General features: G+C 40.7%; 1 protein-coding gene across 4 annotated transcripts; it reads right to left on the minus strand.

The window, feature by feature from the left end:
- Positions 1 to 3,886: 3,886 nt before the first annotated feature.
- On the minus strand, positions 3,887 to 35,953 carry ZNF235 (zinc finger protein 235). 4 transcript variants are annotated; one of them, XM_061173708.1, is made up of 5 exons: positions 35,932 to 35,953; positions 33,746 to 33,808; positions 30,081 to 30,207; positions 29,197 to 29,280; positions 3,887 to 6,684 (listed from the first exon to the last, which is right to left on the minus strand). In XM_061173708.1, the coding sequence occupies exons 2-5, from the start codon at positions 33,758 to 33,760 to the stop codon at positions 4,715 to 4,717; spliced, it is 2,196 nt and encodes a 731-aa protein (XP_061029691.1). In that variant the 5' UTR covers positions 33,761 to 33,808; positions 35,932 to 35,953; the 3' UTR covers positions 3,887 to 4,714. The 4 variants fall into 4 exon arrangements, with proteins under 4 accessions (XP_061029691.1, XP_061029689.1, XP_061029690.1 ...); XM_061173706.1 differs by having other exon boundaries at positions 29,185 to 29,280; XM_061173707.1 differs by lacking the exon at positions 35,932 to 35,953 and adding an exon at positions 34,488 to 34,798.
- Positions 35,954 to 57,458: the final 21,505 nt, after the last annotated feature.

Raw genomic sequence — 57,458 nt, forward strand, 5'->3', positions numbered from 1 at the left:
TACTAACATAAGTAAATATATTTATAAATATGTATATTAGTAAATTGTCCAAGTCTCAAAGCAAGCACATCAACTACAGAGCTCTGCTGTAAATTTTCTGACCCTAAATGTCTACACTCACTAGCTCTTTCTCTTTTTATTTTATATATTTAAAATTCCTGGTATATTTCAACTATAAAGAAATATATAAGAATAAAACAAAAATCCTTTTATAAGCCATCCAGCTTTTGTAAATCCACCCAGTTTCCACCATGCATTATAATCTCTCCATTCCTGTGGTCTATCTACTCAAAGGAATATAATGCAGTCATTAAAGATTAATTTCATGAAGGATGTGGAACAGTGAAAGAAGGCACTTACTGTGTATTTCCAAGGAGGTAAGTAGAATACTTTAAATATCTAAGGAATCAATGCAAATGAAATATATTAGGGAATTCTAGTTTCACCTTAATTTAATCCACTTCCCAATTTTTGTAAATCAAAAGATGGGAGGGATGGGAACCTGAAAGAGACTATAAACATAAAAAAAGAATCTCACTTTATTTCAAATGAATCATATAATTGGGTTGAATGGGGATAAAAAGAACTAGGTGATGTAACTTTTAAACAGAGTACTTCATCTCTACATATGATCTAAAAAGACCTGTAAAAAAAAAAAAAATTCCTGAACACAACCAGGTGTGTGTTTTGCAGTGACATTATTTAGCAACTCTAAAGCTACTTGCTGCGTATTGGAGGACTGAACAAATGAGTAAGCAGATTGATGACTGGGAGCCTACTTCCAACTACTGAAGACCTAAATATGGAATAGGGAAAGACCAGAAAGCAATAGGTACTTGAAATGGAAGCTATCAGTATTTTACACACCCACATATACATGAAGGATTGCTATCCCAGTAACAAGGAGAACATACAGCCCCTAGATCTTGGTTTCCCCAAAGGATTCAGGGCTCTATAGAATCTGTGGTTGCAGCAGACAATATACAAGATAAACCCAATATCTTATTGTACCAGAAAACAAGAGTTCATACTGATGATAGAGAAAGAGACGTGGGGGAGAAGGCAAAGCTCTTCTAACAGTAGAAAGCCAATTGCTAAATATAGAAGGGATGATGGAGCAAGAAAGTCATCCTTTTGCAATCATGACAGTAATAATTGATTCACAGAAGAATATTCACGAATGCTAAGACTAGTAGGTGAAGGTTATAATGAGGCAGTTATTACATAGTCTCCAAGATTTCCCCACAAATTAGTTATTAATTTCAAAGGCAAACAGCAATTTTACTGTGGAGAAATCTAGTAATTATCAGTGTATCCAAGTGATCAAAGCCACCATCACCAATGAAACAAATACATCTTTCCTGTTCTAATGCACTGAGAAGTATCCATCATTCATGGAACACTCATGCCACAAACAGTTAACTTGAATCTAATCATGATGAGTCAAACCCCCCATTTAGGGACACCCTACACAATAATTAGCTTGTGTTCTTCAGAATTACCAGTTTCACGGAAGACAAAGAAAGGCTGTGGAACTGATCCAGAATTAAAGACTAAAGAAACATGACAATCAAATGCAGGTTATGACACACCTTAAGAGTAGATCCTGATATAGGAAAAAAAAAAATGCTACAAATATATATATTGGGACAACTGTAGAATTTGAATAAACTGTAGGTTAGAAAATATCATAGCAATATATGACAGTCTTAAAATATGTTTGCAAATTCTTTCACACTCCTCTCATGAAGTAGGGTCCACGTCCCCTCCCCTTGCTCCTGGATAGGCTTTTGTGACTGTCTCAATAGACTGACTGGCAGATTGACTGTTACTTCCAAGGTTAGATTAGCAAAGGCCACAGTACTTCCGTTGGTTTTTCTTGGCAGACTTTTGAGCCACCAGGTAGTGTCCAGTTAGTATGAAGTTGTCATGCTGGCGGCCACACAGATTTGTAAAGACAGGCCAAGGCTGTCTGGGTTCTCAGTTCAGGTACTAGATAAACAGGTCTGCTTGTAATCACATTAGATACCCAAAGGATATAAAGGAATTCTATTATTCTTACATCTTTTCTGAGTGTTTAGAATGAACTAAAACACTCTAATAAAAGCATTTCAAAAAATTTAAAATTTACTGTAATGGGGAATTCCCTGGTGGTCCAGTGGTTAGGACTCCACACTTTTACTGCCACTGGCCCAGGTTCCATCCCTGGTCAGTGAACTAAGATCCTGCAAGCCACGAGGTGCAGCCAAAAAAAAAAAAATTACTATAATGCCCTTAGGTATCTGATACCTATATATCTGATATATATACCTATATATATATATATATATATATATATATATGATGACATACATGTATGATATTATATGTATGGCTATGATCTGGTTACTTTTAAAGGGAGGGCATCACAGTAAATTTATATACCATTTCATAAAAAATTCTATGTCTCTGCCCACTTTCCTCAGCATATTCTGGATATCTACTAATGTCGGTAACTATGAACTTATCTTTTCTCATTTGATTCTGCATAGTATTCCATGAATGGCTAAGCCACAAATTATTTTTGTCAGATCCAACTGATGAATGCAAGGTGTGCTATCACCAATAATGCAATGGTGAACATGCTTTATGTACATCCGTAACACAAGTTTACAGGCCATGAGATAAGGCAGTTAAGATTTAGCTGTAAGGGATTTTCATTCAGTAATTTTATTGTCCCAGTTTTACTGCTTTGGTAAAATGGATAATGGCCACTGTAAATAATTTTTCAAAAAGGTAAAGAAAAATCATCCCAATCCTCTCTGCCAGAGTAAACCAGGTAGCATATTAATCAATATCTTTCCACCTGGGACTTCCCATCTGGCACAGTGATTGAGAATCTGCCTGCCAATGCATGGGACATGGTTCGATCCCTGGTCCGGGAAGATCCCACATGCCGCAGAGCAACTAAGCCCGTGTGCCACAGCGACTGAGCCTGTGCTCTAGAGCCTGAGAGCCACAACTACTGAACCCGTGTGCCGCAACTACTGAGCCCGCATGCCTAGAGCCCATGCTTTGCAACAGAAGCCACCGCGATGAGAAGCCCATGCACCGCAACGAAGAGTAGCCTCCGCTCACCACAACTAGAGAAAGCCCACACACAGCAACAAAGACCCAACACAGACAAAAAAATAAATACATATATCTTTCCACCTATTAGTGCTATGCACATAATCGCATCTTCAGGTACACATCCCCTTATTACTTGAATTATACCAGGAAGGCTCTAGTTTTCTCGTGGATGACAATTTTTTTCCTGTCATTATACATCTATATCATATTTTTTCATGGCTATATATTAGAATACATTTATGTAAATATTTTGCTGATACTTATTTCCTTTTTTAAAAATTCAGTATAAACATCTTTGTGTACAGTCTTCCTTACTGTTGCTATAATCTCCTAAGCAAAACCTCTAATGCTAGGATTTGCCAGGGCAGACTATCTTGATACATATTGACCAGCAAATGTTCACTCCTACTAATAGGTGTTGGACACAGAATGCTGTGTATATGACAATTAATCTAAACTGATAACTTTAATGAAATCTCAATCAAAATCCAACAGGTTTTTTGTCTACCCCAACCCATTTTTAGAGGGGGAACAATGGGGGTGGAATGTGACAAAATTAATATCCTTGGTTTCTGCCAAAGCTCCTGCCTAAAGAGGTCTGGATGAAGGACCATGCATAGAAAAGGCAATGTGACCTGAGCCTGAATGGAAATAATGCAAAGAAACCGATTATTAACAATTCAAGTTTACTAAGAAACTTTCTGTTACTAGTAACTACTTTTAACACTTTCAGAGTTGCAGTAAAACCCTACCTTAAGGAATTAATTAGGGTTCAAAATTTCCAATCATATAAGTTGCAGTATGTTATTAGATTAATAAAAAAGTCTTTCAGTCTATAAAATACAAACTAATGATGCTAAATATTACACTGCACACAATGGGTGATTCTGTACATATAACTGGAGCTGGATAGAGGGTGGCAGCCATTCATAAGCCTTGTCCAAATCTGTACTATTGTGGATGGCGATATTACATGATTCTGATTTTAGGAAATATTAATTGAAGTACAATCTCATTAAGGCGACTTGCAGGATTCCTCTTGAATATGTTAAGAATTTAGGATAGGAAGCCTACCAGAATTTTCAAATATTTGTCCTAATTAGAGGGATTTTTCTCCCCTTGGTTCAGTAATTGCCAGGCACCTATTAGGAGCCAAGCACAGTTCTACATGGTAGAGATAGAATGGTGAAAAACGGCTCTCCCTACGTGGAGGGTACACTGCAGTTGACATCAATTGTTTGTCCATCACTACACTTTTGTTCAAGCCCTGCCCATAACCTTCATGTATAAGCCTTCTCTCCTGGGTAGATGCCAATGATTCTTCTCTTGTGTCACATCTTGAGAATCGGGGCATTCAGAGCTCTGGTATAACCACTGACCATATTTATAGAATACATTTTCTCTCCTCTGTGAAACCTGCTGTTAGTAAAGAGTTCACCTCCCAACTGGATCTTTAAAAACACAGCATTTTATAGAACTTCTTTCCCATGAAGATTCCCTGACGTTTCCAAGTTCTGCAGGAACTTCCCACAACTACCAGCACAGACTTTCCAATAGAGATGAAGACGTGGATTATCTGGAGGCCATTCCTCACTTTCCAGTTCTACAGGTTCCCTCCAGTGTGGACCCTCTGATGGTAAACAAGATGTGACCTCTGGCTGAAGCCCTTGCAACATATATCACATATGTAAGGCCTCTCTCCAGTGTGGACCCTCTGATGGGTGTGGAAATGTGAGGCCTGGCTGAAGCCCTTGCCGCACTGCTGACACGTATAGGGTTTCTCTCCTGTGTGGACCCTCTGATGAGCACTGAGCCCGGCACTCCAGCTGAATTCTTTCCCACACTCCTCGCATTTGAATGGTTTCTCTCCAGTGTGAATTATCTGATGGACTTGGAGATTCGACCTCTGGCTGAAGGCCTTACCACACGTATCACATTTATATGGTTTCTCTCCCGTGTGGACTCTCTGATGAGCTTGAAGATGGGAGGCCTGACTGAATCGCTTTTGACACGCATCACATTTGAAGGGCTTTTCCCCCGTGTGGACGCTCTGATGAGCTTGAAGATTCGAGGCCTGACTGAAGCCCTTCCCGCACTCCTCACATTTATAGGGTTTCTCTCCCGTGTGGACCCTCTGATGGTTGTGAAGATTCAGGCTCCAATTGAAGCGCTTCCCACACACCTCACACTTGTAGGGTTTTTCTCCAGTGTGGACTCTCTGATGGGCTTGGAAATAGGAACTCTGGCTGAAGCCCTTCCCACACACACTGCATCGAAACGGCTTCTCTCCTGTGTGAACCCTCTGGTGGCTCTGGAAGCTTGAGGCCGAACTAAAACCCTTCCCACACTCTTCACATTTGTAGGGTTTCTCTCCCGTGTGGACGCGCTGGTGACTGTGAAGGTTGAAGCTCAGGCTGAAGCACTTGCCGCACTCCTCACATCTGTAGGGTTTCTCCTCAGTGTGGACGCGCTGGTGCGTGTGAAGATTTGAGCTACAGCTGAAGCGTTTCCCACAATCTGCACACTTGTATGGTTTCTCTCCAGTGTGGATTCTTTCGTGGGCCTGAAGGTGGGACCTCTGGGTGAAGCCCTTCCCGCACACCTCACACTTATACGGTTTCTCTCCCGTGTGGACTCTGCAGTGGATGTTGAGGTCTGTGCTACGACTGAAGCCCTTCCCGCAGCTCTCGCATCTGTAGGGCTTCTCTCCTGTGTGAATGGGCAGGTGGGCGTACAGGTGTGAGGTCTGATTAAAGCTCTTCCCGCACTCGTGGCATGAATAGGGCTTCTCCCCTGTGTGGACTCTCTGGTGAGTTTGCAGGTTTGAGCTCTGACTGAAGCCCTTCCCGCACTCGTGACACCAATAGCGTTTCTTCCCTGGGAGGACACTCTGTTGAATGGGACTAGCGGAGCTATAACTGCTGTCCTTCTCATGTGTCCTGTATGTAGGGGACTTCCTGCCCAAGTGTACCTGCTGATGAAGTTCAAGGCTGGTGTGGTCACTGAATCCTTTCTCACGTTCGTTACACTGGTAGGTTTTCGGTCCAGTTTGAATGATACTGCACAGGGCCAGAGGTGATGCCTTTAAGAGATCTTTACCACACTCTCTGTTGCCGTGAGCTTTCTCTCTTTTGTGCACTGTGTCATCATCGAGGTGGGGGGAGATACAACTGAAAATATCAGCACATGGAACAAACATACAGAACTTGTTTTTCACTGGAGTCAGCTTACAACTTCTCTGATAATTCTGAGTCCCGTTCAGACAGAGTTTATTCCAGGAATTCTGAGCTCTCCCAGTTGGAAATTCTTGATTTTCAATAACATTAGAATGATCCTCTAGAAAAGTCGTTAAACAGCTGTCTTCCACAGAAGCCTGAATGGACACTCCTGCAGGGGAATTATGTTGTTTGGAGGACTGAGAATTCTTTCCGTGAATATTTATCACGGAGTCCTGTCTTTTGGTTAATTTGCTCACAATGTGTCTCTTGATGTGCCAGCACGAAAGCTCTCCCAATGAAAGGAATCTTACTCCTGTTTCATGAAGAGTCTCCATCTCATTGTGATTCCTGGCTCCTGAAAGGAAAACAGTAAGGAATTAAGGACAGAGAGAGTGACAGCACCAAGATGTTGGACTAGGAAGCTCCAAGCCTTTGTTTCTGCCACGAAAACATTAAATAAACAACTAGAGAGTAGTGAAAATGACTTCATAGGAATTCTGAAAAACAAAGGTCTACAGCAACCAAGAGAATGTCCAATCAAGAAAAAGCCAAATTTGGAAAGGTAGGATATTTGGGATCAGTCCAGAGTGAGGTTGCCCATATCCCTGGCAGATCTCTTAAGGATACAGACACGGGAAAGACCAAGGGCCTGGACTGAAAAGCAGCAGCTAAAAGCCAGCAGAGGCATGGAAGTGTAATACCAAAACATATTTGATCTACCCTAAAGAACGCGGAAAAGGACAAAGAGATGAACAAAATAGATGAGACCTCCCCCAACAAAAGTAATTGCAAATATACCCGTTTCAATAAATATATTATGTGGAAGTGGACTCCCCTAAAATCAGAAGGCAGAGATTGGCAGAGAATATAAAAAGCAAGATTCAACTACATGCTGTCAACAAGGGATATATTTTAAATACAAGTAAAAGAACAAGGGTAGGAAAAGACGTATCATACAAATATATCATGCAAAGCCTAAGAAAGCTGGAATGGCTAAACGAATATCAGACAAAAAGACTTTACAAAATAGAGCACTATTAGATACAAAGACATTTTATGACAAAAGGATTAGCAGATGTAACAATTACAAATGTGTATGTATCTAATAAAGGCTCCAAAATACATGAAACAAAAAGAGGGAACTAAAATGAGAAATGGACAAATCTACAGACTTGAAGATTTTTTACACACTTATTAGACCATTAAAAAAAATCAGCAAAGCCATACAAGATCTGAACCACTATAACCAAAATGAAACTTATAGGTCACTGCACCTAACTGCAGTACATACATTTTTTTTTCAAGTACATATGCAACATCCATCAAGATAAACCATACCCAGGGCTATAAAACAAATTTTGAAAGATTGCAAAAGATTGGAAAATTAAAGACCACAGTAGAATTAAATTCAAAACCCCAGAATTAAATTCAACACCCAGAAAACTCCTATAAGAAATCACAAGGGAAATTAGAAAATATTTTGAAATAATAATGAAAGAAAATACTATCACAATTTCTGGCATGCAGTTAAACAACTATCAATTTCTGGCATGCAGTTAAACAGCACTCAGATTATTTATAACTTTCAATATTTATATTAGAAAGCAAGAAAGGCCTAAAGTCAATAACCTAAGGTTCCATTTTAAGAAGCCATAAAAAGAAGAGGAAATTAAGAAGGAAGGAAATAGTGAAAAGCAATTAAACAAGGGGGGAAAAATCAAGGAAAACAAAAACTGAATCAAGGAAAAAAATAGAAAAGACAAAACACACCATTGTAAAGCAATTATACTCCAATAAAGATGTTAAAAAAAAAAGACAAAAACTACCAACATCAGGCATAGAAGATGGGATATTACTAAAGATTTTAAGAGGCATTAGAATAAGGGGATATGTTCAACAACTTAGATAAAATATACCAATTCCCTGAAACATACAAATCTGTTACAAGAAAAGCAAAAAATGTAAGTAGTTCATGAACTGAAATCATAAATAAAAACATTCTCACAAAAGGACCAGACAACTTCACTGGTGAATTCCATTTAGCACATAGGAAAGGAATAATACCAGTCCTACACAAACCCTTGCAGAAGGCCGAAGAGGAGGGTATACTTTCTGAGGTATTGTGTATAATAAGGCCAGTATTACCTTGATATCAAAATAGACAAAGACATTAAGTACAAAGAAAATTACAGATCAAAATCCCTACTTAATGTAGGTGCAAAAATCCTAAACAAAGAGAAAATCTTGTTTTTTATAGTACACAATAAAAGGGTACTACGTAATAAATAAGTGGGGTTAATCCCAGGAATGCGAGGTGGTTTTAAACATGTGAAATCATCAGTGCTTCATGCTCCTTTAATAGCATAAAGGAGAAGGAGGACAAGATGGCAGAGTAGAAGGACTTGAGCTCACCTCCTCTCATGAAAACACCAAAAATCAATTACTTCTCAACAACCATTAACAAAAAAGACTGGGACCTATCAAAAAAGATATTCTACATCCAGAGACAAAGAAGAAGCCACAACGAGATGGTAGGAGGGGCAATTTTGTGATATAACCAAATCCATACCTGCCGGTTGGGTGATCCACAAACTGGAAACTAATTATATCACAGAGGTTCTCTCACAGGAGTGAGTTCTGATCCCCATGGCAGGCTCCTCAGCCTGGGGGTCTGGCATCAAGAGGAAGAGCCCCCAGAGCATTTGGCTTTGAAGACCAGTGGGGCTTGATTTCAGGAGCTCCACAGGACTGGGGGAAACAGAGACTCCACTCTTGGAGTGCGCACACAAGGCCGCATGTGCACTGGGACCCAGGGCAAAGCAGTGACTCCACAGGAGCCTGGGCAAGACCCACCTGTGGGTCTTGGAGGGTCTCCTGGGGAGGCAGGGGTCAGCTGTGATCCATTGCAGGGGCAAGGACACTGGTGGGGGAGCCCCCAGGGACTATTCCTCAGCGTGAGCTCTCCTGGAGGTCATCATTTTGGCACCAAGACCTGGCCCCACCCAACAGCCTTCAGGCTCCAGTGCTGGGATGCCTCAGGCTAAACAACCAACAGGGTGGGAACACAGCCCCACCCATCAACAGACAGGCTGCCTAAAGTCATCCTGAGCCCACAGTCACCTTTTGACATGTCCCTGCCCACCAGAAAGCCTGCACAAGCCCCTGTACCAACCCCACCCACCAGGGGGCAGAAACCAGATGCAAGAAGAACTACAATCTGCAGCCTGTGGAATGGAGACCACAAACACAGAAAGTTAGACAAAATGAGATGGAAGAGAAATATGTTGCAGGTGAAGGAACAAGATAAAACTCCAGAAGAACAACTAAGTGAAGTGGAGATAGGCAATCTGCCTGAAAAAGAATTCAGAATAATGATAGTAAAGATGATCCAAGATCTTGGAAAAAGAATGGAGGCACAGACCAAGAAGATACAAGAAATTTTAAAGAACAAACAGATGAACAATAACTGAAATGAAAAATATACTATCAGGAATCAACAGCAGAATAATAGAGGCAGAAGAACCAACAAGTGAGCTGGAAGACAGAATGGTGGAAATCACTGCTGTGGAACAGAATAAAGAAAAAAGAATGAAAAGAAATGAGGACAGTCTGAGACCTCTGGGACAACATTAAATGCACCAACATTCGCATTATAGGAGTCCCAGAAGTAGAAGAAAGAGAGAAAGGGCCTGAGAAAATATTTGAAGAGATAAGAGACTTCCCTGGTGGTGCAGTGGTTAAGAATCCACCTGCCAATGCAGGGGACACAGGTTTGAGCCCTGGTCCGGGAAGATCCCACATGCTGTGGAGCAACTAAGCCCATGCGCCACAACTACTGAGCCCACATGCCACAACTACTGAAGCCCACGTGCCTAGAGCCCATGCTCTGCAACAAGAGAAGCCACCGCGATGAGAAGCCCGCGCACTGCGACGAAGAGTAGCCCCCACTTGCCACAACTAGAGAAAGCCCAGGCTCAGCAATGAAGACCCAATGCAGCCAAAAATAAATTAATTAAATAAATTTTAAAAAAGAGAGAATAGCCAAAAACTTCCCTAAAATGGGAAAGGAAACACTCAAGTCCAGGAAGTGCAGAGAGTCCCATACTGGATAAACACAAGGAGGAACAAGCTGAGACACATATTAATCAAACTGACAAAAATTAAAGACAAAGACAAAATATTAAAAGCAACAAGGGAAAAGCAACAAATAACATACAAGGGAATTCCCATAAGGTTATCAGTTGATTTTTCAGCAGAAACTCTGCAGGCCAGAAGGGAGTGCCAGGATATATTTAAAGTGATGAAAGGAAAAAACTTACAACCAAGAATACTCTACCCAGCAAGGCTCTTGTTCAGATTCGATGGAGAAATCAAAAGCTTTACAGACAAGCAAAAGCTAAGAGAATTCAGCACCACCAAACCAGCTTTACAACAAATGTTAAAGGAACTTGTCTAGGTGAAAAAGAAAAGCCCACAACTAGAAACAAGAAAACTACAAATGGAAAAGCTCACTGGTAAAGGCAAACAGACAGTAAAGGTAGGATATCATCCACACACAAATATGATATCAAAACCAGCAATTGTGAAAAGTGGAGAGTACAAATGGAGAATATTGGAAAAGCATTTGAAATTAATAGACCAGCGACTTATAGCAGTCTGTGTATATATACAAGATTGTTTTATCAAAGTCTCATGGTAACCGCAAACCAAAAATCTACAATAGATACACAAAAAAAGAAAAAGAAATCCAAAAACAACACTAAAGATAGTCATCAAATCACAAGAAAAGAGAACAAAAGAGGAAGGGAAGCAAAAAGACCTACGAAAACAGTCCCAAAAGAATTAACAAAATGGCAGTAAGAACATACATATCAGTAATTACCTTAAACCTAAATGGATTGAATACTCCAACCAAAAGACACAGACTGGCTGAATGAATACAAAAACAAGACCTGGATATCAATATATGTTGTCTCCAAGAGACCCAATTCACATCTAGGGACACATAAAGACTGAAAGTGAGGGGATGGAAAAAGATACTCCATGCAAATGGAGATCAAAAGAAAGCTGGAGCAGCAATACTCACATCAGACAAAATAGACTTTAAAATAAAGACTGTTACAAGAGGTAAGGAAGGACACTACATAATGATTCAAGGGATCAATCCAAGAAGAAGATATAACGATTGTAAATATATATATGCACCCAACACAGAAGCACCTCAATATATAAGGCAAATGCTAATGGCCATAAAAGGAGAAATTGACAGTAACACAATAATAGTGAGGGACTTTAACACCCCACTTACATCAATGGACAGATCATTCAGCCAGAAAATCAATAAGGAAACACAGGCCTTAAATGACATATTAGACCAGATGGACTTAACTGATATTTATAGGGCATTCCATCCCAAAGCAACAGAATACATATTCTTCTCAAGTGCACATGAAACATTCTCTGGGATAGATCACATGCTGGGCCACAAAGCAAGTCTCAGTAAATTTAAGAAAATTGAAATCGTATCAAGTATCTTTTCTGACAACAATGCTATGAGATTAGAAATCAACTACAAGAAAAAAAACTATAAAAAACACAAACACATAGAGGCTAAACAGTACGTTACTAAACAACCAATGGATCACTGAACAAATCAAAGAAGAAATTTTAAAAAAAACCCTAGAGACAAATGAAAGTGAAAGCACAATGATCCAAAACCTATGGGACACAGCAAAAGCAGTTCTACGAGGAAGCTTATAGCAATACAATCTTACCTCAGGAAACAAGAAAAAATCGCAAACAACCCAACTTTGCACCTAAAGCAACTAGAGAAAGAACAAACAAAACCCAAAGTTTGTAAAAGGAAAGAAATCATGAAGATCAGAGCAGAAATAAATGAAATAGAGACGAAGAAAACAAAAGATCAATGAAACTAAAATCTGGTTCTTTGAAAAGATAAACAAAATTGATAAGCCTTTAGCCCGACTCATCAAGAAAAAAAGGAAGAGGGCTCAAATCAATAAAAATATTTACACAGAAAAAAAACAGCATAAAGGAGAAACTCTTACGGTTGTCTGAAAAAATGAGAATAAGCATTTGACAAATTACCATACCCATTCATGATAAAAATGTGCATTAAATTAGGAAGAGAAAGGAACTCAGTCCATTAAGGACATTAAAAAATCACCTCCAGTTAACACCATGCTCAGTGAGGAAAGACTGAATGCTGTCTACCTGCATTCAGGCAGAAGGAAACAAGAGGCATACAGATTGGGAAGGAAAGTAAAATAATCTACTTGCAGAAGTTATGAATCTATATATAGAAAAATCTTTAGGAATGTACAAAAACGCTTCTAGAACAAGTGAATATACGAAGATTGCATGCTACAAGATTGATGTACAAAAATCAACTGTATTCCAACATAGAAGCAAATAACTGAAAAACAGAATTAATTCCATTTATATAGCATCAAAAAAGTAAAACACTTCTGAAAAATTAGAGATACAATTCCTATAGGCTACATGCTATAAAAGGTGACATTGTGATTTATAATAAATGTTTCGTCTTCTTCCATGGTTCCTGGCTCACAGCTCCCAAAACCCTTGGAATTTCCTGAGATAAGAGCAATCAGAGCATCTTTTGTTCTAATATTTAGTCTTTTATCCTCTGTTCCTGAAATGGCTTCAGAGCCCTAAGGGTGAAATGGGTGTCTTCTTATTCATGATGAGCCCCGGGATGCTGAACCTATGAATAAGGCCAACCAGATCTTCAAACTTACTCAGTTGAATTTTGTTTTTTTTATCAGATTGGTGGCAGTGACAAGATCCCAAGTGGAACTTCTGAGCGCATTCAGAAGAAATACAGGCACGGCGCCCTGGAGAACCATTCTGAGTTCAGTCTTTCTGAGGGCTGCTGGTACGTGTTATAAGTGTTTCAGAAATTGTGTGATATCTCCTGGCATAAAATGTTGTCTGTCACCAAAATTGAGGCTCACACCAAAAGGACTGAACCCTAGCATCAGGGAACTGCCCTCGCTCTCAGGCAAAGGCAGTGGCACTAGAATCTACAGATTGTGGGGCATGTGGATGAAGTCCATTCTGCTTCTGCAAAGAAAGACCCCTCAATGCCAAACTTTTGCCACACCGATGTCCTTGTCACCTGTCAACAGTCTGCTCCTGTATCAGATAAACTGAGACGGGTAAACAATGGCTGTAAATGCAACGAACAGTCGGGGCTCTGGGAAAACCAAGATATATGGCCACTTGGTTTTTCCCAGCTCCCTGGCAAACCCCATTTTTTGGTGTTTGCATTCCTTCACCCACCACAGTGCATTTAAGAAAAACTTTTTTTTTTTAAAGTCAAAACTCTCTGTACAGCATGGGAACTATAGTTAATAATACTGTATTGCATATTTGAAAACTGCTAAAAGTAGATTTTAAAAGTTCTCATTACGAGAAAAGAAATTATAACTGTGGCAATGGATGTTAACTAGACTCATCGTGGTGATCGTTTTGTGACATACACAAATGTTGATTCATTATGTTGGACATCTGAAATTAATGTTATATGTTAATTATATCTCAATTTTAAAAATTAAAAGTTTTTCTTTTTCTTTTTTTTTTTCTATCTTTGTCCCTGGAGGTGTCCTCTTTCTGGACCCTTTGAACACTTTGCAGCTGGACTTCATTCAAGTGCCACTCACTATGGGTCATCAGTCTGGATGTTTTCCAGATGGTAAAGCCTTTCCCTGCTGCAAGACCAATGCCCTCATGGTGGCAAAGAAACTATTAAAGAAGGTGTTTCCTGCTTGGGGTACACCTTCCACAATCTCCAGTGATCGAGGTACCCGCTTCACCGGGTATATCACACGGAAACCTTATAAACTTCTTGGAATGATCACTGCCCTATTGGCTTCAATCATCAGGCAAGGTCGAGAGAACTAATGGAAAAAAACAGATTCAAGCAAAATGAGTGTTATGTGGGACAACATGAACTGGGGAGGATGCTCTGATATTTTTGTTTTCCAGTTTTAAGGAGATCTTTTCTCTTAAGTTATATATGACTTACAGAAATCTGGTAAAATATACCTTTGCGAGCAAAGATGAAACATCTACTTTTTCTCCCTACCTGATCCTTTCAGAATTCAGAAAGTCTCAGTGAGTACCCTTATTTTCCTGACAGTATATTTGTTCACATAAGTTCAGTAAGAATCTGCTCTCCTTGTGACAGGACACAATTAGAAACACTGGCTGTATTACCAAGGCTTTGACTGAAATGTCATATTTGAGATATGCATAGACTCATATATGACCACACAGCTTCAAGGAACTGCTTGGAAAAATCGAACTGGTACCTTGCTTACGCGGTTCCAGGAAACCAATCTTAAAAAAGAGTTTAAATAATCAGGCCAAATTTAATACAAACCTTTGTTTAAAAAAAAAAAGGGAGGTGGAGTAATTGTAGAGAAAAAAAATTATGTTTCCACCTTTGTAGATATTAGATTCTAGTCCTGCTAATTGTCTTGGAGGTTCTGTTATCTGTAAACTGGACTGGATCCTGAATTTTTTCTAGTTTCCTTAAATATCTGGCTCTGACTCACCAAACTAACACTTCCAATTTTCTCCTACCCTTCTGATTTGGAATCAGGAAGAAGGCAGGCAGCCCTCGAGCTCCATCAGAAGGGACCTCACCAAGTGCTCCTGCCCAGACACTGCAGGGAAACTAGAAGGTACTGAACCCTGGATGTACATCCCACAGCTAAAAAGACACCCCACCTGACACCTGGTCCTATACAGACACTGGGGACCTCCAAATCAAGGTGACAGGGGCGAGAAGTAGCTGACACCAAGGTAGACTGCTTCTGCCCAAGAAGCCAGATCCAGACTTTAACTAAACGTGAAACCCTTTCTTTCCTTTACTCTGGCATTGGCCTGGAGAGATTATGCCCTCATCTGCATCCCCCAGGCCACTGCTAAGGGGGTTAACCTCTGGAATTTAGAATAGATTTTCTCCCAGCCTGAAATATAAGTTAACTGACCCCTGGCTTGAATAGGCACAGGCAACAATTCTTACAAATGAATCCATTAACAGTGCCACCTTCATGGAAGTAGTTTGTGCCCTGACAAGACTTATCTTTGTCTGTGGTGGTTATGTTTCTCCTTGGGCCTATGGATGCCTAGATGGCTGGTGCACAGCTGGGCAATGCCTCTTGGTTATCTAACCGTGCCCCTACCTGTTCTAGAAAGGACCTACCAGGAGGCTTTTCCTGATTCACTGTTCGCTTCCTTTGGTAGGGCCCTACTTCCCCGATTAGGAGTAGATATAAATGAGACTGTCATCAGAAACCGCTCCTTAACTCTTGAAGAGATTGCAGATTCCATTGCTAAGACATTAGCTGCCCAGCAGAAATATGTGGACCCTCTGGCCAAGGCCATTCCTGATAACAGGACAGCCCCTGATTATCTTTTAGCTGAAGGAGGAGGTGCCTGTGCTGTGGCCAACACAACCTGTTGTACCTGGGTTAACACTTCTGGGGAAGCTGAAACTCAGGTACAGAAGTTCATTGAGGAGGCCACTTGGCTTAAGAAGATGACTCTTTTGATACTATACATAGAAAACCCTAAAGATGCTATCAGAGAACTACTAGAGCGCATCAATGAATTCGATAAAGTTGCAGGATACAAAATTAATACACAGAAATCTCTTGCATTCCTATACACTAACAATGAAAGATCAGAAAGAGAAATTAAGGAAATAATCCAATTTACCATCACATCAAAAAGAATAAAACACCAAAGAATAAACCTACCTAAGGAGGCAAAAGACCTGTACTCTGAAAACTATATTTAAGGCACTAATGAAAGAAGTCAAAGATGACACAAACAGGTGGAAAGATATACCATGTTCTTGGACTGGAAGAATCAATATTGTCAAAATGACTGTACTACCCAAGGCAATCCACAGATTCAATGCAATCCCTATCAAATTACCAATGGCATTTTTCACAGAACTAGAACAAAAAATTTTTTAATTTGTATGGAAACACAAAAGACCCTGAATAGCCAAAGCAATCCTGACAAAGAAAAATGGAGGACTTCCCTGGTGTACAGTGGTTAAGAATCTGCCTGCCAATGCAGGGGACACGGGTTCGAGCCCTGGTCCAGGAAGATCCCACATGCCGCAGAGCAGCTAAGCCTGTGCACCACAACTACTGAGCCTGCGCTCTAGAGCCCGTGAGCCACAACTACTGAGCCCGTGTGCCACAACTACTGAAGCCCGTGCGCCTAGAGCCCGTGCTCCACAACAAGAGAAGCCACTGCAATGAGAAGCCCGCGCACCGCAACGAAGAGTAGCCCCCGCTCGTCACAACTAGAGAAAGCCTGAGCACAGCAACGAAGACCCAATGCAGCCTAAAATAAATAAATAAAATAAATTAAAATCCAACAAACCTATGGTTACCAAAGGGGAAATGGGGGTAAGAGGGATAAAGTAGGAGCTTGGGATTAACGTACACATACTACTATATATAAAATAGATAACCAACAAGGACCTACTGTATAGCACAGGGAACTCTACTCAGTATTCTGTAATAACCTATATGGGTAAAGAATCTGAAAAAGAATGAATATATGTATATGTATAACTGAATCCCTTTGCTGTACACCTGAAGCTAACAACATTGTAAACCAACAATACTCCAATAAAATTTTTAAAAAAGGGGGGGGGAGCTTCAAGATGGTGGAGGAGTAAGACGTGGAGATCACCTTCCTCCCCACAAATACATCAGAAATACATCTACATGTGGAACAACTCCTACAGAAGACCTACTGAACGCTGCCAGGAGACCTCAGACTTCCCAAAAGGGTCTTGGTGCTCCGGCCAGGTGTCAGGCCTGTGCCTCTGAGGTGGGAGAGCTGAGTTCAGGACATTGGTCCACCAGAGACCTCCCAGCTCCACGTAATATCAAATGGCGAAAGCTCTCCCAGAGATCTCCATCTCAACACTAAGATCCAGCTCCACTCAACAACCAGCAAGCTACAGTGCTGGACACGCTATGCCAAACAACTAGCAAGACAGGAACACAACCCCACCCATTAGCAGAGAGGCTGCCTAAAATCATAATAAGTTCACAGACACCCCAAAACACACCACTGGATGCGGTCCTGCCCACCAGAAAGACAAGATCCAGCCTCATCCACCAGAACACAGGAACTAGTCCTCTCCACCAGGAAGCCTACACAACCCACTGAACCAACCTTACCCACTGGGGGCAGACACCAAAAACAACCGGAACTACGAATCTGCAGCCTATGAAAAGGAGACCCCAAACACAGTAAGTTAAGCAAAATGAGAAGACAGAGGAACACACAGCAGATGAAGGAGCAAGGTAAAAACCCACTAGACCAAACAAATGGAGAGGAAATAGGCAGTCTACCTGAAAAAGAATTCAGAGTAATGACAGTAAAGATGATCCAAAATCTTGGAAATAGAATGGAGAAAATACAAGAAACGTTTAACAAGGACCTAGAAGAACTAAAGAGCAAACAATGATGAACAACACAATAAATGAAATTAAAAATTCTCTAGAAGGAATCAATAGCAGAATAACTGAGGCAGAAGAACGGATAAGTGACCTGGAAGATAAAATAGTGGAAATAGCTACTGCAGAGCAGAATAAAGAAAAAAGAATGAAAAGAATTGAGGACAGTCTTAGAGACCTCTGGGGCAACATTAAACGCACCAACATTCGAATTATAGAGGTCCCAGAAGAAGAAGAGAAAAAGAAAGGGACTGAGAAAATATTTGAAGAGATTATAGTTGAAAACTTCCCTAATATGGGAAAGGAAATAGTCAATCAAGTCCAGGAAGTGCAGAGTCCCATACAGGATAAATCCAAGGAGAAATGCACCAAGACACATATTAATCAAACTATCAAAAATTAAATACAAAGAAACAATATTAAAAGCAGCAAGGGAAAAACAACAAATAACTTACAAGGGAATCCCCATAAGGTTAAAAGCTGATCTTTCAGCAGAAACTCTGCAAGCCAGAAGGGAGTGGCAAGACGTATTTAAAGCGATGAAAGGGAAAAACCTACAACCAAGATTACGTTACCCGGCAAGGATCTCATTCAGATTCGAAGGAGAAATTAAAACCTTTACAGACAAGCAAAAGCTAAGAGAATTCAGCACCACCAAACCAACTTTACAACAAATGCTAAAGGAACTTCTCTAGGCAGGAAACACAAGAGAAGGAAAAGACCTACAATAATAAACCCAAAACAATTAATAAAATGGTAATAGGAACATACATATCAATAATTACCTTAAATGTAAATGGATTAAATGCTCCCACCAAAAGACATAGACTGGCTGAATGGATACAAAAACAAGAACCATATATATGCTGTCTACAAGAAACCCACTTCAGACCTAGGGACACATACAGACTGAAAGTGAGGAGATGGAAAAAGATATTCCATGCAAATGGAAATCAAAAGAAAGGCGGAGTACCAATTCTCATATCAGACAAAACAGACTTTAAAGACTGTTACAAGAGACAAAGAAGGACACTATGAAATGATCAAGGGATCAATCCAAGAAGATATAACAATTGTAAATATTTATGCACCCAACATAGGAGCACCTCAATACATAAGGCAAATGCTAACAGCCACAAAAGGGGAAATCGACAGTATCACAATCATAGTAGGGGACTTTAACACCCAACTTTCACCAATGGACAGATCATCCAAAATGAAAATAAATAAGGAAACACAAGCTTTAAATGATACATTAAACAAGATAGACTTAATTGATATTTATAGGACATTCGATCCAAAAACAACAGAATACACTTTCTTCTCAAGTGCTCATGGAACATTCTCCAGGATAGAGCATATCTTGGGTCACAAATCAAGTCTTGGTAAATTTAAGAAAATTGAAATCATATCAAGTATCTTTTCCAACCACAATGCTATGAGACTAGATATCAATTACAGGAAAAAAATCTGTAAAAAATACAAACACATGAAGCTAAACAATACACTACTTAATAGCTGAGAGATCACTGAAGAAATCAAAGAGGAAATAAAAAAATACCTAGAAACAAATGACAATGAAAACATGACGACCCAAAACCGATGGGATGCAGCACAAGCAGTTCTAAGAGGGAAGTTTATAGCAATACAGTCCTATCTCAAGAAACAAGAAACAGCTCAAACAACCTAAACTTACCCCTGAAGCAATTAGAGAAAGAAGAACAAAAAAACGCCAAAGTTAGCAGAAGGAAAGAAATCATAAAGATCAGATCAGAAATAAGATGAAGGAAACAATAGCAAAGATCAATAAATCTAAAAGCTGGTTCTTTGAGAAGATAAACAAAATTGATAAACCATTAGCCAGACTCATCAAGAAAAAAAGGGAGACGACTCAAATCAGCAGAATTAGAAATGAAAAGGGAGAAGTAACAACTGACACTGCAGAAATACAAAGGATCATGAAAGACTACTACAAGCAACTATATGTCAATAAAATGGACAACCTGGAAAAAAATGAATAAATTCTTAGAAAAGCACAACCTTCTGAGACTGAACCCGGAAGAAACAGAAAATATAAACATACCAATCACAAGCATTGAAATTGATGAGACTGTGATTAAAAATCTTCCAACAAACAAAAGCCCAGGACCAGATGTCTTCACAGGCGAATTCTATCAAACATTTAGAGAAGAGCTAACACCTATCCTTCTCAAACTCTTCCAAAATATAGCAGAGAGAGGAACACTCCCAAACTCATTCTACGAGGCCACCATCACCCTGATACCAAAACCAGATGAAGATGTCTCAAAGAAAGAAAAGTACAGGCCAATATCACTGATGAACATAGATGCAAAAATCCTCAACAAAATACTAGCAAACAGAATCCAAAAGCACATTAATAGGATCATACACCATGATCAAGTGGGGTTTATCCCAGGAATGCAAGGATTCTTCAATATACACAAATCAATCAATGTGATACACCATATTAACAAATTGAAGAAAGACCATATGATCATCTCAATAGATGCAGAAAAAGCTTTTGACAAAATTTAACACCCATTTATGATTAAAAAAACCCTCCAGAAAGTAGGCATAGAGGGAACTTACCTCAACATAATAGAGGCCATATATGACAAACCCACAGCCAACATCGTTCTCAATGGTGAAAAACTGAAACCATTTCCTCCAAGATCAAGAACAAGACAAGGCTGTCCCCTCTCACCACTATTATTCAACATAGTTTTGGAAGTTTTAGCCACAGCAATCAGAAAAGAAAAAGAAATAAAAGGAATCCAAATCAGAAAAGAAGTAAAGCTGTCACTGTTTGCAGATGACATGATACTATGCATAGAGAATCCTAAAGATGCTACCAGAAAACTACTAGAGCTAATCAATGAATTTGGTAAAGTAGCAGGATACAAAATTAATGCACAGAAATCTCTTGCATTCCTATACACTAACAAGGAAAGATCAGAAAGAGTAATTAAGGAAACACTCCCATTTACCATTGCAACAAAAAGAATAAAATACCTAGGAATAAATCTACCTAAGGAGACAAAAGACCTGTATGCAGAAAACTATAAGACACTGGTGAAAGAAATTAAAGATGATACACACAGATGGAGAGATATACCATGTTCTTGGATTGGAAGAATCAACATTATGAAAATGACTATACTACCCAAAGCAATCTACAGATCAATACAATCCCTATCAAACTACTGATGGCATTTTTCACAGAACTAGAACAAAAAGTTTCACAATTTGTATGGAAACACAAAAGACCCCGAATAGCCAAAGCAATCTTGAGAAAGAAAAACGGAGCTGTAGGAATCAGGCTCCCAGACCTCAGACTATACTACACAGCTACAGTAATCAAGACAGTATGGTACTGGCACAAAAACAGAAAAACAGATCAATGGAACAGGATAGAAAGCCCAGAGATAAGCCCACGCTCATATGGTCACCTTATTTTTGATAAAGGAGGGAAGAATATAAAATGGAGAAAAGACAGCCTCTTCAATAAGTGGTGCTGGGAAAACTGGACAGCTACACGTAAAAGAATGAAATTAGGGGCTTCCCTGGTAGCACAGTAGTTAAGAATCTGCCTGCCAATGCAGGGGACATGGGTTTGAGCCCTGGTCTTGGAAGATACCACATGCCGCGGAGCAACTAAGCCTGTGCGCCATAACTACTGAGCCTGTGCTCTAGAAGCCACGAGCCACAACTACTGAAGCCTGTGCACCTACAGCCTGTGCTCCGCAAAAAGAGAAGCCACTGCAATGAGAAGCCTGTGCACCGCAACGAACGGTAGCCCCCTGCTCACCGTAACTAGAGAAAGCCCGCGCACAGTAATAAAGACCCAACGCAGCCAAAAATAAAATAAATAAAAAATTTAAAAAAAAGAATTAAATTAGAACACTCCCTAACACCATACACAAAAATAAACTCAAAATGGATCAAAAACCTAAATGTAAGGCCAGACACTATAAAACTCTTAGAGGAAAACATAGGCAGAACACTCTATGACATAAATCACAGCAAGATCCTTTTTGACCCACCTCTTAGAGAAATGGAAATAAAAAAAATAAACAAGTGGGACCTAATGAAACTTAAAAGCTTTTGCACAGCAAAGGAAACCATAAACAAGACGAAAAGACAGCCCTCAGAATGGGAGAAAATATTTGCAAATGAAGCAACTGACAAAGGATTAATCTCCAAAATTTACAAACAGCTCATGCAGCTCAAGATCAAAAAAGCAAACAACCTAATCCAAAAATGGGCCGAAGACCTGAATAGACAGTTCTCCAAGGAAGATATACAGATTGCCAACAAATACATGAAAGGATGCTCAACATCACTAATCATTAGAGAAATGTAAATCAAAACTACAATGTGGTATCATCTCACACCAGTCAGAATGGCCATCATCAAAAAGTCTACAAACAATAAATGCTGGAGATGGTGTGGAGAAAAGGGAACCCTCTTGCACTGTTGGTGGGAATGTAAACTGATACACCCACTATGGAGAACAGTATGGAGGTTCCTTAAAAAACTAAAAACAGAACTACCATATGACCCAGCAATCCCACTACTGGGCATATACCCTGAGAAATCCATAATTCAAAAAGAGTCATGTACCACAATGTTCATTGCAGCTCTATTTACAATAGCCAGGACATGGAAGCAACCTAAGTGTCCATCGACAGATGAATGGATAAAGAAGATGTGGCACATATATACAATGGAATATTACTCAGCCATAAAAAGAAACGAAATTGAGTTATTTGTAGTGAGGTGGATGGACCCAGAGACTGTCATACAGAGTGAAGTAAGTCAGAAAGAGAAAAATAAATACCGTATGCTGACACATATATATGGAATCTAAAAAAAAAAAAAAAAAAAAATGGTTCTGAAGAACCTAGGGGCAGGACAGGAATAAAGACGCAGACGGAGAGAATGGACTTGAGGACACGGGGAGGGGGAAGGGTAAGCTGGGACGAAGTGAGAGAGTGGCATGGACTTATATATACTACCAAATGTAAAACAGATAGCTAGTGGGAAGAAGCTGCATAGCACAGGGAGATCAGCTCGGTGCTTTGTGACCACCTAGAGGGGTGGGATGGGGGGGTGGGAGGGAGACGCAAGAGAGAGGAGATATGGGGATATATGTATATGTATAGCTGATTCACTTTGTTATAAAGCAGAAACTAACACACCATTGTAAAGCAATTATACTCCAATAAAGATGTTAAAAAAAATAATAATTTTAAAAATTTTTTTAAAAAGAAAAAAAAAGAAGACCCTTTCAATGGCATTTCTTTGACTTACTTGATTTTGACTGGTTTGAGTCTTGGGGACCATGGTTCCAAGCATATCCAAACAGAGGGAATTATCCTGCATATAGTTATAAAAAAAAAAAAATCACTCTGGCTCGTGGGATTCTCTCAAAAGCTTTAAATGCGTGTTCACAGCTGCTGACTGCCAAGCAAATGATTTCCCTAAGATGAGAACATCAGAAAAGGAAGAAGAGGGGTTTCCCTGGTGATGCAGTGGTTAAGAATCCGCCTGCCAATGCAGGGGACACGGGTTCAAGCCCTGGTCCGGGAAGATCCCACATGCCGCGGAGCAACTAAGTCCGTGCACCACAACTACTGAGCCTGCGCTCTAGAGCCCGTGAGCCACAACTACTGAGCCCGCATGCTAAAACTACTGAAGCCCACACGCCTAGAGCCTGTGCTCCACAACGAGAAGCCACCACAATAAGAAGGCCGTGCACCGCAACGAAGATCCAATGCAGCCAAAAATAAAATAAATACATTTTTTAAAAAATTTAAAAGGAAAAGGAAGAAGAGTGACTGACTTAAGGATTATGTACCTGGAACCCATGACCTGTGAATGTCACAGGGATTAAATAAAACCACGACCTATGGACCCCACGTCAGGGATCAACAAAGTTGCAAGAATCACAGGACAGTAGCAGAGAATGGCATTAATGCCTTACATTTTGATGACATCTCTCAGATACGTTGAGACTTTGATTAAAAGGGGGAAAGGTTAAGAAATAACAAGCCCCAAATGGGGTCATCTGCCCCCATGACAGCAAACCAAGACATAACTGCAGTTTCAACCCCTCTCAGGAAGGTGACCTTTAAACAGACACTCTGAAATCTCCACATCAGCACCAGTGAGGCAACCTGCATAAGACGCATGCCTCCCTAAAAAGATGAGCTGGCCTAACACATTTCTTTTCTTTTGCTAACAACTTCCTTCTCCCACCCCCTTTCTGCCTATAAAAAACCTTCCATTTTGTACAGCTCCTTGGGGTGCCCTTCTAATTGCTAGGTAGAATGCTGCTCTATTCAAGAACTGCTGCAAACTATTATACATAGGATGGATAAACAACAAGGTCCTACTGTATAGCACAGGGAACTATATTCAGTATCCTGTGATAGACCATAATGAAAAAGAATGTATACATGTAACCGAATCACTTTGCTGTACAGCAGAAATGAACACAACATTGTAAATCAACTCTACTTCGATAAATTTAAAAAATTAAAAAAGAATTGCTTGATAGGGCCAATTAGATTTTAAAAAGTACTATACCAACGTGAAATTTGTAGTTTTGACAAATTTACCATGGTCAGGTAAGGTGTTAACAATGGGCAAACTGGGTGAGGCATTTGCGGGAACTTTCTACACTATCTACGTACCATTTCTGTAACTCTCAAATTATAAATTTTCAAAAAGGGTGAATTCTACTTTATGTAAGTTGTTTCTCAATAAGGTTGACTAAGAAGCATTTTGACTAAAAAGCATTTTGATTAGTGCACAAATATTATACCATTCTCCACTGAAAGGAACCAGGAGTCCTTGGGCAGATGGCTGATTCCAAGGCTGGGTAAGAAAAATACAAGATGACAGGGAGGACTTTGTAGAGCCAGAAGGAAAGGAAACACTCCAAAAACAAAAGGATGGGGCGAGGCACAGGGGTATAGGAGCCAACCTGAAAGAGCTCCCAATGGTCAAAGCAGGAACAATTTGACAGCAAAATAAACAATGCCATGTTGGATATAACCCAAAGTAAAAATAAATATACCCGCATCCATACTGATCATAGGATAGGCATGAGGTGAGTTCTTGCTGTGGACAGACATTGATGTATCTGTGGGTGATGTGACATACTCCAGCAAAAACAGGAGTGGGAGGATACATAAAACGGGAATAGCAGAAATTGACGACCGTGGAGATGGTATGAATATACAGACTATGCTATACTATTTTCATTACTTTTCCATTTTAATATTTCTAAAATAAAACGTTTAAAGCCATGGAAAGGAGAAAAACCAGATCATCCGGATGGTGTGTGTATGTGGGGAAGGCGGAGAAGCAGAGAATTAACTTTTTAAATCGTCAATTTTCAATAAAAGACATGATGATGAATGTTAAAACTGAACTCAACTGTGGGGTTACACATGGGATCCCATTAGATCATTTTTTTTTTTATCACGTATGCCCCCAGGTTGGTGGTTTATTACATGATTATCTTAATGAAGCACATACACAGTTTTAGGATTAACTAACTTTCTACGTTTTCTACATTTTTGAAATTCTTCCACTTCTGTAGTAGATGCCGCACTTGCAGGAAAATGGCAAATTGGCAGTTTGGGGGTCCACAAAAACGTTAACAGGTTTAAACCAGCGCCTCTACTAAGAGCAAACAGGCTTTAAGGCCTGACTCACCCACTTACAAGCTATATGACATTTTCAAAGGCCTAAGTTTCATCCCATAAAAAACAGATAATCACCCAGGTGGTCAGGACTATTCCAAGGATTAAATGTATAAGGTGCTTCGTCTTTTTTTTTTTTTTTGGCTGTGCTGGGCAGCTCGCAGGATCTTAGGTCCCCAACCAGGGATTGAACCCGGGCCCTCAGCAGTGAAAGTGCAGAGTCCTAACCCTGGACCACCAGGGAATTCCCAAGGTGTTTTCTTCTAATACTTATGATAAATGAGTTAAGAGTAATATCAAATTACACAAATTATACTTAAACTTACTCAGAATTGCAAAAGGTTCATTTCAGTAATTTCTTCTCTTTTCCTACACAGATTCTCCTTGTCTACACAGCTGCATCTGTGACGTCTATAAATATCACATTTGAAATGTCTACCAGAAAACTTCACCTAGGTCATGTGATTGTTTAAGTATCAGGGGAGAGGGGCAAAGAGGATAAGATAAATGGCAGAGAAGATGACTGCCTGGCTGGGAATACGAATTCCACACACAAAAAACTGTTAAAACCAGTAAATGAATTAAAAGTAGCAAGATACAAGGTCAACATACAAAAATTAGTTGCATTTCTAGCCACTGTGGAAAACAGTATGGAAGTTCCTCGGAAAACTAAAAAGAGTTGCCATATGATCCAGCAATCCCACTCCTGCACATATATTCAGACAAAACTACAATTCAAAAAGATGCATGTACCCCTATATTCACAGCAGCACTATTCACAATAGCCAAGACATGGAAACAACCTAAATGTCCATCAACAGATGACTGGATAAAGAAGATGTGGTATATGTATACAATGGAATAGTACTCAGCCATAAGAAAGAACGAAATAATGCCATTTGCAGCAACGTGGATGGAACTAGAGATTATCATACTAAGTAAGTCAGAAAGAGAAAGACAAATACCATATGATATCACTTATATGTGGAATCTAAAAAATGACACAAATGAACCTATAAAAAAAATGAACCTATCTATGAAACAGAATGACAGACACAGAGAACAGACTGGTGGTTGCCAAGGTGGAGGGGTGGGGAAGGGATAGAGTGGGAGGTTGGGATTAGCAGATGCAAACTATTATATATAGAATGGATAAACAGCAAGGTCCTACTATATAGCACAGAGAACTATTGATATATTCAGTAAATAATAAACCATAATGGAAAAGAATATTTTAAAGAATGTATAAATATGTATAACTGAATCACTTTGCTCTACAGCAGTAAATTAACATTGTAAACAACTATACTTCAACTAAAAAAAATTAATTGCATTTCTATACACAATGAACAATTTGAAAACGAAATAAAACAATTCCATTTACAATAGTGTCAAAAAGAATAAAATACTTAGGAATGAACCAAGGAGGTGAAAGGATTGTACACTGAAAGCTACAAAACACTGGTGAAAGAAATTAAAGACATTAAAAAAATGGAGTGACATCTCATGTTCATGGACAGGGAGATCTAATATTACTTTGTCAATGCTACCGAAAGGGATCTACAGATTCAACTCAATCCCTGTCAAAATCCCAACACAGAAATAGGAAAACTCATCCTAAAGTTCATATGGAATCTTGAAGGAACCCAAATAGCCAAAACAATCTTGAAAAATTAGAAAAAAGTTGGTGGACTCACACGCTGATTTTAAAACTTATAAAGCTAATCAAAACAGTGTGGTATTGGCATCAAGACAGACATACAAACAGACCAAGGGAGCAGACCAGAGAGCCCAGAAATAAACCACTGAATAGATGGTCAAATGATTTTGGACAAGGGGGCCAAGACCATTCAATGGGGAAAGGACCATCTTTTCAACAAATGGTTCTGGGAAAGCTGGATATTCACATGCAGAAGAATGAGGTTGGACCCCTCCTTACACCATATACAAAAATCAACTCAAAATGCATCAGACCTAAACATAAGAGCTAAAACTATAAAACCCCTAGAAGAAAACAGTAAAAGCTGCATGACGTTGGAGTTGGCAATGGTTTCTTAGATATGACACCAAAGGCACAGGCGACAACAAAAATAATTGACAAATTTCACGTCATGAAAATTAAAAACTTTTGTGCATAAAAAGTCCTTCTCCATAAAGTAAAAAGGCCACACACAGAATGAGAGAAAATACTTGTAAATCATATACCTGATGAGGGATATTCAAAATACACAAAGAACTCCTAAAAACAACAAACACCCTGATTCAAAAATGAGAAAAAGACTTGCATAGACATTTCTCCAAAGAAGATAAGCACGTGGCCAATAAGAATATAAAAAGATGCTAAACATCACGAATCATTAGAAAAATGCAAATCAAAAACAATGGGATACCACTTCAAACCCATTAGGATGGCTACTATAAAAAACAAACAAAAAATAACAAGTATTGGTGAGGATGCTACAAATTGGAACCCTTCTGCATTCCTGGTGGGAATGTAAAATGCTGCAGCTACTATGGAAAAAAGTATGGCAGTGTCTCAAAAAATTAGAGAATTACCACATGATCCAGCATTTCTACCTGGGGTATATACACAAAAGAATGCAAAGCAGAGACTTAAACAGATATCTGTACACCCATGTTCACAGCAGCATTATTCACAATAACCAAAAGGTTGTGAACAACCCAAATGTCCATCGACAGATGAAGAAAATGTGCTATATACATACAATGCGGTATTATTCAGCCTTAAAAAGGGAAATTCTGACACACATTGTAACATGGACGAACCTCGAAGATACCATGCTAAGTGAAATAAGCCAGACACAAAAGGCCAAATACTGTATGACAGAGACAGAAGGTAGAAGAGTGGTTACTAGGGCCTGGGGGTAAGGAGAGAACAAGGACTTGTTTAATGGGGACAGTTTCTGTTTGGGAAGATGAAAAAGTTTTGGCGATGAATAGTGTCGATGGGTGCACAACAATGTGAATGTACTTAACGCCACTGAACTGTACACTTAAAAATGATTAAAATGATAAATTTTATGTTATGCATGTTTTTCACAATTAAAAAATATATATATGCTAGGAAGTCTGGAGGTGTAGTACTTAGACACAAATGAAGGTGATGGAGTGAAGATGGTATTTTAAAAGGAGTGGTCAAGGAAGGCCGTGGGTGAGATGAACTTCCGAGCAGAGACATGAATGAATAAGAGAGTGGGGCTGGAGGTTTGTGGGGTAGCAGCCTCCCAGCCAGAGAAAAGAGAGGAAAAGGTCCTCATGCAGAAGTGTAATCCTCATATTTGAGGAACCAGTGAGGCTGGCAGAGGGCAAGGCAGGGGGAAATGACAGGAGAAAAATGCGGACCGTTAAGGCTGGGTGAACGGACACCACTACAGGCCCTCAGGGGCCCCTTAAATACGTTGGATTTTATTCGAGGGGAATGGGGAGCCAGGGGAGGGCCTGAAGTAGAGTGTGACATGACTGAGGTTTTCAAAGGGCCTCTTTGCCTGCTGTACAGAGAAGAGACAGATTATCCAGAACAGAGGCAGGATAATGGGACTCTGGCGGCAAGGTCCTCACCTGAATGCCTACCTCTCTGGGTCTGGACCTCCGTCATCCAAAGCTTTTCCTCTCTCTCCAACTGGGATATCATATCTGGCTTGGAGGACTGGTGCCCTGAGAAAACATTAAAGGGAAAAAAAGTACTGAACAATTTTGGTTCCAATCCCATGACGGAAGGCTCTCCCCCTCCCCCAAAGTTTATTGAACATTTTTGATCAGACCTGTTGTGAGAAATACATTCTCATTAGAAACACGTGACTACCCCCACGAATCACTGAAACAAAAGACTAAATGACCTGTGTCATCACTGCAGAGTCTCACTATATTTACTGCAAGCGCTGCAGTTATTGCTACGATGTGCACCGTTCTTGCTAAGGAGCTCTGACACTGCTACTTTATTCTACATTATTACAAGACTTATTACTAAATTAACTTCATGCCCCACCAATGGATCATGACCCACCAATTTAAAAAAGACACAATATGTAAAGCAACTATACTCCAATAAAAACTAATTTAAAAAAATAAAAAAAGATATGAAAGTGGGGGAGAGAGGGATAAATTAGGAGATTGGGATGAAAAAAAAAGATATAATATGAAATAAGGAGTCAGGTGCAGCCAAGCTCAACTGTTCACTGATAGCGCAGTTACAAAAGACAAACGTTTGCCTTGGAACAAAGACTAGAAACATCTTGTCTCTATGCTCCAAAGGGATTGGAAATCTCTGGTCTCTAAGGAGTCCCAAAGCCTGCAAGTCGCGGGCAGAGGCCAGGGATGCTACTAAACATCCTATAATGCACAGGAGAGTCCCCATGACAAAGAAACCATCTGGCCCCAAAAGGCAGTAGCACCGAGGTTGGGAAACCCTGCGATGGGGGATGATGCCAAGTCACAGGGAGGGCGCCCGTCCTCACCCACTGAGAGCAGGTTCCGGAAGTTCTCCAGCATCACCTCTCGGTACAGCTTCCTCTGGGTGGAGTCCAGCAGCCCCAGCTCCTCCTCCGTGAAGGTCACGGCCACGTCCTTGAAGGTCACCGCCTCCTACGACACCAAACACATGTAGCCTCAATCTTACAACCAACCTCCCCTGGGAGAAGGGCAGCACTGGGAAGGTGGAGGAGGCACATGGGAGGCTGTTCCAGGCTCTAAGCGACCTGAACCACTCTTTTTAGGACACTGTCTCCTCTTCCCCTTCCACAATCACACCAAAGATGCTGGAGTGGTGGGGTCGGTGGAGGAAAGAACGACAAGAAAAAATTTAAAAACCTTATATACGTGCAACATGGTGCCCTTTATATAGCTGTATCTCTAGAACTGTCATGGTTACATCAAGGCATACACGCATTTTACAATTTCACTGAAAGTGCCAAATTTTGTAAGAAATGTTGAGTTAATTTAGTCCCAACGGTATTTACAATAATAGTGCCTATCTCCTTCTCTCACTGGGCAGTACCACTATTTTGTCAACGACTGCCAATCTAACCAGCCTTCAGTACCTCCGTGGGGGCAGGTAGGTAGTTCATTCTGTCTCAGGTACATGCTGTACCTGTCAACTGTGGCAGCATTCAGTGTCAAGGTTAAGAGCACAGGCTTTGGAGACTGACTGCCTCAGTTCACACTCTAAGGCTCTGTCCATTACTACCTTTGTGGCCTTGGACAAGTCACCTAACTTCTCAATACCTCAATTTACCCATCTGTACAAGGGCACAACATCATAGGGTACTTGATGGGATTAAATGAGAATATGCGAAGGGTTTAGGATATATCTGACACTTTTTTGTTTTTCCCCACCTTGCTGCACGGCATGCAGGATCTTAGTTCCCTGACCAGGGATCGAACCCATGCCCCATTCAGTGGAAGCGTGGAGTCTTAACCACTGGACCTCCAGGGAGTATCACGTTAGATACTCAAAAAATGTCAGCCATCACTATTACTATTATCATCATTATTCACGGCTGCATGGTATTTCATAAAAGTGAAAAAAACATACATTTAACCATTCCAAATAATTAAACAACAATACAATAATTTAAGATTTTAAACTTACTAATAATGCTGCAAAAAACGCATTTTCACATAGATCTTAGCCAACTTGTCTGGTTATTTCCTTAGGCTAAGTTCCAAGAAGCTGCAACTGCACTGTCAAAAAAAATATGCACCTTTGCTAGTAAAATGGCAATTTTCCCAATTAACTCTTCCTGTCGCAGATCAAAAGTGTTCGTGATTCTCCATACTCTGGCCCAAACTGGACATTATCTTACTTCTTAAATCTTGGGTAATTTGGTAAGTGATAAAAACAGCTCTTTTTAAAAATTTCCATTTATTTAACTTCACCAAAACATCTTTCAATATTTTCCCCCCACATATCGCTTGTTCATTTGCCTTGCTTGTAATCCTATTGAGGTAGCTGATGCATCAGTAAGATTCCTATGAAGAATATTAAGCCTTTTCTAGCATGTACAAATTCCCACCTTCACCCCTCACTCCTGTTTCCTGTGTCTCATGCCTTGGCATTCCTTTATGACAATTACAATTATTTCTCTAGGGAATTCCCTGGCGGGCCAGTGGTTAGGACTCAGTGCTTCCACTGCCAGGGTCCCGGGTTCAATCCCTGGTCAGGGAACTAAGATCTCACAAGCTGGGCTTCCCTGGTGGCGCAGTGGTTGAGAATCTGCCTGCCAATGCAGGGGACACGGGTTCGAGCCCTGGTCTGGGAGGATCCCACATGCCGCGGAGCAACTAGGTCCGTGAGCCACAACTACTGAGCCTGTGCGTCTGGAGCCTGTGCTCCGCAACAAGAGAGGCCACGATAGTGAGAGGCCCGCGCACCGCGATGAAGAGTGGCCCCCGCTTGCCGCAACTAGAGAAAGCTCTCGCACAGAAACGAAGACCCAACACAGCCATAAATAAATAAATAAAAATTAAAAAAAAAAAAGATCCCACAAGCTGCTCAGCCAAAAAAAAAAGTTATTTCTCTAAAGACTTAGCCCATCTGTACATTTGTTCTGACTGGAGTCCTGAGCATATGTGTATTAAACAACCAGTTGACACATCTGGCAAAGAAGAGACAGGCACTAAGAAAAGGAACAAACTGAGGGCAGTGTCATTTTTGGAGTCCTCCAGCCACGCCAGGCATATATACAACGTGGCCGCAGGGCCCCAAGTGGAGCAGTCTCTTCTTCTGGGTCTCTCCACTCATCCTCACTGGACACCTGAAAGTCCTGGCTCGGGCAATGGAAACTTTAGTGTCAGCTGGGGACTGAGTGGATTTTCACAGGGATCTGAAAGTTCACAAATCTGTTTCTGTTAAAATGCAGATAAGACCATCTATATCCTTACACAGCTGCTCCATGGAGTAAATGCCTGGCAAGTCCCTGCTGCTACTAGACTTTTCAAAATCAGTGTGTACCTCTTTAAAATATACTAACATGGCAGTGAACAAAACAGATACTTAACTATAATACATACGTGGTGTAACTTAGAATTAAAGAATCTAGTTCTTGTTTGAAAACAAAATTATTTTCTCTTAGTTCAGTATCAGCTGGACATTGTGGCCCGAAACCATGCTTTAGACATTCCAGCCACAAAACGTGAGGCTCCCCATGAGAAAACAATTGAGTTCCCAAACTTTTAGGAAGAAAATGGCAGAGCTCTCAGAATTCCTGTTTGGGAAGAAAGGTTATATGTAGGAAAACGGTCACTGCAAACATCTTAAAATGGGAAAATTCATAAACCACATAAATATGGACAATAGAAAAAAATACTAGGTAAACTATGGAAAATGATGTGACCATTTAAGTTGTGGGACCTATACAATTTTAAAAATTGAAAATGTGGGGCTTACCTGCTGGCACAGTGGTTAAGAATCCGCCTGCCAAGGCAGGGGACATGGGTTCGAGCCCTGGTCCAGGAAGATCCCACAAGCCGCGGAGCAACTAAACCCATGTACACAACTACTGAGCCTGCACTCTAGAGCCCGTGAGCCACAACTACTGAGCCCGTGCACCACAACTACTGAGCCTGCACGCCTAGAGCCCGTGCTCCACAACAAGAGAAGCCACCGCAATGAGAAGCCCACACACCACCACGAAGAGTAGCCCCCGCTCGCCACAACTAAGAGAAAGCCCACGCACAGCAACGAAGACCCAACGCAGCCAAAAAGCAAAATTAAATAAATTAAAAAAATAAAAATCCAAAATGGTATTGAAAACTGTGATTACAATTCAACACACGTAAACACTAATGAAAAGGAATGTGAGAAAATGAAAACTGATTTGTAAACATGTTTATAATGTGGGAACTTTTTTTTTTGGGTAATGAATTTACTTTTTATTTTTATTTTTTTAACTTTTTGTTTTATATTGGAGTATAATTGATTATGGGAACATTTTTAGTTTTAAAAATTATCTATTAATTTTCACATCATTATGTGGAAGTAAACAAAAAGCAAGGGGCCGCCACACAACAATTCCTCAAGTGCCTTTGGCTCCCTTTACCCTTCCCGAGCAGGAGAAAAATATATCCAGTCTTTGTGAAATGAGATGTCATTTTAAGAAACAGAAAAGCAAACCTGACTTACCTGGAATTTGGTCATTTTTTTCCTCTTCCTGCTGGGGAAAGGCCGAGTTCTGGGAAGGCAAAACTGGGGAAGGGAAAGAAAGCCATCATGAGACAGATGCTGGGAACAGTGCTAGCCCACGTGGTACTTCATGTGATCTGGAAGAGGGGCCCCCTTCTCTAGGCAAATGCAGTGACAACATAACCCAGTGAGAACAGGGGCTGGATTCCAGCTTCCCCTGGGCCTCCTCGGCCAGCTGCCTTAGTTCATGAACAATCCATAAACAGCCCTTACCCACATGTTTCTTGTAGCTCCCAGAGTATTCCTGAGGCTGGCTATTAGAGGAAATCAGAGGCAGACAGGAAGTACCAACAACTTAATAGGGCTGATACCGAGCAGGGCCCTGTGGGGCTCCTGTGCACAAAGCCTTTCTGTGTCCCCCATTTCTTTGACTACAGGAAACAGCCTTCATTCAGCCTCCATGACCCTGAGTTCCAACAGGCAGATTCAAGCAGCTGTTCATTAGGGAAGGGAGGGGATGCGAGAAAAGGGAGAAACAAACAGTCGAGAGAAACAATAATGCAGCCTTGGGGCAAGGTCCTGGTTCCCCACCAATGGATACACACAACAATATCTTTGAGCTGTTTTGCAGATACTGAAACCCCCTCCAGGTGGGAGAAGTTAACGATGGTATGGTGCCCACAAGCATGTAGACCCCAGACCAGTTGGAACCTGAAGGTTGATGATGCCGACTCCTACTTACCTCACCACCAACCCATCAGGAGAATGTCCACGAGCTGATCACGCCCTTCTTGAACAATTACTATAAAACTTCCCACTATCCTCTCCAAGTGGGGACACAGTTTTTCGAGGCAGGAGCCCACCATGTCCCCCTTTGCCTGGCAAAGTAATAAAGCTATCCTTTTCTACTTCACCCAAAACTCTGTCTCCAAGATTCAATTCCACACCCGTGTACAGAGAAGCTGAGCTTTTGACATCAGGGCCAAAATGCCTGGGTTCAAATTCTGGTGTTTCTACTTATCACTTTCTACCTACTAGTCGCATAAACCTTGAGCAAGTTATTAATCTCTCTGTGCCTCAATCCAGTCTACCTGTAAATGGGTATAATAATGCCAGAATTCCCTCCTGCAGGTTCAGACAAGCAGGTGCTCTTAAGATTCATACAACTGCCTTTGCGAATCTGCTTTACAGAAGATGAATCTTAGGAAACACAGAATTCAGAGATGATGACTGTCCCTTTACTTACCCTTACTCTCCAAAAAAAGCCTAATTCTAACTGGTGGGCTCACAGATGATTTGTGCTGTTGTTAATGAACGTTAAATTGCCACGGATTTTTTTTCCCTTAATAGGTGTAACTACTTGCACGTGTTATTAAGCTGAAATAATGAAGTTTCTTCTCGCATATGCATGAAGGTAAACAATGATTAATAAAAACCTAAGACTAAAAAATCGTGTTGCATTTCAATTAACAATACGGGGTTGTTATACAATACTGAACATTTTTAACTTAAGCCTGGCTACATCGCAGGCACTGTGCGAAGCCGTGACCACGATCATTTCTCTGTCTGGGATAAACCAGAGGACTTTTCCCAGGATCCAGCTGAAGATAACTCTCCTTCCTAAACAAGCGTCCAGAAAGAATCCAGGAATCCAAGAACAAACCCACGTCAGTGATCAGGGAAGGGACAATGGGTCTGCAGCTGGAGCTCCGACCCCATCCCGGGCTCGCAGGAGCTTCCCAACAACACGGCGCCTGAGTATTATCACTGAATTTATGGTAACCTCCAACATTTTACCATGCACTAGGCACTGTTTTTAAGCTTTTTAAATATAATCTCACTTAATCCTCAAAAGAACATCATTGGGAAGGAACTAACTGCAGGAAACTGAGGCAGAGAGAGATTAAGCAACCCGCTCAATAATTTACCGCAAGAAACAGAGGGGCCTGTAGTTGCGGTAGGAGGGCTGGGGGAGCAGAGAGCGCGGGAGACCGTCAAACTCAATGCAGGACGCGAGCCCGCCCCCTACGCGGGAGGTTCGCCGAGGGGATGCACACCGCCGCCGCTGCCCCCTCCCGCCCTCCGCCGCTCGCCGCGGCTTCCCTGCCCCAGGAGCGAGGACCGGGTGGCCCCACGCAGAGGCCGAGAAGGCTCGGAGGGATCACAGGGACGCTGGGTTAACTCACCGCCCTGGGAGTAATCTCGGCGCGACCTCGCCTTCCCGGAGCGGAAGTGCCTCGGGCTACACACAGTTCCCGGACTACACTTCCCAGAATACCCAGGGGGAAGCGCATCAGATTTCACGAACCTCCTGGACTACATTTCCCAGAATGAAGTTCACAGAACCGCTCTTCCCACCAGCTGTCTCGGGTTTTGACTGTGGAGCGGGCTCGGATTTAGTCACTGTTGGTGGAACTGTCAGATTCCTTTTGTTTTACTCATTTCTTAAAGCTCATGAGAAAATAACGTAAGCAGATAGTTTTTCGCGTACCAATAATTGCGAATTTTTAAAAAATGCGGCCGTATAAGAGAGAAAAGAGAGGCTTGTATTACGAAAGTAAGTTAAAACCCAACATTTTTAGCGGAGGCAAAGGGTAGACTAAAAAGTGGAAAACGTAAAAGTAACCTAGGCTGAACTGCCTAACACAGAACTTAAGGAACACTGGATTTCAAACTTGTTTCCAATGCTGACTCCCCAAATATCAGCAATAAACCTTGTAATGAGACAAAAACGTAGTTTATTGCTACGTGGTGACACCATCTCCACAGAGCTTCCGCACCTTGACAGTGTCCGCGGAGCCAGGAAGACAAGGCTGGAAGTCACTGAGAATTGGAAGTTTGGTTTAAGGCGGGGTCTTTCAGTGCAAAAGACGAAAGGGATTGCATGACGGTCATGATGCTGCAGTCCAGGATTGGTGGGAAGAGCAAGGATTTTTGTAGGCGAGGAACCTACAGGTGCCAACTGCTGATGTTCTTTAAAGAGATGGAAGAGTTGATGGGTGCTTGTGGAAGTTCCTTTAATGAACAATCAAGCAATTTGGGCAGGAATCTTCTGGAATAGTAAAGGCATGCTAGTAAAACTGACTAGTTATGTTAATGTACACAGTAAATTGTGGGAGGGAAGGTAGGTAGGTAGGAAGTCTCAGTCTTCAGTTTCCAAGCTGTCTGTCTTGGGGGGAGGGGAGAGGTTGGAATAAAGTGTTTTGACTCCTTTGCTTCCTTTATTCAGCAAGGCACCTAAGGGCTCTTGAGAGGGTTCTGTGGAATGAGCGGTTCATTCCAATATGCTAAGAATTTGCAAAAAGTCTATACCCACATCGATTAGGCTGTAAAAGCGAAATATCTTGAACTTCATTTTAAAAAAACATAGTGGTTGTTATGGCAAACAAAAGCAGCTCCATTGCAGGGAATTTAAGAAAATATTGTGATGTGTGCATATATAAAATCCTGAATTGTTTTCTAATTCATTTGGCTTCAGACATTTCAGTACATATTTCTATTCTGCTCCTGATATAAACAGTGTCTGGTGAGTGAATAAGCCAAGTGAACCAGGAAACCATGGTTTTTCTCCTAGGCAGGGAATATATTTTGTAGCTTTTTATTATGAAAGTTTTCAAAAATTGACAAAAGTAGGGGAGGATGGGGATGACAGAAAGGCATTTGTGCCCAGGAGGACCCCAGAGGGTCCTGCTCAGTTTCACTCCATTGTTCATTTTTTGTGTCATTAAATAATTTCTTCTTCTAGCCTATGTGTTTCCTATCAAGTAAAATTTAAATCTAAAGGCCTGATTAGACTTTTTTTTTGCAGTTCACATTTTGAAAAATATTTATTAAATGGCCTGATATGAAATGTCCTAATTTTTTTTTAACATCTTTACTGGAGTATAATTGCTTTACAATGGTGTGTTCGTTTCTGCTGTATAACAAAGTGAATCAGCTATACATATACATATATCCCCATATCTCCTCCCTCTTGCATCTCCCTCCCACTTTCCCTATCCCACCCCTCTAGGTGGACACAAAGCACCGAGCTGATCTCCCTGTGCTATGTGGCTGCTTCCCACTAGCTATCTATTTTACATTTCATAGTGTATATATGTCCATGCCACTCTCTCACTTCATCCCAGCTTACTGATTAGATTTAAGTTCATCTCTTTTGACAAAGAGACCACATCATAGGTAGAACTGGAAACATCTGAACAAAGACCAAATGAAGCCAATACAAATCCCGGGCAAAACACCTTTGACTAGGAAAAAAAAAAATAACAGCAAATATGTGAAAAACAGTGGTCTTATTTTATTTTTTTGGCCACGCGGCTTGCAGGATCTTAGTGACCGGCAGTGAAAGTGCCGAATCCTAACCACTGGATGGGAATTCCCTAAATTGGGACATTTTTGAAAGTGAAAACGGGTACAGTTCCTAATTACACTAAGGCAACAGATATAATTTGCCACTATTATAGACAACTGGGAGATAGGGTCACCACACTCATGGGGATTGATATAATTCTATTTTCTAGTACCTAGATGTCCGCTGTCACCTAGGATGTCCCAATAACCAAGAGAGAAGACTAGCTGGAACAAAACACACACACCTGCAGAAACTGAGCTGCAAGAGGAGAGGGATGAAACTTGAATTTTAAAAAAATGATAATAGGATTATTTAAGGAAACTGAAGTTCAGCATGTATGTGTGCATAAGTGCATAAGCAAGGGCCCATACACTCATCTAAGTCCCATCTCCAATTTACCAATTAAAAGTCTCAGTAGATGAATTTAAGGGGAGGATTACCAATGATGAGGGCAAAGATAGTAATCTCAAAGACTAAGTGAAAGAAATTTCTCAAAATACAGCACAGAAATACAGTCAGTTGGAAATCAATGATGGGAAGAGAGGAGATGTGAAACGTATATCCTGGAAATCTATCATGTGAGTAAAAGGAATTCTGAAAATTGGAGAAGGAAACAACAGAGGCAAGAAAATAATGAACTAGATAATGAACGAACATTTTCTTGATCTGAAGAAACAACGCTGCAGACTGATAAGGCTACCAAAGGTCATGCCTGGATTGATGAGAAAAGGAAAAATTCCCATCTTGGCAGAATTCTGGAATTCTAAGATTAAAGTGAAAATCTTAGAACCCTCCAAGCAGAAAGAACAAGCTACTCATAAACGCAAAAGAATCCATTGATATTGAACTTTTCCTCTACAAAACAGGAACACAGAAGTAAGTAGAAGCACTTTCTACTTCGAATAGCAAGCCAACAGTTCTGTACTGAAGCTAGACATCACTTACTTGTCAGGGCAAAAGGAAGGATGAGCATGAATTCAGACAGTATTGCCCCACAGGAGGAAAATACTCAAAATGCAACAGAATTGCTAAGCAGCAAATGCTGTCGCTCCTAAGAGCTATACGCCTAAAGAGAATGAGCAGCCTCATGACCTCGGTGGAACCAAGGTGCCCTCTGGTTCCGTGCTGGTTCCAGTTATTTCCATATCATCAGGAAGCAGCAACTCCAGAACATCGTTTTATCAACCAGGAGAGGCTGGCAAATAAGACCAGTGCAGTATCCTGCTCATCCAGCAGAGGTCGCACTCCACGAGAAGCGGGTCACTGTCCCAGCCCCCGAATCTAGGCAGTGGTGAGATTCTCCCCAGGAGGAGAGGCAGCCATAAGAACACAGCTCTGTAGCTCTAAGGGGGATGACCTCACTTGAAAGAGTGTGGGTGAGTTTACTTGATCATTCAGATATCCCATTTTACATAGGTTTATTGCTTGAGTAAACTGACATTCACTGCAAAATCTAAAAAGTAGAAGAAACATTCCATAAAATCCTCCTTATCAGAACAAGTCGTTGTTTATACAAGGTGTCCTTCACATGCTATCTGATGCACATATACACACGTACATATGTTCATATGTTTTTGATATTAATCTGTAGACAGAACCTATTTTCCGTAAATCCGATTATGTCCCGTCATGTTTGTGCCATCATTTTAACAGCTCCATGTTATTAAAAGCATATCAAAGCATATCAAATCTTACTCAAATTCTTATTGAGGAACACTCGTTATATCCATTTGTTGAAAACTTAGTGACATCATTCATGGTACTTATCTTTTCTATGCTTTAAATTTCCTAATTTAAATTTAAATTCCTGTTCTAAGATTTGCAGATCGAAGAGAGATACACATTAAACATTTGAAAATATACTAACTCCTCTCTGAAATTTATACATTTTTTTACAGCTACCCATAGAGAAAACTGTGTAAGAATGTCAAGCTTACACCAATAATGAAAACATCTGAAAATAAAATGACCACATGCAACAATTAAAAAAAAATTTTTTTTTTCTTGAGGACTAGGAGGGGGAACTTTGGATAGGGAACTTGACAAAATTAATATTCTTCAAATCCAACACAGCCCTACCTAACAAATGTTGATGGGAGAAATGCTATAGCACTCTGAATATAATCACATCAAAGTGTCAATGAAAAGATGAAGAATAAAAAAACTAATCAGTTTAAAGTTTACTGTGACAACTTTTGTCATTAGCAACTACTTTTGACACTTTCTAAGTGTTACAGAAAAATTCTACTTTAACACTCTAGTGGGGTCAAAAGATTTAAGTGTTACGGAGTATTCAGTTAGTGAAAGATTAACAAAAGTAATTTTTTAGCCAGGCTATACCATCACAAAAATCATAAAGGATAGCTGAATTCAGATTGTTTACAAGAGATGGAATATGAAACAGAGTCCCAAATACTAAGAACCCAATTTGAGAACTGTTTTGTAAATTAGCCAACGACAGCCCCTGTTTATTGGCCCTATGTTGTTTACTTTTTTTTTTTTAATTTTGAGTTTATTCTTTTTTTTTTTTTCATTTATTTATTTATTTATTTATTTTTATGGCTGTGCTGGGTCTTCGTTTCTGTGCGAGGGCCTTCCCCAGCTGCGGCAAGCGGGGGCCACTCTTCATCGCGGTGCGCGGGCCTCTCACTATCGCGGCCTCTCTTGTTGCGGAGCACAGGCTCCAGACACGCAGGCTCAGCAATTGTGGCTCACGGGCCCAGCTGCTCCGCGGCATGCGGGATCCTCCCAGACCAGGGCTCGAACCCGTGTCCCCTGTATTGGCAGGCAGATTCTCAACCACTGCGCCACCAGGGAAGCCCCTTACTTTTTTTTTAATTGAAGTATAGTTGATTTACAATGTTGTGTTAATTTCTGCTGTACAGCAAAGTGACTCAGTTATATATATATCTTCTTTTTCATATTCTTTTCCATTATGGTTTATCACAGGATATTGAATACAGTTCCCTGTGCTGTACAGTAGGACCTTGTTGTTCTCTGTTATTTACTTCTTTACAGCCGCCTGGGACCATGAGCTCAAAAAGCCTGCTGGTGCCAAACTGAAATCCTCATGTAATCAATGATTTTAATACAGCCCAAATGAGCACATTTTAAGTCATTTGGAGCCTGCTTATTTTGTACACTCTGACAAATTGCATCCAACATCTGCTAGCCAGAGATTAAAACAAACCCTGGAGCTGTAACAGACCCTAAGCAGCTGCTGCCTTTCGGAGTTCTCTGACCCCAAGGCTCCGCCTTGTCCTGCCAAGCGACATCACTTAGACCTGTAAGCCCCCCCCCCAAACCCCGCTCCAATCCCCACCTTCCCCGGAAGTTCCCTTGCCCTCTTTCTCTTCTCAGTGGTGGTGGTGGCCACCCACCGTAGTCTCTGGAAGGTCTCATGCTCTAAGACTTCCCTTCACACATGCGATCTTATCAAAGCACTATCCCAATGAACCTGATTGGGTACCACTGCCACTTCCTGGTCATTTCTTTTTCCTTGATCAGCCCCGAAGTCTTCCCATTCACTATAAGAACAAAGGCTGGGGAGAGAACAGGAGCCAATCTTACACACCAGTGTAAGACCAAATTAGATGATGAATTGTAGTACTATTGGTCTTCTGCATTTTGACTATCTACTTGAATTAGTTTTATTAAGACCATTGGATTCTTCTGAATATATTTTATACGAAATTTTTCAGATGAACTTAATATAATTTTCTCCCTTTTATATACATTTTCTCTCTTTAATCATATAACAAACAAGTTCTGAGCACACCTACAAAGCACTAAGCAATGCTTAGTAAGGCTGTGTGGCTTCAGCAGCGAACAAAAGCTCTGCCCTCATGGAGCTTACATCCTAGTGGAAATCAATCTTGGCATGTCTATGATCACACTTTTAAGGACCTGATCACAGTCATCCTCTCTAAGGCCTCCCTCCTGAGTAATGTGTGATAAATGCCACCGTTCTGACTGACGTCCTTAGTGTACCACTTACGAGGGTTCTCTGCTGTGTGGGCTCTTAACCACTGGAATGTGTCGAGCTATGGCTGAAACACAGACTTTATTTGTTTTTGGCCACGCAGCATGTGAGATCTTAGTTCCCCGTCCAGGGACTGAACCCGTGTCCCCTGCAGTGGAAGCGCAGAGTCTTAACCACTGGACCGCCAGGGAAGCCCCTGAAACACAGACTTTAATGAAAATATTTTCTCTTCTATTTGACCAAAGGATTAGATGAATTTAGACCTCACTGAAGTCTTTGACAGACACCATTTCATAGAACTGTTTCCCTACGTGGATCCTCTGATAAAGTTCCTCCCACTCTCATCACTTCTTCAAAATTCATCTTGGATAAATGTGATGATTTACAAAATGTGATCTCCAACTGAAGCGCTGACCGCATAGCTCATAACGGTAAGGTTTCTCTCCTGTGTGAACAGTTTGATGATTCTGAAGTCACAAGAACCATCTGAAAACCATACTGTATACACTTTCATATTTGTATGGTTTCTCTCCAGAGTGGAGACTATGATGAAGCTGAAGTCTTGAGGTGTAACCGAAGCACCTAGTACACATCCCCTATTTATAGTGTTTCTCTTCCACGTGGATCCTCCAATTAATCCAGAGAAGACTTTCCCACACGCCTCACAATTTTATGGTTTTCTCCCCACGCCCCCAACCCCGAGTATGGGCTCTCTGGCAGGCTTGAGGCTATAGATTCTGACATAGTCTTTACCCTTTACTTCTCACATCTGAATGTTTTCTCTTCACTGCTGTCTCTCTGATGGACCAGAATGGCCTGACCAAAGCCCTTTCCACAGTCCTTGCAATTACAGGGCTTCTGTCCTGTGTGGATCCTACAATGAATTTTAAGATCTTCGCTATGACTGAAGTCTTTGCCACACTCCTCACATTTGTATGGTTTCTCACCAGTAGAAAACAGAACCTGACATCACAAACTCCAACTTCAAGCCCTGCCCATACTCCTCACGCTTATAAGGTTTCCTTCAATTGGGTGCCTTCTGATGAACTTTAAAATATGAATTGATGGAAGCAGCTCTTTTTTAAAAAATAGGGATTCTCTCCTGTATGGACTACCAGATGGATTTGAGAACGGGAGTTTCTCCTGAAGTTCTTCCCACATGCTCATATTTACCTTGTTTCTCTCCAGTGTGGACTCCTTGATGGGCCTGAAGACTTGAAGACTGAAGCCCTCATCACGTACTTAGCATACACACGGTTGCTCTCCAGTGTGGATTTTATGATAGGCCTAGGAGTGTTAGAGCTGGCTGAGCCCTTACCAGATTCCTCACATTTACAGGGTTTCTATCCCATGGGGAATCCCCTGATGAATGTAAAGATTTGAGCTACAGATGAAGCCCTTCCTGCTTTCCTCACATTTGGACAGTTTCTCTCCCACGTGAACTTTCCAGTAAGCATTCTGTGCAGGTGTACGATGGAAGCTCCTCCCACATACATCAGGGTTGATGGGTTTCTCCTCAGTGTGGATTCTCTAATGGCCCCGAGGATGCAAGGTGTAAATAAAGGCCCTACCGCACTCCTGACAGTTAATAGCGCTTCTCTCCTGTCTGGATTTTGCAATGAACACTAAGCGCTGATCTACAGCTGAAGCCTTTCCCATATTTGTGAGCTCTGAAAGAAGCCCTTACCACACCTAAAGCATTTTCCTCCCATGTGAAGTCTCCAACGAATACAATGAGCTGAGCTGTAACAGAAGCCTCTCCCGCATTCGTTACATGTGTAAAGCGTCTTTCTGAAGTAGACTCGCTGATGAAGATCAAAGTCGGAGACATTACTGAAGGCTTTTGCACACGCAGGACACTGGCGGCTTTTCTTTGCTGTATGAATTATTCTACGCTGATCACTGGTTAATAGCTTCATTCTGGCTTTTCCATAATTACTGGAGTTATGAGATTTCTCTCTTTTGCAAACTCTCTGAATGTCATAGTGGTCTAAGATACAACCAAGCTGCCAACACACCAATCACGCTTCGTGGTTCTTTTTTCATGGGAACTTGCTGACATCTACTCTGATTATCCTGTGCTTCGGTCAGACATGTTTTCCACCAAGTTTCTAAATTTAGACAGACATCTAAACGTTTGAGATTTTTTTTTCAGTTTTTCAATTCACTGTTACATGACTTCAGAGGAATTGTTTTGAGAACTTCACTTCCCTCCCTGTAAGAACAGTCAATTAAAAGCTGTCTCTCCTGGGGACTTTCCCAGTGGCGCAGTGGATAAGAATCCGCCTGCCAATGCAGGGGACATGGGTTCGAGCCCTGGTCCAGGAAGATCCCACATGATGCGGAGCAACTAAGCCCGTGTGCCACAACTAATGAGCCCTTGTGCCACAACTACTGAAGCCCGCGCGCCTAGAGCCCGTGCTCTGCAACAAGAGAAGCCACTGCAAGGAGAAGCCCATGCACCGCAACGAAGAGTAGCCCCCGCTCGCCACGACTAGAGAAAGCCCGTGTGCAGCAACGAAGACCCAATGCAGCCAAAAAATAAATAAAATTAAATCTTTAAAAAAATAAGTTGTCTCTTCTGGAACAGACTGGTGGTTGCCAAGGGGGAGGGGGTTGAGGGAGGGACGGAGTGAGAGGCTGGGGTTAGCAGATGTAAGCTTTTATACATAGAATGGATAAATGAGATCCTACTGTATAGCACAGAGAACTATATTCAATATCCTATGATAAACCATAATGGAAAAGAATATTTTAAAAAAGAATGTATATATATGTACTACTGCACAGCAGTAATTAACGCAACATTGTAAATCAACTATACTTCAAAAAACACAGTTGTCTCTTCTGTTGTCGTGGCAGGGGCTTGAAGAACAGGCTCTACATAACTCTGCAGAGCTGAATGTTTCAGAATCAGGGACACACCGCCCAACCTACACACCTGGACATCAGGGCCCTACTCGAAATAGTTTACAAAATGTTCACAGATGGGATTAGCAGGGGATTTTTCAGACAGAGTTTAAAGTCATTTTTGCCTTAGAACATCCCATTGGAAAGTTATGCTTATGTCTAAGGGGCTGTGAGGCCTTGGAATGGTTGGAATAACTTGCAAGCTTGGGAGAAAAGTACCTTTATCACCCACTGCCTGGAATGCAGTGTGAAAGCAGAGAGTGGTCCTTCAGCTCTTGCTGGGATATTTCATCCATGAGAATTAAGGGGAAAGAAAGCTGATGTGGTAACATACATGGTTTTAAAACCTAGCAGTAATTCAGAGCTCCATAAATTCCGGGGAAAAAAAGAGTAAAAACCTGGAAGCTAATCTTTTACAACAGAGACAGAGCCTCGGAGAATGAAGAGAACAGGGCACAATGCAAACTCTGAAAGCCAACCCTGGGAATGGACTTATACTGTGTCTGGAACCCTCATATGGATGACCCTTCCCTTCCTTCAGGTTCCCCACTCAAATGTCAGCCCATCAATATAAAATTGGTTACTTTACATTGGATGGCCATATTCACCATTCAATGTAAAATAAGAAATCCTCCCCATACCCAACTGACTCCTGGTGGTCTCCATCCCATAATGAAATGTAGGCATTAACAAAATTCTGCCATTAATAATTACAGCAGCTGACATCTACTGAGGACTTATGCATATTAAGGCACTAATTTAAGTGCTTTACATGTAATATCTGATTTAATCTTCACAACAGTAAGACAGAGATAGGGACAATAAGGAAATTAAGACACAGAAAGAGTTAAGTAGCTTCTTCCTGATAATCCAGTAGCCAACAGAAAAACCAGGATTTTCACTCCGAGCCTTAACTTCTCAGATAGTAGCTCTCGACCCTGGCAGCATGTTAACATTGCAGGAGAGCTTTAAAAAATGCTTAGGCCCTGCTAAAACTAAATTAGAATCTGTCAAGGCATCCGTAATTTTGGAAAGCTCCCCAGATGATTTCAGGATGCAGTCAGGGCTGAGAACCATTGCACTAGGTCATGAACCCAGATGATCTGTGGCCTGAGTCCTTGCTCCCAGCCCCTACACAACCTGCCTCACTAGGAGTAAGGGAACCAACTGCCCAAGGGCTCCCAGCGAGCCAGGAAGGGAGCTGAGCCCAGCATCCAGGCCTCCTGACTTCCACCTTCCCTCTTCTCTCCATTATAGATACCAGTGGAGCAATCTCTAAGAAGAAAGAGAAGCATCATGGTTTCTTAGTGCCACTGGAGGCAAATACCCAGAGTGGAAAGGCAGACCTGATTTTAGATCTACCAGATCAACTTATTTTTTTAAAAAAATAGAGGCAATTCTTATAAGCCCCTCCCTGTGCCGAAACATTCTGAATTCAAAGGATAAAGAAATCATGTTAAGCAGATTTTTTTTTTTTTCGGCCGTGCTGTGCAGCTTGTGAGATCTTAGTTCCCCAACCAGGGATTAAACCTGGGCCCTCGGCAGTGAAAGTGCGAAGTCCTAACCACTGGACCGCCAGGGAATTCCCAAGCAGATATTTAAAAAATAGTCTTCAGTAGGCAAGACATGGAAACAACCTAAATGTCCATCAACAGATGAACGGATAAAGAAGATGTGGTACATATATATACAATGGAATATTACTCAGCCATAAAAAAAGAATGAAATAATGCCATTCGCATCAACACGGATGGACTTAGAGATTAACATACTAAGTGAAGTAAGTCGGACAGAGAAAAACAAATACCATATGATATCACTTATATGTGAAATCTAAAATATGACACACATGATCTACAGAGACAGACTTACAGAGAGAACAGACTTGTGGTTGCCAACGGGGAGGGATGGATTGGGAGTTTGGGATTAGCAGTTGCAAACTATTATATATAGAATGGATAAACAACAAGGTCCTACTGTATAGCACAGGGAACTATATTCAATATCCTGTGATAAACCATAATAGAAAAGAATATGAAAAAGAATGTATATATGTATGTATGTATAACTGAATCATTTTGCGGTACAGCAGAAATTAACGCAACATTGCAAATCAACTATACTTCAATTAAAAAAATAAAAGAAGCCTTCGTATAGAATATTTATGTTTGTTCAAAGGTAAGATAGCATCGAAGTTTCAAAGTGAAGGGGGTGAGAGAGAAGAGGATACCTTGAAGTATCTCTATGTGCTCTACATATTCCTTCTGAAAACTTCTTGCTTTTGTCATGCTTGATATTACAAAATAAAATGTCTTACGTATATTTAGTTTTTGCCACACTCTAGCACTTATATATAATCCAACCGATGCTATACAGTCTCTTTTAACCCATACAATAACCTCATGAAATATGTAATGATATTGTCTGTATTTTACATCTTTGACCCTGAGGCACAGAGAGATTAAGTAACTTGCCCAAGGTCACTGAGTAAGTGTTAGAGCTCAAAACTAGCAGGTCTGGATCCGGAGTCTGAGCCTTAAGTGCTCAGAATATTATCCCTAATCAATTAGCTCTCCTTCTCCTCGTCAGGGTTCTGCCTAAGATGGAAATGTGGTTATGTTCTTGCATGACATACCTCCATGGCTCCCCTGCACCTTTAAAATAAACACACAATTCACAGAAACTTTCCAGGTCAGACCTTTTCTCTCCCTCTCACCACACAAAATTTCTGGCCTTAGTATTCCACTTGCTTTCCCACAAAAGCCTCCAGGCCTCTCCTTGGGCTGTTCCTCTTTTACCATGGCCCCTTCCTGCTCATCTAGCTTTTAGACTTTAATTATTCTCAGTTTAAACATCTTCTGCTTCAATATGTTTTCTCCTGGTTTTGACCTCATCCTCAAAAACTTCTAAGCCTACTTGACATCCTAATGAAAGCAGAATGTGCTGGCCAAGAGCCCAGGCAATGGAACCAGGCTGCTGGGACTTAACTCTGGCTCTGCCATTTCCTGGCTGTGTGACCCTCAGCATAAGCCATTGTTCAAGGAACCTCTCTGTGCCTCTGTTCCCTCATCTGTAAAACAATAGGGTCTTATGAGGAATATGCAAATTGATACGTGCAAAGCATTAGACTCTCTGCCTGTTAATAAGTGCCCAATAGATGCTAATAATTATCATTATTATGATTAAAGTTACCATATGATACATATAGGAGCCACACATAAGTGCTGGTTTGTTTCTAAAGACATGTGTCTTAGATCATGAAAATATTATCAATAATTATATGTCAGCTTTTGAATATTCTGAAAAAGTTGGCAGATGCTCCAAGAAATAAAGCAGCAGTTCTCAAGGGATAGCCTGTGGACTCCTGGGGGTCCCAGAGACCCCTTCAGAGAGTTCATAGGGTCAAAACTATTTTCCTAATATTACCAAGGCACTGGTTGTCTTTTTCGCTGTCTGTAATCACAATGATGGTGCAAAAGAATGTTGTTTAAAATCGCTAGCACCTTGGCATAAATCAAAGCAGTGACACCAAAAAATGTAAGCAGTCACTGTATTCTTGATTGCTTTTCACTCATAGTAAAAACAGTGATAGTTTCACTTAAGAAAGTTCTTGATGAAACAGTAAAAGTTATTAATTAAAAAAAAGTTATTAATTTTACTGCATCTCAGTCCTGGGGTATACGTCCTTGTGATAGTCTGCAGTAAAATTTATGCTTACTTACTGCATATGCTTATGCTTACTGCATATGCTTACTGACAACAATGGTTGTCCCAAGAAAAGGCAGCTGTGGCCATTCTTGGAGTTACCAGGAATACTAGGCATTTCTTTCTGGAGAACATCCCTTTTCTTGAAAGAACAACTGACAAACTATGGTTGCTCAGATCTAGGTATCTGGCAGAACTTTTGGAAATGAGCAAAACAAGCCTGTCACTTCAAAGAAAATTACTGGCAGCAAAGTATCAGAATTTTGGAAAACTTGTATCACTGAGAGCTTGGCAGACTTAAGGTCTTTAGAGACAGGACTTTTCTGATGAGACCAGTGATGGTATTGACAAATATGATTTTTTAAAATCTCGTAAAATCAAATGTGTCAATATTTGAAATATCTGTAAAACTCGGCCATTAATATTTTCCAAATGAGCGATGCATAATTTCATAAAACCATTAATGGATAAAAGACTCAAAGTACACAAAATACAAAACGGACCAAAGGGTTGTAATGTAATGTAGTACACAAAGTACTCTGGGGGCTTCCCTGGTGGCGCAGTGGTTGAGAGTCTGCCTGCCAATGCAGGGGACATGGGTTCGAGCCCTGGTCTGGGAAGATCCCACATGCCGCGGAGCAACTAGGCCCGTGAGCCACAACTGTTTAGCCTGCGCATCTGGAGCCTGTGCTCCGCAACAAGAGAGGCCGCGACAGTGAGAGGCCCGCGCACCGCGATGAAGAGTGGCCCCCGCTCGCCGCAACTAGAGAAAGCCCTCGCACAGAAACGAAGACCCAACACAGCCAAAAATAAATAAATAAATAAATTAATTAATTAATTAAAAAAAAAAAGTACTCTGATATGGTTTCAGATTCCACATTGCAATAACCTTAAGAAACTACCACTTGTGGATCTTGGGTGCAGTATCAAAGGAGAATATTATCTGTAAAGTCTATTAAAATAATCCTTTCTTTCCTAACTATAACTGTGGGAGGCTGGATTTTCTTCATTACTTCAACCAAAACAATATCTCACAACAGATAGCACATAAAAGGATATGAAAATCCAGTTATTTTTCTTATAAAAAGTCAAGAATCAAAGAGATTTGCAAAAATGTAAAACATCGCTACTCTTCTCATTAAATATGTATATGGAAATACAGTTTTCTCATAAAAGCTAGTTCTGCTATACGTTTATTTTAAAAAATAGATTAATAAAAATTTTTAAAGTAATTTTTTAAAAGTATTACTATTCCTGAACAGTAAATACATTTTTCATAGGGCCACTCTAAATGTAATTTGTATAAAGCCCCTAGACTGGAACTTAACAACTAAGGCTTAATTACTGGCATCGCTCACAACCAAATAAATACACAACCTACCTTTTCTCCCATTTATGTGAATATCTTTTACAGAAGAAGAATGCCAAGTCCTACTCACGTGGGGCCCTGGGCCAGGAGCCAAGGGGTTACTTACTCCCTGCACTTCGATGCAAGTCCTTCTTGTGAAGTCAGGGCTGGGGAAGGAAAGGAGGCTGTGAAATATCACCATTGCCCAAATGAACCACAGAGGACATTCCAAAGCTATTAGGAAGGTACTGCTATCAACCCATTTAACAGATGAGCACACAGAGGCACAGAGAGATTAAATAACTTGCCCAATGTTATACTGCCAGAAAGTGGCTGACAGGTGTGGGAGGCGAATTGGGGGAGCTGAGCGCGGGAAAGACTGCAACCCGGGCCCGCGCCCAACTCCGGGACAGCAGAATCTCCCCAAACTCGAGACGACTTCGCCTAAGTGAACTAAAATTGTCGTCCTTACACCTCAAATATCTGCTTTCCCCCTTAAACTCACAACCGGGTTGCTGTTGCTCGAGAGCAACTCGAGGAAGTTCCGAAGGGTTGCGGGACGCGAAACTGACAATCATTACGAGAGAAAAGATGGTCATAACCTCGCCCACCTGGGCCGGAAGTGCCTGCAACTACCAGGAGCCCTAGATCAACATTTCCCAGAATTCCCCATCACGGCCCTTTGGGAACGGAAGTGCCTGGGACTACACGGAGTTCCTGGACTACACTTCCCAGAATGCCCGAGGAGGACAACATCCACAGCCCCGCCCACTGGGGCGGAAGTGCCTGCGAGTACTCGGAGCGCCTGAGCCGTGTTTCCCAGAATGCCGAGGGGGAGCGCTGTCCACGGTCCTGCCTGCCTGGGGCAAAAGTGCTTGCGGTCATTGGGAGCGCCTGGACCACACTTCCTACAGTTCCCTAGGGCAACAATGACTACAGCCTCGGCTTCCTGGGCGGAAATGTGGATTACTACACTGAGTACATAGATTAAATTTCCCAGAGTCCTGGAGGGGAAAATATTCTATAGACATGTTGTTCTGGAGCCCAAATGTCTCCAAAAGAACCCAGAGCTTCAGTGGACTGAGTGCCACTGACCTGCTTGCCTGGACAGAAGTTTCTTATTCTAGATCTGGATCTTCTACATTAGTTTCCAGAGTGGCTGCATGGTGGTGCTTCCTGCCATGCAGCCCTTTGGTGTTACCAATAATTGGGTTCAGTTTGGATGAATTCTGTGCCGCTGGTTGAGCCCAGTTTTCCCTTTTCTTTTTCTCACTTCCCCCGCCCCTTTCTCATATAACTATACTAATAAGCGGTTGTCAAGGAAATATGTTGTATAGGAGAGAAAAGTGAAGCTTGAAATATGGAAAGAAAATAAAAATCATCATAGAGTGGGAGCGACATGTGGGTTAAAAACGGAGATCTTGAAAGAGGATTGGCCTGAACTGCACTGAACAAATTTAAGGAACAAAAGATCTCAGTCTTACCTTGACTGGATTGCCTTCTTTGTTCCATGTGTACCTGGATGCATCTGGAACTCTTAACGGTGTCAGCTGGGGTGGGCTGTTGATTCCGAAGTACCAAGAAATCACAAAAAGGCAAATGTTCATCAGGTCATAATGCAGAAACATTAAAAACTTCCAGCATTTCCTTGGTTTTAATTTCTCACTTTAAAAGTGAATGAAAGCTGCACTGGCAGGGAACTGGAATAAACACTGCAATATTGAAAGGGGTAAATCCTATATAAAATCTTGAGAATATTTCTTTTTTGAGTTTATCTTCAGATATTATATCACCTACTACCAACCTGCTCTTTGCACAGCAAATCCAATAAATTAATAACATGCTTTAGTATTCCACAAGCCAGTTGAAATCAGAGAGGCCATGATTTATCCTGTGAGATATGGGCTCAAGTCCAGAAAAACTGTAGAACAACAAAAACTACCACCACCAAAACCAAAACCAAACAAAAACAAACAAAAAACCCCACAAAACCCCAAACCCAGAAAGGTTGTCCTGTCTACTTTTCTCTTCGATAAGAATGAAATATTCTATTATGAAAACTTTAAAAAACACCAGTGGAGAAAAAAGTTAAACGTGCATAAACTCATCTTACAGATTAAACGTTATTGATGTGTTGCCCCACATGCTTCATCTAACACTTTTTTTCTTCCTTTTTTATTACTGAAATTAAGTACAAATCCATGACATCTTGTCATTTCTCCCTAAAATATTTTCATATATTTCTCAAAAACATAAGGACATTTATTTGCATAACCACAATACTATTATCACACTGAACAAAATTAATAATACCTCCTTAATATTAACTTATTCTATCCTTATTTGAAGTTCCAAATTCTTTCAAAAGTCTTTCACACTTGGTTTGTTTGAATCAATATCAAAACACGTTCATTCATTGCATGATTGTTGCGTAAGTGTCGTGACTCTCCTGCATCCTCTTGACCTACTGAAGAAATTTTATCAGTTGTCATGTAGGATTCCCATATAGTGGATCTGTCTGACAGCTTCCTGGATCTGTCATTTAACTTTTTCCTCAATTGTTGTTTTATGTGGAGGACTCCAAAGCAGTGCACATTGAGAGTAAGAGTGAAAAGGGAAGTAGACTTTCAGCCCAACTCTGAGTCATCTTTATCCCCTGAGAGTGTATTAAGGAAATCCTGGATTGCTGACGGCCTCACAGCTAACTGTCGGAAGAAAATGACATTTTTCTATGGAAGAAAGACATTATCATCCCTGGCTACAAATTATCACTACGTTAAAAACTACAACATAGGGACTTCGCTGGTGGTCCAGTGGTTAGACTCTGTGTTTCCACTGCAGGGGGCGCCGGTTCGATAGCTGGTGGGGAAACTAAGATCCTGCATGCCGCATGGCAAACAAAACAAAACAAAAAGACAAAAACAAAAATACAAAAAAACTACAACATAAATAATGGACAAAGTAAATTTTAACACCAAAAAACTATGCTGGAACTACTATAGGATACATCATAGTGATAAAAGATTAAATTATCCAAGAACATAACACAAATATATATCTACATACATGTAATAAATATCCTCAAATATATTTTTTAAACTGGCAAAACTAAAAGAAGAAATACTCTCTGATTACCTAATAAAATACACACACGCGCACACACACACACACACACACACAGTAAAAAACAGTAAGTATATGGAAAAATTAACCCTATTAGGAAATTTGATCTAATTATATGTAGAATACACATCTGCTCAGGTACATATAGAATGTTTACAAAATTTGACCATATGCTGGACCATAAAGCATAAATAGCAAATTTCAAAACACTTTAAAAATATAAAGTATATTCTCTGGATATGGTGCAATCAAGCTAGAAATCAGTAATGAAATCCTTACTAGACAATTGTAGCATGTCTGTAAATTAAGAAAATCAATCTTAACCATGAATTCTTTTTTCTTTTTGGCTGTGTTGGGTCTTCGTTGCTGCCCACAGGCTTTCTCTAGTTGTGGAGAGCGGGGTCTACTTTTCATTGTGGTGCATGGGCTTCTCATTGTGGTGGCTTCTCTTGTGGAGCACGGGCTCTAGGCCCGCAGGCTTCAGTAGCTGTGGCACGCAAGCTCAGTAGTTGTGGCTTGCAGGCTCTAGAGCGCAGGCTCAGTAGTTGTGGCACACGGGATTAGTTGCTCTGCAGTGTGTGGGATCTTCCCGGACCAGGGCTCGAACCCATGTCCCCTGCATTGACAGGTGGATTCTTAACCACTGTGCCACCAGGGAAGTCCCAGACTAAGCATATTCTACCCTATTCCCCCTCTATTTACAAGTAAAACCCCTACACAAAAAACATAGGGAAACTAATAAAATTCTGAATGGTGGAAAGAAGATTCAGACTGGCTAGGGACATCAGGACTTGAGGAATAATCTGACAGTGAGTTCCCTGGTGTCTGTCGGTGTGCACATCCCTTGCAGGACAGAACCCTTTTGACTAAGTCCATTCTCCTTCAGGTAACCACAAAAAGCTGCACTACTTCCCCTCTTCACTCAGCCCTACTGTCCTGGAGACTGTGGGAAGAGCCTTGTTTTCCATTCCTGCCCTGCACTAATGAGGGGCTACGGTCCCCTTCCTACCAGGAATTTTGGAGACTGTGTGGTGGAGCCCTGTTGACTATCCTCCACATCATGCACATGCACTGAGTAAAAGTCAGCAAAGAGGCAGCACCTACCACATCCCAACTAGAAAGGGAGAAGGATTTCAGAGAGGATGGAGCTGGAAAAGGGGACTTAAAGTACCTCAGGAAAAAAAAAAGCTAAAGATATAAAGAAAGAAAATTAAGGGAAAGAAGGGATAGATTAAGCAAATGTGCAAATGTGGCAAAAATCTTTATCGTGGTGGAATCTGATGGGAACAGGAGAGTCCACTTTACTACTCTTTTTGAGTGTTGGAAAATTTTACAGCAAAAACTCAAAAAGTAATCAGAGCCCAATTAGTTCAAATTCTTCTATTTTTGTGAAATAAAGCAGCCATCTTAATCTCCCTCAGCCTGGTTTTTTTCACTTCTGCAATCAGGATGTGTCCACTTCATGAGAATAGGAATACTGTATTTAGGAAAAATAAAGCAAATCCCAAGTTACCTGGAACTTGGTAACATATCCTATTTTTGAAGAAAAACATAGTTGAGGGAGAAGGAAAAACCCATGACATCACTGTTGCCTGCCCAACCCAGGTTAGTTAGGTAGGGTCTACACAGGTAGGATGAGAACATTTAACTAGCTGGGCCTATTTGATCTCTCTCACCTGTATAATTTCTTCACACATCCTTCTTCCGAAGTTTCCCTTTCCGCTTTTCTCACCTTCCAGCCACCTCATGCCCCTATCCTGGACTCTTACATGACTCTCACTTGCTACTGAGGCTTTCGGGTCATGTTCTTTCCCTTTTCTTAATTTCCCGAATGCCATGACATCAGCTAGTCCTAAACAACTTGAACAGGAGGCTACAGAATTGTTTTCTTAGAGACATCTCAGGGAAAATTCCTGTTAACAAAGAGTGGTGTCTTTTCTTGCTTTCATTTTCTAGAACTCTACTATTGTTCTGCTAGTTCTGTAGCCTGAGGAGAAGCTTTAAATTAGCTGAAATCTTAAATCTTGGCTTTCAAAAATCTCCACCAAAAATCTGATACTCAGGTTGTCTAAACTTTTTTTTAGAAGAGTGACAAACATTCATCAGTAGGACATAAGTAATAATACATAAACATAGTAGAATACTATGTATGCAGCCCTTAAAAGGATGTAGCAGATGGGACTTCCCTGGTGGTCCAGTGGTTAAGACTCCATGCTTCCAATGCAGGGGACCTGGGTTTGATCCCTGGTCGGGAAACTAAGATCCCATATGCTGCACAGCGCAGCCAAAAAAAAAAACAAAGAAAAGAAAAGCAGAGGTTTTAAATTTTGATGAAGTCCAATTTATCAAATCTTCTTTTATGGATCACACTAAAAACTCCTTGCTTACTTAGGTGACAAAGAAAACTGTCCCATGTTTTCTTCAAGAACTTTTATTGTTTAGGATTGACTTTTAGGTTTAAGAACCATTTTGAGTTAATTTTTATATGGTGTGATGTATAGGTTGAGATTCATTCTTTTGCACATTGATGTTTAATTATTCCTGCACACTTTAATGAAATACTATTTCTCTCATTGAATTGCCTTGGCACGTTTTTCAAAAAACAATTGACCATACATGTGTGTCTATTTCTGGACTCTATCATGTTCTACTGTTGTATGTGTTTATCCTTTTAACAATAACACATTGTCCTGATTTATGGTAACTTTGTAGTAAGTCTTTTTTTTTAAATCATATGTTCTCTTTTCTTTAATCTACATGTACAATATTTGATTCATGTTTGTTTATTTATTTATTTATGGCTGCATTGGGTCTTCGTTGCGGTGGGTGGGCTTTCCCTAGTTGTGGTGAGCTGGGGCTACTCTTTGTTGCGGTGGGCGGGCTTCTCATTGCAGTGGCTTCTCTTGTTGTGGAGCACAGGTACTAGGCACGCATGCTTCAGTAGTTGTGGCACATGGGCTCAGTAGCTGTGGCGCACGGGCTTAGTTGTTCTGCAGCATGTGGTATCTTCCTGGACCAGGGCTCAAACCCGTGTCCCCTGCATTGGCAGGCGGATTCTTAATCACTGCGCCACCAGGGAAGTCCCTGTAGTAAGTCTTGAGATCCGATATTATGAGTCTTCCAACATTGTTCTTCATTTTTTAATATTTTTAAAGCTACTCGTTTCATTGCTTTTTGTGTAGATTTTAGAAATAGCTTGTCAATTTCTGCAGTAACTCCTGCTGGGATATTGAGTGGGACTATGTTGCACTTATAGATCAACTTAGGATAAATGGCTTAACAATATTGAGTCTTCCATTCCATGGAACAGGTCACATCTCTTTGAGTAGTCTTTTAAATCTTTCATCAGTATTTCATAGTATGCAGCATAGAGATCACACACACTCACCCCCACCCCACTTACCAACACACACACAAATTATATATTTGGGGCTACTGAATTGGTACTGCTTTTTTCTTTCTTAATCTCAGTTTCCAGTAGTTTAAGACTAACATAGTGATTTTGTATATTGACCTTGTTTCCTATGACTTTGCTAAACTCACCATTTCTACTAGCTTTTCTGTTGATTCTTTGGACTTTTCTACATAGAGAATCTTGTCTTCTGCAAATAGTTTTATTTCTTCCTTTCTTATCTGTATATCTTTTCTTTTTCTCACTTTAGTGCACTGGCTGTTAGCTCCTGTATGATGTTGACATGGTGGTGAGAATAGAAATCTTTGACTTGTTTCCAAACTTTGGGTGAAAGTATTCAATCTTTCACCATTAAAAATGATGTTATCAGTATTTTGTCAACATTCTTTACCAGCTCAAGGAAGGCTCCCTTTGATTCCTAGGTGTTTGTTTTTGTTTTTGTTTTAAGTCATAAATGGATGTTCAATTTTCACAAATCCTTTTCCTTCATCTATTTCTTCTTTTTTTCTGTGGATACAGTGAATTAGGCAGTTTGATTTTCATATATTGAAACAATCTGCATTTCCAGAATCTATACCACTTTCATGATGCATTATCCTTTTTATAAATTGCTGAATATGATAATATTTCATTGAGGATTTTTGTGACTTTGTTCATGAAGGATATTAGTCAATAGTTTTCTGTTCTTATAATGTCACTGTTGGATTTTGTTATCAGGGTAATGCTAGCTTTGTAAAATAACTTAGAAAGGTTTCACTTTTTTTTTTTTGAAGCTTTTTTTGGTAGAATTAGAATCATGTTTTCCCTTATGTTTGGCTAGAATTTGCCAGTAAAACCATCTGTCCCTAAATTGTGTTTGTTGGTTTTTAATCTGTAAATTCA

The sequence above is a fragment of the Eubalaena glacialis genome, chromosome 18 (assembly GCF_028564815.1).
Source record: "Eubalaena glacialis isolate mEubGla1 chromosome 18, mEubGla1.1.hap2.+ XY, whole genome shotgun sequence".
NCBI lineage: Eukaryota > Metazoa > Chordata > Mammalia > Artiodactyla > Balaenidae > Eubalaena > Eubalaena glacialis.

What these genes read in the sequence shown, in the direction of transcription:
- ZNF235 (XM_061173706.1), bottom strand. An exon ending in CCGGAACCTGCTCTCAGTGG is followed by an intron (nt 29,281 to 30,080) that starts GTGAGGACGGGC and finishes ATGTTTTCTCAG; the next exon opens with GGCACCAGTCCTCCAAGCCA. An exon ending in CCAGAGAGGTAGGCATTCAG is followed by an intron (nt 6,685 to 29,184) that starts GTGAGGACCTTG and finishes TTTTCCTTTCAG; the next exon opens with GAGCCAGGAATCACAATGAG.